Below are 72,089 nucleotides of genomic sequence, written 5' to 3'. Positions count from 1 at the left end.
GGAGGTCCCATTCTCTTAGAACCACCCCAAGGACAGTTATGGGCAAAAATACAACTAAAAGGTCCCGAAAAGCATTATGGGATAAGATTAGCATCATTTTTAGCATCCATGAAAGGGTTTCAATGTTTTTGAATTTTACTCATCAGGGACATCTTGGGACGACGAGGTGAACTGCAGCTTGATGTATAATATTTTAAATGCCTATTGCATTTGCCTCATCAGGGACATCTAGGGACGGCGAGGTGAACTGCAGCTTGATGCATAATATTTTAAATGCTATTGCCTTTGCCTCATCAGGGACATCTAGGGACGACGAGGTGAACTGCAGCTTGATGTGTAATATTTTAAATGCTATTGCATTTGCCTCATCAGGGACATCTAGGGACCACGAGTTATACTGCAGCTTGATGCATAATATTTTATATGCTATTGCATTTGCCTCATCGGGGACACCTGGGGACCACGAGGTGAACTACAGCTCTTTGTAGAATTATTTGGATACTATAATATTCACTTCCCACTGCTACTCTCGTCCCATAATGCTTTACAGGGGCTTGATCTCAAAATCATCACCTCTCTCACTGCTTGCTGGAAGCTAATTTCACTTTTGTGAAATGACTATATGCATTTTAGCATGTAGAAATACTTGTTATTTTACCTTGAATATATGAGGTTTCTGTTATAATAATTGGAAATCTGACGGAACGAAATATTGCGGATTTATTGTACTAAGTTCTCGCCAATTCCGCCCACTCCTACTTTAAATACCCCTGCACCCCATGATCATAACCCACCCATACTCTATAAAATACCCCAACTAAATACTAACCCATCTTAACCCTATAAATATACCCTGTACCCCGAAACCCTAAACCCTAAAAAATACCCCTGTATCCCAAAACCCAAACCTAGCCCTGAACCTTATAAATACCCCTGTACCTCAAAACCCAAACCTACCCCTGAACCCTAAAAATACCCCCGTACCCCAAAACCCAAACCTACCCCACAACCCTAAAATACCCCTGTGCCCCATACCCAAACCTAGCCCATAACCCTTAAAATACCCCTGTACCCCAAAACCCAAACCTACCCCTATTTACAAGTTTTAAAAGCAGGTTATTTTCACTCATTAACCGCCAGTTAGCAAAATAGCACGAATTCTATAAAGAGCAAGAGCGCTGAAGGGCCCCCGGCTTTCCGCCTCAGGGGAGAAGAAGTATAACAAATACCTCGAATAGGCGGGGCTGCACTCCTTTAGTAACCTGGGAGGGCGGGATCGTCGATCATCTAGACCGCGATCCTTCCCCTACCCAAGATGGCGCCCAAAGTTAGTTCAGCGCCCAGCGCCCGGTAATAGCGGCGCTCTATCAGCTGAGGAGGGGAGAGGAGGCCGCCCTGGGCGACGTCAATCTCACACCAAGGTCGGGCCAACTGGATAGTTAAAAACTATCCTATTAAAATATTTACAAGTTTTAAAAGCAGGTTATTTTCACTCATTAACCGCCAGTTAGCAAAATAGCACGAATTCTATAAAGAGCAAGAGCGCTGAAGGGCCCCCGGCTTTCCGCCTCAGGGGAGAAGAAGTATAACAAATAGTATAATGCAATCATCAGGTTTATATTGGCAGAGACATTTGTACCCTAAGCTGATTATATCATTATTTGTTTCCCCGTAAATACCAGTCCATATTTCTGAGTCTGAAATTTCCTTTAATTTCATTTTATTCACGAAGAAATCACGTATCTGTGTGTACTTGAATAGCGCATTTTCCGGTTTTTTATAAAGTATTCTTAAGGTATCAAATGTTAGAAAACCTGATGATCCATATAAATCAGAAAGGTGGTTTATACCATGATTAGCCCATATTCTAACTATTGGATTTCTAAAAATTTCAGGTAAACCCGGGTTATTCCACATGCTTAGCTTAGAGTGAAAAAACGTAGTTTTATTGGTAGCCATGATGGTATTCCATATATGAACCGCATCTTTAGCGGTCTTAAACTTCACGCGTTTGAAATAGTTCGGGTCGTTCCATCTAGCTAGAAATTGTGTAGAATTTACCCCAAGCATAAATTGGTGAAAAAAATAAGGGTAACTAGAGGAAAAAAGACTACGTATCCGACCCAGAAAAGAAGCATAAAAATAAAATTTCAAATCGGGGAATTCAAGGCCGCCCTTGATGGCTGTTAGTTTGAGGAGAGAAAGAGCTCTGCGATTTTTCTTGTAGCCCCAGATATAGCTGCCTAGAATACCATCCAGTTTTTTAAAGAATAAGTTGTTAAGAAAGAGAGGGATAGACCTAAACAAATACAAAAACTTAGGCAGGATATTCATTTTTATAAGGTTGATTCGTCCAAGTAAATTTAAGGGAACCTTATGCCATTTGTTGAGAAGCCCTGTTGTCCCCTTCAATAAGGTATCATAGTTTAGAGCCAGAATTTCTTTTAAGTTAGATGTTATTTTAATACCCAGGTAATTCGCGGTATGACAAACTCCCAAGACTGGGGCCGGCAGCTTATAGTTAACAACAATTTGAGTTTTGTTCAAATTTAGTTTGTATCCCGAAACCGAGCCAAATTTGTCAGCTTACATAATAATACCAGCTATGGCTTTCGGCACGTCAGTTGTATAAATTACCAGATCGTCTGTGTAAGCGGTAATTTTGAGGGAGTTATTACCATGAGTAAATGGTATAATACATTCTTGAGTCATTATCTATACTAATATAATAAAGAGAGAGCCCAAACCTTTGAGGCAGGTAATCTCAGGAACCACAGCACCAATCAAAACACCCAATACAGCGTTGGAAAGGGCAGTTGCAGCAGAAGGACTTAGGCTATGCAGACGCCCACCATATACATTTAAAAGGTAAAAGAACCGTGCCAGCAAAGTAGTCCCTTGTGGGCGTGTCTGCATTGTGCTGTGGGGGGGGGGGCGTGATAATCGCTGGGGGCATTCCGTCACGAGTGTTGTTTTTTCTTCCCAGGTTATATACATTCCTGCTCCTTTTAATTAGTAATTCAGTGGAGGTCCCATTCTCTTAGAACCACCCCAAGGACAGTTATGGGCAAAAATACAACTAAAAGGTCCCGAAAAGCATTATGGGATAAGATTAGCATCATTTTTAGCATCCATGAAAGGGTTTCAATGTTTTTGAATTTTACTCATCAGGGACATCTTGGGACGACGAGGTGAACTGCAGCTTGATGTATAATATTTTAAATGCCTATTGCATTTGCCTCATCAGGGACATCTAGGGACGGCGAGGTGAACTGCAGCTTGATGCATAATATTTTAAATGCTATTGCCTTTGCCTCATCAGGGACATCTAGGGACGACGAGGTGAACTGCAGCTTGATGTGTAATATTTTAAATGCTATTGCATTTGCCTCATCAGGGACATCTAGGGACCACGAGTTATACTGCAGCTTGATGCATAATATTTTATATGCTATTGCATTTGCCTCATCGGGGACACCTGGGGACCACGAGGTGAACTACAGCTCTTTGTAGAATTATTTGGATACTATAATATTCACTTCCCACTGCTACTCTCGTCCCATAATGCTTTACAGGGGCTTGATCTCAAAATCATCACCTCTCTCACTGCTTGCTGGAAGCTAATTTCACTTTTGTGAAATGACTATATGCATTTTAGCATGTAGAAATACTTGTTATTTTACCTTGAATATATGAGGTTTCTGTTATAATAATTGGAAATCTGACGGAACGAAATATTGCGGATTTATTGTACTAAGTTCTCGCCAATTCCGCCCACTCCTACTTTAAATACCCCTGCACCCCATGATCATAACCCACCCATACTCTATAAAATACCCCAACTAAATACTAACCCATCTTAACCCTATAAATATACCCTGTACCCCGAAACCCTAAACCCTAAAAAATACCCCTGTATCCCAAAACCCAAACCTAGCCCTGAACCTTATAAATACCCCTGTACCTCAAAACCCAAACCTACCCCTGAACCCTAAAAATACCCCCGTACCCCAAAACCCAAACCTACCCCACAACCCTAAAATACCCCTGTGCCCCATACCCAAACCTAGCCCATAACCCTTAAAATACCCCTGTACCCCAAAACCCAAACCTACCCCTGAACCCTAAAAATACCCCTGTACCCCAAAACCCAAACCTAGCCCAGAACCCTAAAATACCCCTGTGCCCCAAAACCCAAACCTACCCCAGAACCCTAAAATACCCCTGTGCCCCAAAACCCATACCTAGCCCAGAACCCTTAAAATACCCACCCTGCTTCAATTCAGAAGGAATTTGAAGACTTGGCTTTTTAACCTTTCTGTTTAGGTGGATTTTCTTCTTTGTTCTCCCCTGGGCTTTTGTTTTTTTTCTTGTTATGTTGTTATACACTGTAGCTTCATGTGGAAAGCGCCGGGACACTCTTTTAGAGTAGCCGAGCGCTATATAAACATATTTTAACATAACATAACATAACATACCCCTGTACCCCAAAACCCAAACCTACCCTGAACCCTAAAAATACCCCTTTACCCCAAAACCCAAACCTAGCCCAGAACCCTAAAATACCCCTGTACCCCAAAAATCAAACCTAGCCCTGAACCCTTAAAATACCCCTGTACCCCAAAACCAAACCTAGCCCTGAACCCTTAAAATACCCCTGTACCCCAAAACCCAAACCTACCCCTGAACCCTAAAAATACCCCTATACCCCAAAACCCAAACCTAGCCCTGAACCCTAAAAATACCCCTGTACCCCATCACCCAAAACTATATCTGAACCCTTAAAATACCCAAACACCCCAAAACATATACCTCAGTACCCCAAAACATATACCCCTATACCCATACTTTCCTTATCCAAACATTTTTAAAAAAACATGCTTTTACCATGCATGCATTTACAACGAATTTCGTTGTAAATGTATGCGTGGTAAAAGCATATAAAATGAAATGCTATGCGTTATAATGGCATTGCGGAGTCATGGTACTTTTGTAATGAAAGTATGCGGAGTGATGGTATGCGGAAAGAAAGTTGCGGAATAATGGGTGGTTACCCTCCCCCGTAAGTACATTGGTGGCACGGCAGCCCACATCTCCAGCAACATACTCATATTTTTTCACCACCGATTGGAAAAATGCACAGGTCTCTCTCATTGATGCCCAGCACCGACATACACTTTTAGACACACATCCCACCACAAGTTCTAGAATTGCGAACTTTAGAGATGGGGAGCTACGTTCGAATCTCGGCATAAGCTCAACATCCTGTGTTTCCAGGCAAATCGCTTTGTCTCCCCGTGCCTACCACAAATGAATGTGTTCTTCTGTAATGTAAATTGTGCACATGCCATGTTGTCGAGTTTGTGCTATATAATATTGCAAGGAAAATAAAGTAGGGAAACTCGAGTTCACACACTACTGAACGCGCACTCTTAAGTGCATCAGCAGTGCACTGTGAATTAGAGCGTTTCACAGGCCTGTCACAGATAAGAAATGCTATCAAAACGAAATCCTACGAAACAATATACTACTGGCCGGCAGCAATTCTTAGCCGGACAACGTCGGGATGGGCTGCTAGTCGAATTAATAAAAGGCTCCATTGAAAGAGCAAACAAAAGGGGAGACATGGGGCACCCTTGACGTGTGCCTCTTAGAACCGGGAAACTATTAGAGATTACATTGGCATATCCTATTTTAGCATTAGGTGAGTCATACAGTACTTGAATCCTGGTTAGAAACTGTTTCCCAAAGCCCATCCTCCTTAATACAACCCAGAGGTAATCCCACCCCACTCGGTCGAATGCTTTTTCTGCATCTAATAACACCATACCGAGTGGGGAGGAGTTAGTATTGGCAAAGTCAAATGCAGTAATAGCAGTATTGACATGTGCTGTCGTGTCTCTGCCCATGACAAAACCGTGTTGGTGTTGACTAACTAGTTTAGGCATTATAGGGGCTAATCTCATAGCTAGTAACTTGGAATAAATCTTAGCGTCAGCGTTTATCAAGGAGATGGGCCTGTAAGACCCACACTCTACAGGTGATTTGTCCTTTTTAAAAAAAAAAAATATTTTGGCAGTTTTTCAGGAGTTGGGGGCTTTGCCTGTGTTTCCAATTTGATTAATCACCGAACAGAATGTAGTTAACAGTTCCTCGCTACAGCATTTATAAATTTCCATTGGAAGTGTATCATCACCAGCGGATTTTCCCTGTGGGAGGGAGGAAATAGGCAATTGTATTTCGGATAGTGAAAAATGACTTTCAAGTGGTTCCATTAAGTCAGGTTCCCTATCTAATGTCCAGTTCTTGATTATATATCTTTGCATGTTCTCTTCAGGAGGCGTAGATTCAGGTGTATAAAGATTGCCATAGTAAGTTACAAATTGTTGTAATATCTGTTCTGGTTGGTTATAGCTAATCCCATCCGCCCCTTTAATATTTTTAATCAAAGAATTGGCCCTATCTTCAGCAACCTTATAGGCGAGAGTCTTGCCAACTCTGTCACCGCTTTCATATTGCGACTGTTTGTATTTGTGTAGTTTTGAACTAACTTTCTCTCTTAAAAATGTTTTAGTTTTGGACCGAAGGGTAGTCAGTTTAAGTTCCAGTAGAGATTTATTTTTTGAAGTACGTCCCCCTAAGTTCTCTTGTATAATAGCCTCAATCAAATGCTCTTCCAGTGACCGTATTCTAGAGGTAATTTCCAAGATCTCGTCTTTTCGTTCTTTGTTTTGTCTCATAATGAAATGCTGTGCGAACCCTCTGATGCTCGCTTTGCATGCATCCCATACATAAAAAAGGTGTGCTAAGTCTAAATTAAATTCCAAGAATTCTTCAATATGTTTCTTCAATTGAGAAACAAAAAAGGTATCTATTAACAAATATCTTGGAAAATATTAAACCGTAGTATGATGGGGTTGTGGTCCGAAGTTACTTTTGGACAGATCTCCATTTTACAACCATCTAAAACACGATCAGTCGTCCATGCCATGTCAATGCGGGAGCATATTTGATGGGGGGCAGAGTAGTATGTATATCCTGCAAGTGTCGGATATAAATTCCTCCAAGCGTCTTTTAAATTATGAAGGCACGATAGCTCTAAAATAGCTGCCCTAGTTTTACGCATACGCTGTGATGGGCTCATCTTGGTCGTGTCCCTGGTATAGTTCATAACACAGTTGAAGTCCCCCATCATTATTATGTCCCCCTCCCAGTCCAGAAGTTCAATGTTAAGACGATCAAAAACCCCAGCATCGTCAATATTTGATCCGTACAAGGCACATAGTACATATTTTAAATTCGTTAGGTTTAATTGTGCTAATGCCCATCTACCGGCTTTGTCTGCAGCAGTTCTAAGTACATCCACCTTGAAAGTTTTTTCTTAAGTATGGCAACCCCCCTAATCGGTGCATTCAGAGAGGTGCAAGTAATCAGTTCATATCCCCCTTGTTCCATCATTTTACGATCCTGAAAGCGGATATGGGTCTCATTTAAAAGGGCAAAGTGGGGGTTATACATTTTCAGTTCTTTGAAGACTAATTGTCTTTTGATTCTATTGTTGAGACCGGAGACGTTCCATGCTAAACAATTTATTTGATACATTTATTCGATTTTAACCTCTGTAAGCATTGCCCATTACATTTATTCTTTAAATCATTATTTAGGTCTGTGCATATGCTTGTGCTGTCGCTTTCCCCCTTATTTCCTGTAGTAAATACGCAGGTAGGCGAGTGTAGAGTAGATGAACAAGTCCTTTAATAAGATACGGAGTAAGACAAGAACAGACTGTTCTCAGCAGCAATAACCAGTCAACTGCCATGGAACAGAACAGAGAAGCATAAGACAACAAGCATTCCTAACATTACACTCTAGCAAGCAGTTCTAGGAAGACTAGAGCGTTAACAATATACTAACAATGTACTACACATCTTCTTTCCTTCTTTTTTAAAAGCAAAACAATCCAAGCAAAAAAAAAGCCAAAAAAAAACCTAACAAACAAAATCCTGTAAATAAACAGGAGCTCTGCGAACCCTTTGAGGACGAACATTAGTCAAATCATCTTCATACACATCCTGAACTCGAGAAAACGGAGCATCCCCAGCACCTGAAAGATTGACATCACTCTGCCCCTGAGACTGAGTGGCTAATAAATACCCACTTGTAGGAGGAGAAGAAGCATCAACATTATCCCTTGAAAAATCACAGGTTCCAGGAGAAGAAGAAAACGTATTCTCGATAGAAACAGCTTTAGATCTTTTGTAAAGAGCTACCCTTCTAAAGTTCCAACACTCCCCATTGTTGAGAATCACACAATGATCGAGAACTTTCATCACTTTGAAAGGCCCTTTGAACTTCGAAAGTCCTCTTTGAACCCTGCCACTTTTAACTTTAACGAAGTCACCCACAATGAAAGGAGGTGTACTGCTGGAAGCAGAAAATCTGTCACAACGCTTGTTTTGCAAAGTGACCACTTCCTTCATCCAAGATGGAACTAATTTCAGGCCCGGGCTACGTCCCCTCATCAACTCAGAAGGAGATTTCTGCCCATGGGCCAACGGCGTTGTGCGATAGGCCCACAACATTTCATTAACCATTTTCCTGACGATACCCCCACTAGAAGATGCCATTTGGATAATTCCCTTAACAACCTTATTGGCTCTCTCACACAGAGCATTCCCTTGGGGATTGTACAGGCAGGTGCGGTGATGTGAAATACCACACCCTTTCAAAAACGTTTGCATGTCCTTAGAAACGAGTTGTGTGCCATTGTCAGTGATCATGACAGACGGTAAACCTTCATCTTTAAAAAGATTTCCTAGGAACCTATTTGTGGTTTCCATGGTGATGTCAATAGTAAAATAAACAACCAACCACTTTGAATAAACATCCACCACCACTATTGCAAACCTATCTCTTTCATTTAACTCACCCATAGTGCCAATGAAATCAAGAGAAATCGTATGCCATGGCAAACCAGGGTTTTGTATATGTGCTTCGACTCATTTTGGTCCCACTCTCAACCGTTTCTCACCTTCTCTGCACATGACACAGTTCTCCACCCATTCCACAACCTGAGCATCCACGCCAGGCCACCAAAATTGATCCTTAATGCGACGCTGTGTAAGGATCTGGCACATGTGACCCTCATGAGCCAAAGCCAACAATTTATTCCTAAGACCAAAAGGAGGTATGAACTTCTCACCCTTCATCAAAATATTTTCATTGATAATTGAAAGATCATCTAAGACTTTAATAAAAGGTCTAGCAGAAACAGAAACAGAGCTCTCACGTCTAGAACCCAATTTAATCAGCTTGATGGCTTCCTGAAGAGTAAGATCAGCTTTCATTTCCCTCTCCCAGTCTTTTGCCAAAAACGCACCCTCACCCACAAAAACAGCATCCTCAACAGAAGCAACAGCAATATCATCTAAGCTCAGAGAAGCCTCAAAGTAAAGAGAACGCCAGTCCAAGGACAACCTAGAAAGACAATCGGCCTGTATATTTTTCCATCCCTGTATATATTCCACAGAATACTGGAATTCCTGAAGTTTTGCAGCTAACTTCATAAGTCTAGCGGAACCCTTACCAGTGCCACCCGGGGAAAGAACTTTAATAAGGGGCTTATGATCCGTCCTTATAATGAATTTCATGCCCCAAAGATAGGTTCTAAAGTATTCCACTGCCCAAGAAGCAGCCAACGCTTCACGTTCAATAACCAAATATTTTTTCTCTGCCTCTGTCAAAGTTCTCGACGCAAAAGCAACAGTAGATTAAGACACACCCTTCGACTGTGAAAGAACAGCTCCAAGACCAGTCGCACTCGCATCAACTATAACAATTGACTTAAAGTTCACATCAAAAGGTGATAATACACTCGCACCACAAATTTCTTTTTTTATGTTATCAAAACATTCCTTATGCTCACTGTCCCAAATAAAACTAACACCACACTTCAGTAGAGATCTCAGACGCACAGTCTTGTCAGAAAAATTACGTACAAACTTCGAGTAATTCTCACTAAGTCCCATAAAGGAACGAAGCTGATCCTTGTCTTTGGGTGGGGGAGCGGAATGAATTGCTTGACACAAATCTCTTTTTGGTTTGATGCCTAGAGGTGTGATAGTATACCCAAGGTAATCTACATGATCAACAGAAAACAAACACTTATCTCTGCGAATAGTAAGGCCAGCAGAAGATAATTTGTCTAGTACAGTCTTGAGAGTGGAATTGTGCTATTCCTTGGACTGGCCATCGATCAAAATATCGTCCTGGAAGTAAACGACATTCCCAACACCCTCAAACAAACCTGAAACCATCCTTTGAAACACACTAGCTGCAGAGTTGAGCCCAAACGGTAGACGAGTAAATTGAAAGGTACCCCAGGGAGTGATAAAAGCAGTCAGGCTTTTAGAATCTTTATGTAAATCGATCTGGTGATAAGCACTCCTGAGGTCCAATTTAGAGAAAACTCTAGCTCCCTTAAGCGTGGTAACCAACTCTGTGATGTTAGGCAAGGGAAAAGTATCTGCCACTACACATTGATTAAGAGACCTGAGGTCCACACAGAAACTAAGCTTGCCGTCGGATTTCTTCGTGACGACAATCGGAGAAATCCAAGGCGATGTTTCTACAGGCTTAATCACACCCATTTTCAACATGACATCAATCAACTGCTTGACCTCATCCCTGACTACAATGGGAATACGCCTAACTTTATGCTGAACAGGAATAGAGTCCCTTTTCAAGATAATTTTGTGAGAATAACCCTTGAGGCGACCAAGACTTTCTCCAAACACCTTAGAAGCACCAGACAAAATACCTTGCAAATCAGAATCTTCAACAACCATGACCTGCGGGTCAGCTCGGGGATTGACTATGATGCTAAGATCGTACTGGTGGATCCATCCTAAAATAGCCGGACCAGAAACAGAGACATAGACTTTCCCCTCAATCTCCCTGTTACAAAATTTGATATGAGCTTTAAAATATCCTAGAATGTCTAAAGGCTCCCCCTGATAACCCCCAGGTGAAATATCTTTTGGAAGAAGTGGACCCGTGCCCCAGACCTGCTTTTTTCCGCTTAGATGAGAAATCTTATTTATTTATTTATTTAAGGTTTTGTAGAGCGCGTAGTAACCCGTAAGTATCCCAGCGCTAAGATCAAGACACTCAAGGGGACGACGTCAGGGAGAAGATCAGGGGAATAGGTGAGTGTTCAGAAATGTTCTGAATCGGAGGTAATCTGGTTCCCTGCTGAGATTAGGGGGGAGGGCATTCCACAGGTGGGCCGCGTTCACAGAAAAGCGCCGTCCGCCAGTGCGTGCCCTCTTCACTCTGAAAGTAGTGATAAGGTGTTCGTGGTCAGAGCGAAGGGATCTTGCGGCTTTGTAGGGCCTGATGAATTTCCTGAGGATAGGAGGACCTTTGTCCTGCAGGAGTTTATGGGACAAGCAGGGAGCCTTGAATTTAACTCGCTCCCTCACTGGGAGCCAGTGGAGATGCTTCAGAGCTGGTTTGGCCGATGATCTGGCCGAAGTGTTGGTAAGGATCCGCGCCGCGGCGTTCTGGATTCTTTGTAGTTTGTTAAAGGTTGCTTCGGGGGCACCCAGATAGATGGCATTGCTATAGTCCAGCCTAGAAAGGATAAGGCCTTGGATGAGCAATTTCTGGGAGACGGAGGGAGCAGGGGCAGAATTTTCCTGATAGATTTAAGGAGCCCGAAGCAAATGCCAGCGATTATTTTGGCCTGAGTCTTAAAGGACAGGTCTTTTTCTATCCAGAGTCCCAGGCTTTTGATCTCGGTCTTGGGAACTGGAGGATCACCCAGACAGGGGGGCCAGATGTTGGGGGGAAGGGAGGTCCCCTTTTGGCCGAGGAGGAGGATATCTGTCTTCGATCCGTTGAGTTTCAACGACGAATAGTTCATCCATCCCTGAATTTCTGCTAGACAGCTGTGGAGGTTGGATGGTTCCTGGTTGGGATGTGACAGAGACACCACTAATTGCGTGTCATCCGCGTAGCTGATGATTTTTACTCCAAACGGGATGACCACCTCCTCCAGTGGGGACATGTAGACATTAAATAATGTCGGGCTTAAAGAAGAGCCCTGGGGCACTCCGCACTGGAGGGGGGTTGCGGGGGAACGGGTGTCGTTCTCCCATACCTGGAAGGAGCGATGGTCTAAGAATGATGCGAACCATGCAAGGGCCGTGCCATCCACACCGATGTTTTTGAGTCGCTGGATTAGGACCTGGTGGTTAACAGTGTCGAAGGCCGCACTGAGGTCCAGGAGGATCACTGCCACTGATCCTCCTGCGTCCAGGATGATTCTGGCCTCCTCCACTGCCGCAAGTAGGGCGATGTCTGTGCCTTGACCTGGGCGGAATCCGGTTTGCGAGTTTCTGAGCAAGTTGTTGGACTCTAGAAACTGCGAAAGCTTTTTGTTGACAATTTTTCCGTGATTTTGCTGATTCCAGGGAAGAGGGAGATTGGCCTATAATTGGCCATGTCCAGGGGATCCAGTGAAGGTTTTTTAAGAAGTGCCTTAACAACGGCCGCTTTCCAGCTGGGGGGGACTAATCCCTGGAGCAAAGATGAATTGATAAGGTCCGTAAGGGGAGGGGCGATTGTAGGGGCCACCTTTTTTAGAATGCGTAGGGGGACCGGGTCACTAGGGTAACCGCTTTTAATTGTAGCTAATGTCGTTAGGACCTCTTCGATAGTTACCGGGCCCAAAGAGTTTAGATGGGTGGTGGTTGGGTCTGAATTGGTACAGCCCTCATTGATGAGATTGAGGTCAACAGGAGGTAGGGAGGCGAGAATTTTTTGGATTTTCTCCTCAAAGAATTTAGCCAAGTTAAGGCATTTCTCTTCCGAGGTTTGCGGGTCTGGAAGTTTCTCTGATCGCGGCTCAGGGACTTGGAGTAATTCTTTTAGAATGATAAAGGTTTCCCTGGCGGAGCAGGAGGAGTTTTTTATCCTTTCATCAAAGAAGGTGCTTTTGGTATTGCGAAGGGCGAGTTTATAGTTTTTTAAGGAGGTGCGAAAGGCAGCTTTTTTACCTGTGGATTTATCCCTTCTCCATAAGCGTTCTGTTCTTTTGCACTCCTTACGTAAAAGGTTAAGATCAGGAGTTTACCAGGGAGCCGGGTTAACTCTTTTGACTCGCTTTAAGCTAGTGGTTTTAGGGAGGAGATCGTCCAGTGAGTGGGTGAGCCAGGTATTGAACAAACTGTCCGCGGTGCATCCAATGCATCTAGGTAATTCTCGAACATAGGAAACCAATCTTCCCAAGATATACTGGGTTGTCCTGGGTTGACAAGAAAGCTGGGCGGAGGCACCACTGAACAGTTTTGTGAATTGCTTTGGACTGACATCTCAACTACAATCTGTGAGTGAACACACAATAATCAGTTACCACTTACTAAATGAGAAAGAGCACAAGTAGAATACCCAGGATACACAATGAGTGACTGAATGTAAAGGCTTTAAGTCGCTATATGGCAGTCAAACAGCGTGTGCATCGCTGAAGAAATAAAGCAATCGTTATAAGACACACAAACAGCGTGTGTATCGCTGATGCACAATCTGTAATGAGACACACGAACAGCGTGTGTTTCGCTGATGCAGAAACAGGGTGTGTACGGCTGATAGAAACTTCAAGCGCCAGTTACCAAAACAGCAAAAACATATGCGCTGTTCATAGTGCATAAACCTTACCAAGAGTAGTGTTAGTCCGACACACATGTAGCGTGTGTGTCGCTGAGGCAGTCTTCAAGGTTGCTTTACTTGAGACGACAAAAGGCAACTGTGACCAAAATAAACAAAATTAATATAAATGCGCCGTGAGTATCGGTTAAATATTGCTTAGAGAACCGATCGGCGAGGTTAAATTGCTGGAGGCTGATTTTCCGTGAGTAAAACTTATCCAAAATGGACTCCCTTGTGACGTGACTACCAATCAGTATGTGGATTGGATAAAGCCAGAGCACTCTTATGACGTAGGTAGGTAGATGAAGCAGAATGAGTCAAACTGCGTTAACAAACGTTGTACGTCAGCAACTAACGAAGGCCATCCTTTGCCGAATCTGATTGGAGGTTTGCAAAACGTCACCAATGCTTCCACCAACTCCCATGAATGTTCTCATACGTCACCAAATGCAGAGCAGAGAGCAATGAGAGAGGAACGCCTGAGACAAAACGACTGTTGATCACAAAGCAGGTCAGACGAAGCTTCCAAGCAAAGTATGTGAAAGTGCTAAAACAGTCAATCTTTCCTTAATCGCAGTGGATAAGATTATACGGGTAACATTTCCGTTTAGAAATAAGAAAGTCATGCACTATATTCCTTCGCTGAACACAAGAGTGCAGTCATCCACAGTAAACTTCCACAGTAAATTTATATGGGCAGACTAGAAAATGAAAGTCATTGATGCATCTCTCCTCCGGAAATTTACTGAAACCTGGAAACGGAGATAGGGATGTCAACCTCAGTCTTGTCTGTTCTTGTCAACATTCGCCAAAGAAAAGGCACACATGGGTTTCAGGACACCGTCAACGTCGCCAAAAAGTTGTAGTTAATACGCAGGTAGGCGAGTGTCGAGTAGATGAACAAGTCCTTTAATAAGATACGGAGTAAGACAAGAACAGACTGTTCTCAGCAGCAATAACCAGTCAACTGCCATGGAACAGAACAGAGAAGCATAAGACAACAAGCATTCCTAACATTACATTCTAGCAAGCAGTTCTAGGAAGACTAGAGCGTTAACAATATACTAACGATGTACTACATTTCCCCTAACCCTTCCCCCCTCAGCCCTCTCCCCTTGAGCTTCTCCCCCTGCTCTAGGGGTCCCACCCCGAGTACCTACCCAGAAGCCTCCCTCTATCTTCTGCTGCCGCTGAAGGGGCAGCTAAACAGAGAGGTCTCCCCTAGATCTCCCCCTCCATATTAAACTCATATACGAGATCACAACCCAACCCATCCCCCAAAAAAATTTGCTTTTATAGTTGGTAAAAATAAAAATAAAAAACGAAAGGGGAGTTCATAACTTTTAAATTCTAGGTTTCTGTCGGGCTAAATACTTGAGTTTAAGTATCCATTTTCGCCAAAAGTTGCTCTGCTTCAAAAGCATCATTAAAAAAATAAGTATGCCCTGCATTTATAACTTTCAGAAACGCAGGTTCTTGGAGGTATACTGTAGCCCCCCTAGACTTGAAAGAGTCTATCAGTTTCCGTAGCCCCCATCTTTTGCCCATGGTAGCCTTGCTGAGTCTGATTTAGCAAAGAAAGTTAAATTATCACAAGTCACCGGTGTATTCGGTCGAGCTTTGATTGAAATTGCCTGTCTTAGCAAATAATTGCCAAAGCAGGACAAAATTGGTCGAGGGTATTTGCTCTCTTTGTTTTTAGAGATGATCGGTAGTCTATGTGCGCGTTGGAGCTGGCAATCCCAGTCCCAATCCCCAAGATCCGGGAATGCCTTTTGAAATAATCGGACCAGGTAGGCCCTTGCGCCAGAGCCTTCAGACCCTTCGGGGTTTCCATAAATTCTCAAATTCTGGCGCCTCTGTCGGTTTTCAAGATCCTCAACTTTGTTCTTCAAGGTCTCAATATCTTCCTTATGTTCTCCTGTAGAGGCCTTAGTAGTGGCTAGAGTTACCTCGATGTCAACTACCCTCTGCTGTAATTCTTCAATGTCTTTAGTGACTCCACTTAGCTTGTTGGTGACTTCCTGTAAGCAGTTATGTATCTTACAGTTATCCTCCTTTAGTTGTCGGGAGTGTTGTTGAGACTCTTCATGATGGACCATAGTGTTTTCAAGATTAGATCCAGAGATGAAGAAGAAGTCTCAGTTGGAGTAGGAGTAGGAGAGAAGATGAGAGATGTAACGGGAGATGCGGTGGGTGTAGTCATTGTAGCTGAAATGATAGGTAATGTTATTGGCTCGTTACATGGGCTAGTAGGTATGAAATAGTTATCTCTCTGACAAGGTGTAGCACATCCAGTTGGTGTGTGAAGCCTTGCAGGTGTGACGTCCATAGAGACCCCAGTATTGGGAGCCAAATTGAATGTTGAGTTTGGAGCTAGGTCTAAACTTGATAAGTCCCTTTTGCTAAAAGAGGTCTTAAAAGTAAAGTCTTGTAAGTTGTCAGCTTCTATATCAGCTTCTATGGAGTAGTTTCCTGGTAGTGCAGTAGACAGCTTTTGAGGGACCCCTTAACCTGCATCCACTTAAGTAAGGGGCTTTGATCTCTGATTATGTTCCCTCCTGTAACTCCAGTAGCTGTTGATAGTAAAGTTGTAAGCAGTGTTGCCGCATCTTTGGTCTTCCCTTTCTTAGCTCTTACTTTTCCTTTCCCCTTTCTTTTAATAGCAGAGGATTTCCCCCTTCTTGTTTGAACTCAGGCATTCTCAGATCTCTGTCTTCCCCTTCCTCCGCTCCTTCCGTTCCTTCTGTTCCTTCCACAATTTCCTCGTACTCGTACTCGTCATTAGAGTTGACTTCCTGTACTAAGTTAACCTCAATATTCCCCATGTCGTTATCGATACTGGAATTTTTCTCTTCCAAAGTTGTATTCAGTAGTGGCACCAGTAGATGTAGTTGTACTTGTGTGGGTTGAGGAATTAGTGGAGTGGCTATGGGAGCCGTATCAGTATGTAAAAGCACATTAATATCGGATATATTATTATCAGTATTCGTCTCTGATTTAGCCCCCCCATTGGAAGCCTCAGAAGCCTCCGGAGGTCCGGTTATAGTATTATTCAGCGTGGATCGCGCATATGCCCCTTTATTTAGTTTGTTCTCCTCCGGTGTTTTAAAGTCTGGCTCTCCCCCTGATGGTACATCATCATTTAGTTCCCCTTGTTTGCTACTAATGTTTTTGTTATTGGTCTTCTTGGTATTATTAGTAGCCTTATCAACTGAAAGATCATCCTCTTTTGTATTAGTTTTTAATTTAAACAAAGTCGCTTTCTCCTTTACATTCAAATTAGTGCGGGGGAGATTAGACTGTGGCTTACCAGCTTGGGACTCCGGCTGATTGAAGCGAGGCGTGCGTGCAACCACTGCAGGTGAGATAGGTCTGAGAGGCTGTGTTCTCCCTTCGTCCGTTCCTCTCCTCTGCTCCTCTAATCCTTCCTTCAAGGGAGTACCTTTCAGCAAAGCCTTGTTCTGCCTTGTATTTTTAGGAGCCATGAGAGCCATAAAGGCAATCCTCCGTACCGTATCCATTCTTCTTGATTAGTCAAGTCCCGGTTATATCAATAGTGGTCAGTAATAGTAATAGTAATCAGCCACCAGTCCAAACCACACTAATAGACTTGTCAGCGCGGGGTGGTAGCCCCGGAACCAATAGCCCCCTGGTAACACACTGGAAGGCAGCCCTCAATCGGGAAAAGCAACGCTGTATGAAGAGTTGTGTGGTAAACTTGATAAACTTGATGAGGAGGCATGTAAAAACCGTAGAAACAGCACAGGAACCGCGGCAAAATTATCCCTGGAATGCCTCTCCGTTTTCCTCGCTTAACCCCCCGCCAGGCCTCAGTGCCTCGGGACCTCAGTTCTGCCCTCGCTGCAACCTGTGATCTGCAGCCGCAGTCCGCTGTCCGCAGTCCGCCCAGCCGAGCCCAGCTGAGACGAGCGGTGGGTAACACACGCCAAAACGCCGAGCAATCCCGATCGGCAAACAACCACCATCCGCGAGTCTCCGTCGGTCCGTCACCCGCTAGCCATTAGCCGTTAACTGTTCTCTATTCTTCGGCTCTTCGATCCTTCGCAACGGTCAGTCGGGTTGGCGTTTCATAGGGAGATCTCTGTGGGGGGGACCTCGCTGCAGCGGCTTAAATCCGCCACTTGCTTCTGGCCATTAATATTCCATGAGCATAACTTCAAGTTAAACACTACCCCGTAATTTTCTTGTGATTGAGTTTGGGGTAAGTTTTGTCAGTGATCCTTGGAGCCATGAAGGGATACCTTAATCCATGAGTCGTTTACTTCATTTCGATCTGCTTTCTTTGCTATTATTGAAGAAGATTCAACTTCACGGTTTATTGTCCCCTGGGGATGTTTTAATACGAAAACACCGCTTTAGGTTCATCGGGCAGAGATTTTTTTGAATTACTTTCAGTATATAAGAGAGGTGTTGGATAAACCTTTGGAGCGACTTGACTTATTATTATGCCCCAATCACGGAAACAACCATGCTCCTTCATTGTGGAATCTGCAACTGGGCCTATGGGTACTGTTATCAGAGTTATTGGCAAAGAGCCTTCAGAATTTGATTGAAAGCCTACTGTTTCGATATCTTTTGTTGATATATTACTTAGACTTGGTAAGTTTCCCATAAGTCGGAGGATATTTCCTCGATTTAGAATGGTTCAGGTGTCAGTTTGACAGCACAGGTACAGGTCAGGGCAGGTGAAAGCCAAATTAGGATGGATGCAAACTGAACCAGGTTCTTTTATCTAAGTGTAACGCCAGTGTTACGCCCCTCTCTGCAGCTAACAGTTGGACCCTGGTTGGGTTATCGAATCTTCTCCCAAAACCCCGATTGGGTTATCGATTTTCCCAGTAACCCCGATTGGGTTATCGAATTTTCTGACAGAGTGCTCCGCCAGCCCCTCTGCTCTCGATCCCCTATTGAGTGCGTTGGGTCAGTGACAGATCTGCTACTCGGACAAGTCGGAAAATCTGGCTAGCTAAGCCTACCTTAGATATACCATTTTCCAGGGCAGTGTACCACCTCCCAATGTTGCGAATTCGTGTATTCCCGCAATTTGATTGGACAAAAGGCGAGGAGAGGTCATCACACCATACCAGTTATGAGATCATCTTTTCAATATTCAGATTTATGTTCCCTCCCATTAACTTTATTTTCCCTTGCACTTTTATTCCACCCGGCAGTGAATGTATCAATATCAATAACATTGTATTATTTGTACAGTCCAGCTTCCTCTTGCAGGGTTGAGAGTTCACGCTCCCAGGGGCATCTCAGTCAAGACTTCTCTTTGGCACCCATTCAATGTCATTGCTTGAGGATTCTTGGACTCTTGCACATGCGCGGTGTGTCTTTCAAAATGGAGTTACAACACATCCAGGCCCAAACACGAGCTATTGCGAAATAGAAAAGAAACAGTTTTAGAACATAGAATAAATGAATGCACTGTATACCACTTATCTCTTCACTACTCCCATTACTTTATTTTAACTACAGCATTAGGAGCTTAAGCAAAATGAACAATTTAGTAAAAGCGGCTATGCAAGCTGCAGCATGTTAAGACACAGAGTAGCCACCTTAGTTTTAGTGCGCAGAAGCAAAGATTTCCCACCAAGCAGAGTAAATACGTCATGTCACATGAGTATGACTGACGCATGCGCAGTACAGTTCCCGCATTGCGGTGGCCATTTTTAGTGCGATAGAGTTACGGTTAGTAAAAGCACATAGAAAAGCTTCCCCTAGATACTATAAATGTTGTGTGGTGCAATTATTAGTACACAAAACATGTTAATTAATATGTTACAAGTTATTTTGAGAGGGTTGAATCCGAGCAAGTCGCTTTACGTCCGCAACCTTGCTCCATCGCAGCCACTGAGGAGGGAGGGGCTGGACTGGCCTGGTTTATTTCCCGAGTTATTAAAGCTACAGGACTCATTTAGCCACAGGCAGTGTCCAAAGTGTGCCTCTTGATGCTCGATACTCTATTCAGTACAAACTCGTAGGGCCAGTGTAGCCCAGAGGCGTATTGTGTATGCAAACTGTGTGCGCTCATGGCAAAGACCGATGCGCTTTACAAGGCAGAGACGCTTTACTGAAGTGGGAGAGGTAATTTAAGGGAAAGACAGAAGGTTTAAGGAAGGAAGGTAATTTATGTAAAAGATACATTTCACGGAAGAAATGAAAAGGGGTGCTCTTTAAATAAGAGAGGCGCTATAGGAAAGAGGTATTTAATAGAAATTTGATTTCAAGATGAGTGGCACTTAAAAAAGAGGTGATGTAAGATAGGTCTCTGCTTGGAAGAGAGGATGTGATATAACGGAAAGATGCTGGGCGAATGGAATAATGAGGTGCTTCAAATAAGGCATGTGCCTTAAAGTAGAAAGAGGCTTTTCATGGGAGGCAACTTGAGGATGAGTGAGGTCATGAACACCAGATTCAGAACACCATACCCTCTGGTCGGAGCCCTCCCACATAGTAAGGCCTGGTGGTGATCCAGGCCTGGGTGGGAGTAGAGTACAACAAACACAAGCAAGGAACGCATCCAACAAGCTAAGAAAATGAATTAAAATAGAGTCAAGAATCATGGCTAGGAACAAAAAAAACATCTGGTTTTGCTAAAACGTCAATTTTAATTTTAAAGCATTTGTATGAAATTAGATCCCTCGTAATCACTATTCTAGATGCTTTATTGTCTGTACCCAGGCCCGAAAGTCTGTTGAACAAGCATCAACAATCTGCTGCAGGACAAAGCCCACCCTTGGAGAAGGAGGAGCCTTCTCCTTGATGAAACTGCCCTTTTTTAAGGCTCAATGCTCTTTGATTGCATTGAGACTTGTTGAACACTATGCGAACGGGGTGGTCCATTGATAGGTGAATTTCCACCCTCCTATTCGAACACAGGTAAGTGCCGTAGGCATATGGATTGCATAGGGTAATCTGTCCCAGCTCGAATAGTTTTCCCTTTATTGATCCTTCAGACATGCACTTTCTCAGGATGTCAGCAATTGAGCATGAAGAAAGGAACTAGCTGTCAGGAGAACCTCACTGATTCCATGCCTTAAGCTCAGAATTTTGATTTTAAATACAGTCACCGGAGAGATATTATTTTCCTGCCTCTGGATTAACACAAGTCGTCCAGTGAGATTTTGTTTGCCATTTGGGGTCTCTTAATTTTCCAAATGGTAAGGCTTTAACATTTAGAATATGAGTTGACCTTATCGTGCCCCAGTGCTGCCTTAGTTTCTGAAATTGGCATACCCTTGGAATATTCCTCTCCATATATTTGTAGTGAAATTGAGGATTCTTATCTAGAAAATCCATGTACAACAATTCAAATGGACCACGTTTTGCTGCCTGCAAGAGACCCACTTCAACAGGGCTGGACTGGCCGTACCGGACATCTGGCATTTCCCCAGGAGGCTGTAAGGGTGGGGGTCGATTATTCAGACAAGGGGGCTGGTTATGTTACCGGGGGGCGGTGTTGCAGCGGTGCTGCAATATCAGCCCCCACTTACAAAAGCGGTAAGCAAGCGTTTCTAGTCTCCTACAGCCAGGCAGTGCTTCCCCAAGGACTAGTCTAAGAAAATTGCAAGGGCTGCTTGGTTCCCAGTCTGAACCTGCATTTCAATTTATCTGGGATGTCACGCCCTATAAAAGTATTTCAGCTTTTACCAAGAGCTGCAATTCACAATAGCACAATTTTTTTTGCAGAGTTTTATATAGCGCAAACTAGACCCGAACTAAATCAGGTATCAGAGTGCTTTACATAGCACCAGTTATGTTACATGAGGACACGCATTCATTTTTTGGCACGGGGAGATTAAGTGATTTGCCCAGAATCACAGGAGGTTTTTTGGCGTCGTTACCGAGACTCGAACCCAGATCCCCAGGTCCGAGGTCGAGCGCCCTAGCCATTAGGCCAACTCCCACATTCCTTATGTAAAACCAAAGCACAGATTCTTAGGATCATTCATTTCCCAAACTTCACCTGCACGCTGGCCATCAGCAAAGGTATGTGCTTGTTGATTTCAGAAATTACATCATTTTGGTCTTTGGCTAGTTGGAATATGCGATTTTATCGATCAACTGTAGAGCTGTGATATAAATTTAAGTTGAAACTTCATGGCTGTTGTCCATCTCACAAAGGTGAGTATGTAGTTAGCATATGTGGTGTTTGCTAGAGTTCCTGAAGTACCTACTGTGTGTCACTTTTACTTTATCTCACCATACTGAGTATACAGATGGACTTTCTACCTCAAGTCACCCAGCTGACCCCTCTGCAGACCCCTTACATCTGTAGCACTACATCGGTCACCTGCCACCTGTATAATGCTTCTTCTACAACACAATCAATAACAGAACAGGTCAGCGCTGGGATGCTCCCCGAGTTACTACGCGCTTTATAAAACCATTAAATAAATAATAAATTAATAACCCATTTGTCATCTCTAATGCAGACAATGAAGCCCAACAGAAAAATACTCTTATTATATGTAAGTGGTGGTCCCATTCAAATGGCGATCCTATTTTCCCCCTTTAAATGGAACAAGCAACCTCATTCTCCCATAATGTGACCGGAAAGGGCCCTTCTGTTTTCTCAACTGTGGCCATGACTCCTGTCCAGCACTGCCCCCCTACCGTCCCTTGTCTCCACCCAGACCCTCTATGAAAATCCTATACCTCAATGTCCGCTCTCTGGCTAAGCATTACATAGAGATCTATGACTTAATAGAAGATGAATCACCTAATGTGTTCTTTCTAACCGAATCCTGGTTGACTGATGTTATGGTGGCTGAACCAGGTCTAGCTCTCCTCCCCAGGGTTTCAGTATCTTGACTGTAAACAGGGAGTCTAGAGGTGGGGGCATAGCTGTCATCTTTAAATCCTGTCACCGCTGCTCATTTGTTAAGGAGGATGTGGCATGGTGCGAATGCGCTCGTTTTGTAATTTCCTTTAGCGCCCACTCTACTATGACAGATTTGTTAGTCTACTGTCCACCGGGGCTGGTCTAGGAATTCATATTGGCTATTATTGAGGCCGCAGGTTCCCTGGTGCTGACAGCCACAAATTTTTGTCTCATTGGTAATTTAAATCTACTCTTTGACCGGAGGACCTGCCATCCTGGCATCCTGCCCCCCCATCCCAGCCATTAATCCAGATCTAGCGTATAAATCATTTTGCGACTGGATCCTACATGCTAAATGGTCCAAGGGTCGCTGTTCGAGTTCCAATCCTTGGGTCAACAATTCTCTGGCCGCCCTGCGCAGTACCTGGAAAAAGCTAGAACGGGTCTGGAGAGGGGACTATGACCTTGGGGCTAGGAAGTCGTACCAGGACGCGATCAAGCGCTACCACAAGACCATACATCTGGCACGAGCGGCTTACTTCAATAATAAGATCAAGTCCAGTAAAACCCCTGCTAAAAGCATTTTCAAAATACTTAATGACCTCAAAAACAGGAAAGACCCCTCTATCCCGGTGATCACATCTGGGCAGCAATGTGAGGACTTGGCCACCTTCTTTGTTAAGAAGGTGGAAGCCATTTCCAAATCCTTCCCTATAGCCCCTATCGATCCCGCGGCTTTGCTCTCTCCTCTGCCCACTCTCACCTTGGCAGCTACACCCCTATTTCCCAGGACAACTTTCTCACGCTGAGCAAGATGGTCAAATCGGGCTCTCCTATGGATCCTATGAGGCCTGCCCAATTTAGGGACTCCCTACCTATACTTCTTATGCCTTTATGTCAGGTAATCAATTCTTCTTTCACCACTGGTGTGCTGCCTTTGCTATGGAAGCAAGCATGGGTGGTCCCCTTGCTGAAAAAACCCTCACTGGACCTGACTAAGCCGGAAAGCTTCCGTCCCATATCTCTACTGCCTTGGGCTGCTAAAGTTGCTGAGGCCCACACCAATAACATTCTCTCTGGCTTTTTGAACAACACAGGTGTCTTGGATCGGTCCCAGAATGGTTTCCACCCTGGTCACATCACCGAGACTGCGCTCTTAGCGGTGAGCGAACACCTGCGGACCATTCTGGATGAGGGACATACCGCGGCCTATGTCCTCCTATGTCGCTTAGAGGAGGCTGGGGTGGTAGGTCTTGCCTTGGATTGGTTTCGATCTTTTCTGTCTGACAGAACATTCCAGGTCACTGCCCCCCTTTCTCTCCCATGCCCATTCCATCAAGCAGGGGGTCCCCCAGGGCTCGGCATTGAGCCCCGTTCTGTTCAATCTGTTTGTTCAACCCCTGGCTTGGGTGGCGAGGGACCATGGCTTGACCATGGTCTCGTACGCTGATGAAACGCAGCTGGTGGTTGCCCTCTCCGATGATCCTACGCAGGGCGCCTCTCAATTTCGGAGCAGACTTGTGGCGGTAGCGCATTGGATGACTACCAAGTGCCTTCAATTCAAAGCTAATAAGTCAGAAGTGCTGTTGGTGGGGTGGGGGGAATTAAGAGGTTCTGGAGTACGCAATGGTGGCCGACGACCTTGGGCAGTGCTCCCACCTCTAAGTCGGCGGTGAAACATCTTGGGGTCTGGCTCGACTCCACTCTTGGGTTTCAGGAGCACACCAAGAAGGTTGGAGGCACCTGCTTTGGCCTACTGCGGTGACTGAGGCCCATGTTGGGTTTCTTCGATCCACGCTCCCGCCAGTTGATAGTCCGGGCGACTATTTTGTCCAGACTGGACCACTCCAACTCACTCATGTTAGGCGCTAACAAGGCAGAAGTGACTCGTCTTCAGTGAGTCCAGAATGCAGCAACCTGAGTCTTATTGAGGCTCCCTAGAACTTGTTCCGCGATGGGTGAAATGCGCCGTCTACCTTGGTTACCCATGTCCAAAAGGATCGAATTCAAAGCACTATGCCTGACCTTCAAAATACTAAAGCTTTCATCCCCCGAAATTCTGTCTGATCTGCTGGTCCCCTATGTACCTACCCGCCAGTTACGCTCAGTTGAGCAATTTTTGGCTACGGCCCCTCCGGTGAAGCGCCTCAGAGCTGGGGGCCGGTCCTTTCGATATCTAGCCTCTAAACTGTGGAACTCCCTCCCTCTTCAGATTCACCACCTGGATTGCTTGTTATCCTTTCGTAAGGCCATCAATACCTACCTGTTCCCCCTTTGGTCTAACCCTAGCTTTCTACTGTCACTGCTCCCAGCGCCGGGACGCCTCTTCGCTGAGGCAGCTGCGCGCTATACAAGATCACCTAACATAACATAACTAAGGTACTGCAAAGGAGATCAAAATTAAGGGATAATCAATGATGTGAAGTGTTTTAGGTCTTAGTAAATGAAAGACATCTGAGGAATCTGTCAAAATTGCCATTTTGTACTTTCAGGAGACCTTAGATAGTGGTTTGGTCAGAACGGTGGGTGCTTGACATCAATCAGGCAGAAGCACCACCCACAAATAGTTGGAACCACTCCACTCTGAGTCAAGGAATTGGTATATAGCTGCTGTTGGAGTAATCCTAAAGTGTAGTCTTTGTCCACAAAAGTTAATTGCAGAGATTGACCGTGATTGGATACAAGTATTTCCCAATCATCAGATAATTCACTATATCGAATCCATCTTCTGTCCAGTGACTGGTCTGTATCTCTGGTGATATCGAATATGACATATTCAGCTTTCATATCACATTGAAGGAAGGAAATCTGAGAAAGTTCAGAATCCGTAGGAAAATCCACAATTAGCCAAAAACACCAGAGACAACCCCAATGTGGGCAAGACCAGTCCTGGATTGCTAATATTCGTGTTCAGGGAGGACCGAGCCTGGCAGTTCGGGCTGGACTGTTACCACTGGAGTAGGGGCAAGACTGATTCGCATATGGCTGGTTCCAAACTTAGGTGGCATGGTGTCCAAAAAATGATGGACGATGGACTGAGATACAACCCCAAGCAACTAGCAGTGGAAGAGAGTAATGCAACCATTCTATTCATCAGTGTTTTTGTATGCTTCCATGTGATGCCATATGTAGGACAGATATGCTCAGACAATGGTCCCGTGAAAAATGTGCTTATAGAACTAGCTAAAATGAGTCCTAATAAGGATGAAAATGGTCCTGGGATTCAGACTCAAGTAATTACCATTGGCTGAGATTAATTCAAGCATTCCACTCATCATTATTTGTATACATCAGACACAACTGTACCATCAAGAGGCTTCGTAAATGGAAAACGCACTGTGCTGTAAAGTAATGCAGTTTCATGTATCATGAAATAATCAATCAACAATTAGCTTCACTAAACCGTAAGCTCTTATTAGTTTAAATATACACCACACGTTTGGCTGGGTATTGCTTCTTCCCCCCACCCCCTCTTCAGCCAACCACCCATAGTCCTTTCTTTTACTAGGGGCCAAGAAGGAAAGATGCTAGCATTTTAATATATTCACTGCATAGGGCTGTGAGTATTCATAATAGGACTTCCCAGTAAGGAGTATGAGTGCAGGAATGCACTGAATAGGCCAGTATCAGGCCAGTCCATCTACCCATCAATTAGAAACCTCTGCTATGTTTAACAGACAAGTGGTTGATGGCAGCACCATTCAGAGCAGTCCCTCACTTATACTGCAAACCTGGAAACCATAGAAAATTCACTGGATTCAATATTTCTATATTGCTGCATCCCTCTGAAATAATGACAGGCTCTACTGTTGGCACAGGTACTGAAAGATTTTCAGCTTCTGAATATAACTATCCATCAACACAATCAAATACATTTTATATTGCAAATTCTTCCACAGAATGGAACTGCGTAACTTAATATTTCCTCTCAAAGCTGAATAATTTTTAGTTTTAAGATTTCAGTAGCATAGAGCTAGCAGAATGGAAGTTTCAGTGTGAATAGTACTGGGGAACAGTTTTTCCATAAGCATCCAGATGAAAGGCCCCTGGGAAAATGTAGGATCTGGATAATTCCAATTTGTTTACATTTTTTAATTGATGAAAAATCCAACTCAAAATACCAAGTACAGCATTTTGATACACCCCGGAGAAAAAGGCCATCTCTAGAAATGTAGACAGCTGAAATTAATGTACCTGCCACCCTACGTGCGATGACAGGGGCCATGTCATATAAAATGGCTAATGGACCCAGTGAGCACCAGGCGTTATTCCGGTGTGTCTGGTGTGGACCAAGAAAATTCACCACATAACAAAAACAAACGTTGGCAAAGCCAATAGGTTTCGCCTATGCAAGAGCTATTGGCTTTGCCAGTGTTTTTAGCCATCTTTTACAGCAGTATGAAGTGGAGTAGAGTGGAGTGGCGTAGAGAGGTACGGAGTGGCGTAGAGTGGATTGGCATAAAGTGGAGTGGAATAGATTGGCTTGGAGTGGCATAGAGTGGCTTGGAGTGACGTAGAATGAGAGGGAGTAGAGTGTTGTGGAGTGGCATAGAGTGCAGTGGCATAGAGTGGAGTGGCATAGAGTGCAGTGGCATAGAGTGGAGTGGCATAGAGTGCAGTGCCATAGAGTAAAGTGGAATGGAGTGGACAGTAGTAGAGTGGCATACAGTAGAGTAGAGTGGAATAGAATGACATACAATGGAGTGGGTAGACTAGAGTGTCGTAGGGTGGAGTAGTGCAGAGCAGAGTGCAGTGGCATGGAGAGGTGCAGATTACGGTAGAGTGACATAGAGGTCAGCGGCATAGAATAGAGTGGTGAACAGATCAGTGGGGTAGAGTGCAGTGGCACAGAGTAGACGGCAGTGGCATAGAGTGCAGTTGTTTGGAGTGTAGCGGCGTAGATTTCAGTGGCATAGTGTAGAGTGGTGTAGAGAAGAGTGGCGTAGAGTGCACCAGTATATAGTGAAGTGCATGGAGTTGAGTAGTGCTGAGTAGATTGGCAGGCATAGAGTGGAGTAGTGTAAAGTAGAGTGGTGTTGAGTACAGTGGTGTAGAGTGCAGTGGTAAAGAGTAAAGTGCAGTGGTGTAGAGTGCAGTAGGTGTAGAGTGGTGCATAGTGGAATACAGTGTTGTAGAGTGCCGTGGCATATAGTGGTGCAGAGTATAGTGCAGTGACATTGAGGGTAGTGGCCTAGAGTGCTCTGGTGCAGAGTAGAGTAGAGTGGTATAAAGTGCTTGGTGTATTGCAGTGGCATAGAGTGCAGTGATGTATAGTAAAGTGGTGTAGAGTGGCATAGAGTACTTAGAGAAGATTGGTGCAGAGTAGAGTGCCGTGGAGTGTGGTAGCCTAACGTGCAGTGGAGTAAAATGAAGTGGCGTGGAGTGGCATAGAGCGCAGTAGAATAAAGTACAGTGGTGCAGAGTAGAGTAGCAGAATGCAGTGGCATAAAGTGCAGTGATTTAGAGTGCAGTGGCATAGAGCATTGAAGAGTAGAGTGCTGTGGCATAGATTGCATAGCGTAGAGTATAGTGATGTAGAGTACAGCGGCATAAAGTGAAGTGGCATAGAGTGGTGCAGAGTAGAGTGGCTGGCCTAACGGCTAAGGCGCTCGACGCTATATAAAACTCTAAAAAAAAAATAAAAAAAAAGTGCAGTGGCGTAGAGTAGAATGGTGCAGAGAAGAGCAAAGTGCATAGAGTGCAGTTGAGTAAAGTACTTGGTAGGGGGTAGGAGGGAAAAGAAGCAACATGGAACGGGAACTGATGGCAGGGAATAAAAGCTAAATGGATGGTGATATGGGAGACGGACTGAAATCACAAGCACTCATACGGAGTGCCTGAGCACAAATAAAAAAGTAGCCCCTGTCGGAGAGTAGGGTCTGCTATCCTATGGTCACCCCAAATTTTTGCTTTTTGCTTCACTGGTTTATGACTTAATGTGGCTGTGGGCCTGCTAATCAGACCCACAGCCTGCTGTTCTCTCTCTAAATTGTAACCCATGTACTTTAGGTGCATAACGAAATTGGAACTGGTTCACCTTATTGGCCCCTGTAACAGTGTACCCAGGTACCCAGGGCATAGGTGCTTCCAAGGCCTACCAGGGGCTGCAGCACGTATTGTGCCACCCCTGGCCTGGCCTCCATATTTGACACAACTGGCTGATCACTCAGCTGGGGTAAGTCGGTGTAATCACCCCTTACTTAGGTGTAGTATGCCTATACCTAACCTAAAATGGACACATATGTTCCTATCAGTCACTCCTATGGAAGGCCTCATCAATCCTGGAGGCAGAGTGCTTGGAAATATGTGAGATGGTGCTCTGGCATGAGCTGAGCCTGTCTGCAGCTTTCGGAACCATGTCCTTTAGCTGTTTCATGATATTGCCATACCATATACTCTTAAGTGCATTATGAACCTCGCGGTTAAATGCTATCTTGGGTTTGGCTTTATCAAAACATGTCGAGTAAGGTGTCATACGAATTGGAATACTACCCCCTCGCCAGTTCTGGCGACGGGGGTAGCATTCCACCCTTCTAGAGGGACACGACATGTACCTAGCCTGAACCCCGGTTAAAGTTAAACAGAGCCTTGGCATCACAAAATGGATGCTGCCACCACAGACACAAGTCTGACCTCCTGCTGCTGGGAGTCCTTCCAGCGAGGGCAGCTTGGACAAAGGGTTTCCTGCCTTGGGAGGTGCTAGCACCACCCCAGACAGGATTTTGTGTATTGGGTAGGACAGGGCTGAATAGAATCAGACATGCCTGGGGCACACAAGGCGTGCCCGTGCATAGGCCAGTTCAAACCGGTGCTGGGGCTTTCCTGCCCCAGTCCTGGCGCGAAACTGGACAAAGGAAAGGGGGTGCAACCACCCCCCTTCCTGGTTCCACCCAGAGGAGGGACCTAGTAGGTGATCCGGCCCCCCAGATTCGAATAAGAGTGAGAGCTGTGTCCTGAGACTTCAGATCATCCTGAATCAACTTGAAATACAGAAGAAGACTGGACTTCGACATTCTGCTGCACAGAAGACGGAAGAGAATCTCCCTTGTGGCCAAGGAGTGACCACCCTGTGAACACAGGCACCATCCAGCAACTCGACATCTGCTTTGCCGCCGCCTCCCGCCGGAGCCCGAGCCCAGAGCCTGACAAGACCCAGACTCCCAGACTTCTCACCGCCCGATCCACAGTCCCTCCAAAGAAGGGACCCATGGAGGCACCGAGAGACGTGGGACCGGATATCTTGGAAGACCCCCGAGACGCTGACTGCGCAGCATCAGAGGCACCCTCGACACTGTGCTTTGGGGTTTGAGAAGCCCCAACCTCGAGCAGCCCTTGCACCGAAGATCAGCCCCCCAGCATCTCCACGATCTGCGTGGGGCCCTTTTGCATCGTGCCACTCGACGCGCCTAACCGTCCATTTGCCACGCGGCTAGTGGCCATCTTGGCGATGAAATCTACAACTTTCACTGCAGGTCTAGTTGCTCCAGACTTGCCCTTGCTCCTGTGAAAAGGAGCACCCGCTCTGACTTTGCTGGTCTGAGTGACAAGCCTTTCTTGATTCCTGCGTGGCTTGCATTAGCCAAGGCCTGTTTGCTTCTATCAAGTTGCCAGTACCGCCAACAGCGAGAAGCCTACGTGGGACAGCTTGTGACCGACTCCTGGATGTCTTCGACCCCTCGTGTCCACGTGGCTGCAGAGAGAAGCTACACCTCGACGCCTGTTTGCACCCGACATCGCCTGGTTCCACTCTGGTTCCACGGTAGTCACTGGCTAGTGACTTTGAACATTGTCCCCTCTGCTTTCAGGTCTTCACCTCTTCAGATCCACCCATGGATCCACCGGAACTCTTCACATCGAGCCGCCTGCAGCATCTTCAGCTCCAAGCACCATCGACCTGCGTGACGAAACCCAACGCTACTTCGACCCTATGCACCTGCTTCCTGTGGGTGAGGTAACTCAGCTCCGCCGGTGTTCCCACACTGGTACACACCTCTAGTGTCTGTGTCTCAAGTTTCAGCTTTCTAGGTCACTCGGAAGGTTCCTTTCTAACTAACTTTGTACTTTTACGCACCATTGACATTGCATTGGTAACGCGTGCACTTTCCGCACTGCTCCCGAGTCCCGCGGGCCTTTCCCGACATCTTCACTGCTAGTCCTGAACAGCTCCAGCGATTCCCCAGGCCCTAGGCCTCTTCACTTTCCCCATAGTGGTCCTTATACCACTATTTTAGTATATGGTTTAGGTGGCCCCTAGGGCTCATCCATATTGTGCAACTTTTATGTATTTAAACTGTGTTTTGTTTTAACGCATTTGCTTCTGTGCTCATAAAGAGTATCAGGGATATTTGTAGAAATAAATCTATATATATTTTCAATATATATCTGTGTGGTGTCCTTTCATTTGGTATTCAAGGGGATTGTGTATGGTAAAAGAGCTTGCTTCACATGCCTTTACAGAGTTTAGCCTAAGACTGCTTAGTCCATGCTACCCCTAGGATAGCTTGTCTATAAGGTTGACTTTACAACCTGCACCATAAGGGTTGCTTGGCATGGTACAAGGTGATCACTAGAATTAGTGAGCATCATATACCAGGCCAACTTCTCACATTGGTGAGCAGCGGATTGGGATTTGAGCTTGCTGTTGTTTTACCATTACAATCTTTGAAAATATCATTTGAAAGATCATACAGGTACCTGATAGGTACACTAAAACAAGACTAGATATACTTAAGTTCTACTGAACTTAGTTGTTGTAGAGGATAGGGAGTAGCACACCCTGACTACAACTGCTAGATAGGTTTTGTAGGAAAACACAAGTGTAGGTAGATTGCAACACATCCACCACACTAGAGCAATGTCTGGAGCAGAGGGATCCACTGGACCCATCTCTGTTGAGAGTGACCCTCCAAGGGCACCATCCAAATTTGCTAGCTTTCCATTTAAGGAACTGAGGCAACTGTGTTCCATGAGAGGAATCAAAACAGGTCCTACTCCTACAGCAGGACACCTCAGAGAGCTGTTAGACCAGTCTGAAGCTCTAAAGAACTCCAAACCAGGCCCCTCAGGGACTTGGTGAGGAAGTTTCACCTTCTGAAGATGATAACCCTAATGCCCCTGCCCCTGTCATCCAGATAGATGAGGAAGACCAGACCCCTGGGAATACTCAGCCTGAGGAAGAAGAAGAGGAGGAGGAGGAGGAAGAAAGTGATTCTGATGATGGTAGAAATAGCCAGGTGTTAGTCAGCAGGCTTAACCAGGCTAACTTAAGCTTATTTGGGACTGAAGGTGGGTCCAACCCATTCAGACCCCCAAATGGACTTAACCAGGAGCATAGGAGGAGGAGGAATCACTCAGATGAATCCAATACTTCCCATGTTTCTAGAGGCTCTCATGGCAACTCCAGAAGGGAGTTGACTAGCCCTCAGAGAAGGGAACATGAGGCCAAAATGAGAGAGGCTGAACTTAGGATCCAGAGACAAGAATTAGAAGTTGCCCTGGCCAAAGAGAAACTTGCTAGAGCAAGGCAGCCTAGAGAGAGTGGGTTAGAACCCACTGGTGGCAGCAATATCCTTAAGGATAAAGAAAGGTCCTATGACAATAGAAACCTGAGTAAGATTGTGCCCCCCTACAAAGTTGGGGATGATATCCACAAGTGGATGACTGCACTTGAGAGAGCTTGCAAAGTACAGCAGGTTCCCCAGGAGCAGTGGGCAGCAATCTTGTGGCTCTCCTTTGAAGGTAGAGGCCGAGACAGACTCCTCACAGTTAGTGATGGGGATTCTAGAAACTACCTAGTCCTGAAGAGTGCTCTGATTGATGGGTTAGGCTTAACCACTGAACAGTACAGGTTAATGTTCAGAGATACCCAGAAGACACAGACTCAGGACTGGTCTGAATTTGTTGAATGTGCCACTAAGGCTCTGGAGGGCTGGTTGCTGGGAAGTAAGGTTACAGACTATGAAGGATTGTACAATTTGCTTATGAGAGAACAGATTTTAAATAACTGTCAGAACCAGCAGTTGCATCAACATTTGGTTGACTCAGATCTAACCTCTCCCCAAGAATTGGGAAAGAGGGCAGATAAATGGGTTAGAACCAGAGTTAAGCAAAAGAACCAGAACCAGGGTGGTGACCAAAAGAAAACAGACCAGAAGGGTGGGGAGCAGAAAGCAAAAGACCAGAAGTCTTCAACAGGGCCCCAAACTAATACTGAGGGTGGGTCCCAAACTTCCAAGAAGAAGAAGAAAGAAGGTCAAAGAAAACCCTGGTGTAGCTTTTGCAAAAACACCACTCACTGGACAAGTGATTGTAAAAAGGGTGGAGCCCCCAACACTGCAGCCCCTAAGGCACCTGCACCCACTAGTACAGCTGGCAGTGTTGGACCACAGACTAAGGGGGTAGTGGGTATCACCTTGGGAACTGATGGAGATTCTGACCTAGTCAGAGTCCCCACACAGGCTGTTCTGATCTGTGATGGGGAGATTGATTTCTCCCCTACTGTCAGTCTCAATAATTTGGGCAAGTACAGGCAGACGCCTTTAATTAATGAAAAAGTGGCTCAAGCATACAGGGACACATGTGCCAGTGTCACTATGGTGACGCCTAGCTTTGTGGACCCTGGACAGTACATATCAGGTGACAATTACCTGGTGACCAATGTCAGCAATGTCACTACTACCCATAGTGTGGCAATTGTTAACTTTTCCTGGGGAGGGGTAACTGGCCTAAAAAGAGTTGTGGTTAGTGCTGATCTCCCAGTAGAATGTTTGTTGGGCAATGACCTGGAGAGCTCTTTATGGTCAGAAGTTGAGTACAGGACTCATGCAGAGATGTTAGGGATATCATCACATGTCCTTGCTGTGACCAGGTCACAGGCCAAAAAGTGCCTCTCTGAACCTCAGGTCTTGGATCCTGGAACAATGGACCAAGTACCTTCCAAGACAAGGAACAGGAGGGCAAAGGCTGTGCCTTCCCAAATGCCTACAAGTGACGATCAACCTTCACAGGAAGATGATTCTGAGACCCCTGAAGGAACTGTCCCTATAGAACTTGAACCTGATCAGGTTGAGTTTCTGGGGACAGGGGGACCTTCTAGGGCAGACTTGGGGCAGGCTCAGTTATCCTGTCCTTCTCTTGAACCCCTCAGACAACAGGCTGCTGCTGAGGCTGCTGGGAATGCTCAAGGTACCCATAAGGTTTATTGGGATGATGGGCTCCTTTATTCAGAGGGTAGAGACCCCAAGCCTGGTACAACCAGGAGGTTGGTCATACCTCAGCAATTTAGGGGCTTCCTTCTTACCTTGGCACACGATATTCCCTTAGCAGGACACCTAGGCCAGAACAAAACATGGGACAGACTTGTCTGTCACTTTCACTGGCCTCACATGTCAGAAGATACAAAGGAGTTTTGTCGCTCCTGTGTAACCTGCCAAGCAAGTGGCAAAGCAGGTGGTACCACAAAAGGCCCCCTTAATACCACTACCTGTGGTGGGGGTGCCCTTTGAAAGAGTGGGGATTGACATTGTTGGTCCAATGGATCCCCCTACAGCATCTGGGCACAGATTCATACTGGTGGTGGTGGACCATGCCACCAGGTACCCAGAGGCAATTCCACTTAGGGCCACAACAGCTCCTGTTGTGGCCATGGCCTTACTTGGAGTTTTCTCCAGAGTGGGGTTTCCTAAGGAGGTAGTATCTGATAGAGGTGCAAACTTCATGTCAGGTTACTTGACAGCTATGTGGAAGGAGTGTGGTGTTAACTATAAGTTCACCACTCCCTATCATCCACAATGCAATGGGCTTGTTGAGAGATTCAACAAGACCCTAAAGGGCATGATCAAAGGATTACCTGAGAAGCTCAGGCGAAGATGGGATATCCTTCTGCCCTGCCTTCTGTTTGCTTACAGAGAGGTCCCACAAAAAGTAGTTGGCTTCAGCCCCTTTGAATTGTTGTTTGGACATCCTGTAAGAGGACCCCTATGTCTGGTGAGGGAAGGATGGGAGTTACCTCTCAAAAAGCCCAAGCAAGACATAGTGGACTATGTACTTGGTCTCCGCTCCAGGATGGCTGAGTACATGGAGAAGGCCTCCAAAAACCTTGAGGCTAGCCAGGCCTTACAGAAAGCCTGGCATGACCAAAAGGCTGTCCTGACTGAGTACCAGCCTGGACAGAAGGTATGGGTGTTGGAGCCAGTGGCACCAGCAGCACTCCAAGACAGATGGTCTGGACCCCATACAATCATGGAGAAAAAGGGAGAGGTTACCTACTTGGTGGACCTTGGAACTCCCAGAAGCCCTTACAGGGTGCTCCATGTTAACAGGCTGAAAGCATATGTTGACAGGGCAGACATGGGCTTGCTCATGGCTACAGATGAGGGGCAGGAGGAAGAGAGTGACCCTCTCCCAGACCTGCTGACTCAGAACCCTGAGGATGGCTCAGTTGATGGTGTGGCCTTAGATGGCAGCCTCACTGAACGTCAGCAACATGACTGTAGACAGGTTTTGCAGTCATTCCGACATATGTTCTCCCTGACACCCAGCCAGACTAACTGGTGTACCCATGTGGTGGACACTGGTGATAGTCTCCCTGTGAAGAACAAAATTTACAGGCAGCCTGACCATGTCAGAGACTGTATCAAGGCTGAGGTACAAAAGATGCTGGAATTAGGTGTCATTGAGCCTTCAGAGAGCCCCTGGGCTAGCCCAGTGGTTCTGGTCCCCAAACCTCACACCAAAGATGGGAAGAGAGAGATGAGGTTCTGTGTGGATTACAGGGGACTCAATGCTGTCACCAGGACAGATGCACACCCTATTCCAAGGGCGGATGAGCTCATAGACAAATTGGCTTCTGCCAAGTATTTGAGCACATTTGACTTGACAGCTGGCTACTGGCAAATCAGGTTAGCTGAGGAGTCTAAGGCCAAGACAGCATTTTCTACCCCCAGTGGGCATTATCAGTTTGTGGTGATGCCCTTTGGTTTGAAAAATGCACCTGCCACCTTCCAAAGGTTGGTGAATCAAGTCCTTACTGGGTTGGATAACTTTTGTGCAGCATATCTGGACGATATTGCTGTCTTTAGTTCCACCTAGGAGGATCACCTGGTCCACCTGAAGGAAGTGTTAGAGGCTCTGCAGAAGGCAGGCCTCACTATCAAGGCAACCAAGTGCCAGATAGGGCAGAGTAAGGTTGTGTACTTGGGCCACCTTGTGGGTGGAGGCCAAGTTCAACCTCTGGAGAGTAAGATTCAGACCATAAAGGACTGGACTCCTCCAACTACCCAGACTCAGGTCAGAGCTTTTTTGGGCCTGACTGGGTACTACAGGAAGTTTGTTAAGAACTATGGGTCCATTGTGACTCCTCTTAATGATCTGACATCCAAGAAGATGCCCAAAAAGGTTCAGTGGACAGAATACTGTCAAAAGGCATTTGATGACCTGAAGAAGGCCATGTGCTCTGCACCTATCCTGAAGAGTCCTGACTACTCAAGAGAGTTTATTGTCCAAACAGATGCTTCTGAGTTGGGAGTGAGAGCTGTGCTTTCACAACTTAATATAGATGGTCAAGACCAGCCCATTGCTTTCATTAGCAGAAGGCTGACCCCCAGAGAGAAACGTTGGTCAGCCATTGAGAGGGAGGCCTTTGCTGTGGTGTGGGCCCTGAAGAAGTTGAGACCATACTTGTTTGGCACTCACTTCAAGATTCAGACCGACCATAAGCCCCTCTTATGGCTTAATCAGATGAAGGGTGAAAACCCCAAACTACTCAGGTAGTCCATTTCCCTACAGGGGATGGACTTTACAGTGGAGCACCGCCCAGGGACTGACCATGGCAACGCAGATGGTCTCTCCAGGTACTTCCACTTAGAACATGAAGACACAACTGGTCAAGGTTAGTCTAATGTCCCTGCATTTGGGGGGGGGGTGTGTAGGAGAGTAGGGTCTGCTATCCTATGGTCACCCCAAATGTTTGCTTTTGCTTCACTGGTTTATGACTTAATGTGGCTGTGGGCCTGCTAATCAGACCCACAGCCTGCTGTTCTCTCTCTAAATTGTAACCCATGTACTTTAGGTGCATAACGAAATTGGAACTGGTTCACCTTATTGGCCCCTGTAACAGTGTACCCAGGTACCCAGGGCATAGGTGCTTCCAAGGCCTACCAGGGGCTGCAGCACGTATTGTGCCACCCCTGGCCTGGCCTCCATATTTGACACAACTGGCTGATCACTCTGCTGGGGTAAGTCAGTGTAATCACCCCTTACTTAGGTGTAGTATGCCTATACCTAACCTAAAATGGACACATATGTTCCTATCAGTCACTCCTATGGAAGGCCTCATCAATCCTGGAGGCAGAGTGCTTGGAAATATGTGAAATGGTGCTCTGGCATGAGCTGAGCCTGTCTGCAGCTTTCGGAACCATGTCCTTTAGCTGTTTCATGATATTGCCATACCATATACTCTTAAGTGCATTATGAACCTCGCGGTTAAATGCTATCTTGGGTTTGGCTTTATCAAAACATGTCGAGTAAGGTGTCATACGAATTGGAATACTACCCCCTCGCCAGTTCTGGCAACGGGGGTAGCATTCCACCCTTCTAGAGGGACACGACATGTACCTAGCCTGAACCCCGGTTAAAGTTAAACAGAGCCTTAGCATCACAAAATGGATGCTGCCACCACAGACACAAGTCTGACCTCCTGCTGCTGGGAGTCCTTCCAGCGAGGGCAGCTTGGACAAAGGGTTTCCTGCCTTGGGAGGTGCTAGCACCACCCCAGACAGGATTTTGTGTATTGGGTAGGACAGGGCTGAATAGAATCAGACATGCCTGGGGCACACAAGGTGTCCCCGTGCATAGGCCAGTTCAAACCGGTGCTGGGGCTTTCCTGCCCCAGTCCTGGCGCCAAACTGGACAAAGGAAAGGGGGTGTAACCACCCCCCTTCCTGGTTCCACCCAGAGGAGGGACCAAGTAGGTGATCCGGCCCCCCAGATTAGAATAAGAGTGAGAGCTGTGTCCTGAGACTTCAGATCATCCTGAATCAACTTGAAATACAGAAGAAGACTGGACTTCGACATTCTGCTGCACAGAAGACGGAAGAGAATCTCCCTTGTGGCCAAGGAGTGACCACCCTGTGAACACAGGCACCATCCAGCAACTCGACGTCTGCTTTGCCGCCGCCTCCCGCCGGAGCCCGAGCCCAGAGCCTGACAAGACCCAGACTCCCAGACTTCTCACCGCCCGATCCACAGTCCCTGCAAAGAAGGGACCCATGGAGGCACCGAGAGACGTGGGACCGGACATCTTGGAAGACCCCCGAGACGCTGACTGCGCAGCATCAGAGGCACCCTCGACGCTGTGCTTTAGGGTTTGAGAAGCCCCAACCTCGAGCAGCCCTTGCACCGAAGATCAGCCCCCCAGCATCTCCACGATCTGCGTGGGGCCCTTTTGCATTGTGCCACTCGACGCGCCTAACCGTCCACTTGCCACGCGGCTAGTGGCCATCTTGGCGACGAAATCTACAACTTTCACTGCAGGTCTGGTTGCTCCAGACTTGCCCTTGCTCCTGTGAAAAGGAGCACCCGCTCTGACCTTGCTGGTGTGAGTGACAAGCCTTTCTTGATTCCTGCGTGGCTTGCATTAGCCAAGGCCTGTTTGCTTCTATCAAGTCGCCGACACCGCCAACAACGAGAAGCCTACGTGGGACAGCTCGTGACCGACTCCTGGACGTTTTCGACCCCTCGTGTCCACGTGGCTGCAGAGAGAAGCTACACCTCGACGCCTGTTTGCACCCGACATCGCCTGGTTCCACTCTGGTTCCACGGTAGTCACTGGCTAGTGACTTTGAACATTGTCCCCTCTGCTTTCAGGTCTTCACCTCTTCAGATCCACCCGTGGATCCACCGGAACTCTTCACATCGAGGCGCCTGCAGCATCTTCAGCTCCAAGCACCATCGACCTGCGTGACGAAACCCGACGCTACTTCGACCCTATGCACCCGCTTCCTTCGGGTGAGGTAACTCAGCTCCGCCGGTGTTCCCACACTGGTACACACCTCTAGTGTCTGTGTCTCAAGTTTCAGCTTTCTAGGTCACTCGGAAGGTTCCTTTCTAACTAACTTTGTACTTTTACGCACCATTGACATTGCATTGGTAAAGCGTGCACTTTCCGCACTGCTCCTGAGTCCCGCAGGCCTTTCCCGACTTCTTCACTGCTAGTCCCGAACAGCTCCAGTGATTCCCCAGGCCCTAGGCCTCTTCACTTTCCCCATAGTGGTCCTTATACCACTATTTTAGTATATGGTTTAGGTGGCCCCTAGGGCTCATCCATATTGTGCAACTTTTATGTATTTAAACTGTGTTTTGTTTTAACGCATTTGCTTCTGTGCTCATAAAGAGTATCAGGGATATTTGTAGAAATAAATCTATATATATTTTCAATATATATCTGTGTGGTGTCCTTTCATTTGGTATTCAAGGGGATTGTGTATGGTAAAACAGCTTGCTTCACATGCCTTTACAGAGTTTAGCCTAAGACTGCTTAGTCCATGCTACCCCTAGGATAGCTTGTCTATAAGGTTGACTTTACAACCTGCACCATAAGGGTTGCTTGCCATGGTACAAGGTGATCACTAGAATTAGTGAGCATCATATACCAGGCCAACTTCTCACAGCCCCATGAACGTAAGCAGTGGATGGACACACATACTTGGACTGTGCTCCGGGGAGGGCCAAACACAAGAAGAAAGCATAATGCCTGCATGATGGGACACACATGTACAAAGGAAATGCGAGCGACGCTGAGGCTAACAAATGGTAAGCTTTTGGAGCTGGGCGGGGGCGCTGTAAGCCTACTGTGTGAAACAATATGTCGCGCAGAGACAGTGCATGTCCTTTCTAGGTAAAGCCTAAAAAGTGGTCTCTCAGTGCAGGTACAAACTCTTCTCTTGGAGACCAGACCGCCTGATTCCATCTCTGACTCTGAGAGTGTGCGATTCAACTTATCTCTAGTAAAATGCCTGAGGAGTTCCTGGGACCACCGTTTACCTATCATAGGATGTCAGGGCGTGTAAATTTGGAGTGTGCGTCTTCATTTGTGGCACATATTCAATGTGGCTACCAGTTTCCTTTTTCTGCTGCACCCACATCTATAATATGACAATGGTGAAAAGCAGTGGCACAACAAAGGCCCCTGCAGCCCCCATGGTGTGGGAGGACCCAAGCTCCACGGGGGCCCCTCCAGCACTGGCAGGACCTTGGCCTGAGAGTTTCCGACTTGATCAGGAGTGTGAGGGACCCCTGCATGTATTTTGCAGGCAGGGGGGCCCCTTCAAGATTTGTTACGTCACTGCTTCTACCATATCCCGTCCATTTTGCTACTTTTCCCTCCCGCCCCTGGCTGTGTTAATCTCCCTCCACCCGCCCATATTTCTGTTTCTTCTTCCCCTCAATCCCCCCATCCTGTTTCTTCTCCCCCATCCAGCCCATGCCCTTTATGTTTGTTCACTTCATGAAGTCATGGGTTTCAGCAGTGAACAATGATTTCTTCCTTGTAGTCCCGTTACTGTTTAGAAAGCGCAAAGAAGTGGGTGTGTGATCCTGGCCTGGGATGGTGGCGTTGGCGCCCCACCCACTTGCAGCAGCCCCTTGACTGAGCCCCCAACTCTGGCTTCTGTGCTCGGCCTGTGGTTTCCTGCTCATCTGACCCAAACAGACCGAGTATGGGACCGATACTACTCCCCCTACCTGCAAGAGCTCCTCAGCTGAGCCTGGCTGGGATTTGTATTGCATTGTAATTCTTTTTGTATAGCGCTTGCTACACCCAACGAGGTGTTGATGCGCTTATTTTGTAAATGAAGTAAACACCACTGCCCCATTACAATCGGTATTTCCTGATTCGGCCAAAGATATTGTAATCATTCCTGAGCCCCCTCCCCTGACGGGCATTTCACCCCCACTTTCTAAACACATTGAATCATTGATTGCACACTAAAAACGTCACACCATCAACCAAGCCACTGATGACATCATATATTGTATTGTATTGTATTGTAATTACATCTATATAGTGCTTACTACCCCTGACGAGGCGTTGAAGCGCTTTTCCGGCGAGTAGCACGCTACTCCGAGACCCATAGATGATTAGTGTTGAATTAGTATAGTGAAACATGCAAGTACATTTTAAGTGGTGGATAGGTTAGTCAGTTATTTGAATTCGGAATGATAGCAGAAGGATAGAGGAAGACAAAGGTTTGTATTTATATAGCGCTTGTTGACTCACGCTATTCAGGAAGCCTACAAAGGATTAGTGGTGAATTAATATGGTGGAATATGAAGTAATTTCAGTGGTGGATATTAGTCAGTTACTTGGAGTGAGAAGGATAGCGGAGGGATAAAAGGGGAAGAAAGATTTGCATTCATATAGCACTTGTTACCACTGATGGGTGTTGAATCGCTTTTCTGGCGAGTAGAACGCCACTCCGGAACCCATAAAGGATTACTGTTGAAAATTAGTATAGTAAAAAATCTATACTAATATAATAAAGAGAGAGCCCAAACCTTTGAGGCAGGTAATCTCAGGGACCACAGCACCAATCACAACACCCAATACAGCGTTGGAAAGGGCAGTTGCAGCAGAAGGACTTAGGCTATGCAGACGCCCACCATATACATTTAAAAGGTAAAAGAATCATGCCAGCAAAGTAGTCCCTTGTGGGCGTGTCTGCATTGTGCTGTGGGTGTGTGCTGGGGGCGTGACAATCGCTGGGGGCATTCCGAGACGAGTGTTGTATTTCTCCCAGGTTCTATACATTCCTGCTCCCTTTAAATAGTAATTAATTGGAGGTCCCATTCTCTTAGAACCACCCCAAGCACAGTTATGGGCAAAAATACAACTAAAAGGCCCTGCAAAGCATTATGGGATAAGATTAGCATCATTATTAGCATTCATGAAAGGGTTTCAATGTTTTTGAATTTTACTCATCAGGGACATCTTGGGACGACGAGGTGAACTGCAGCTTGATGTATAATATTTTAAATGCTATTGCATTTGCCTCATCAGGGACATCTAGGGACGGCGAGGTGAACTGCAGCTTGATGTGTAATATTTTAAATGCTTTTGCATTTGCCTCATCAGGGACATCTAGGGACCACGAGGTGAACTGCAGCTTGATGTGTAATATTTTAAATGCTATTGCATTTTCCTCATCAGGGACATCTAGGGACCACGCGGTGAACTGCAGCTTGATGTATAATATTATAAATGCTATTGCATTTTCCTCATCGGGGACAACTGGGGACGATGAGGTGAACTGCAGCTCTTTGTAGAATTATTTGGATACTATAATATTCATTTCCCACTGCTAATCTCGTCCCATAATGCTTTGCAGGGGCTTGATCTCAAAATCATCACCTCTCTCACTGCTTGCTGGAAGCTAATTTCACTTTTGTGAAATGACAATATGCATTTTAGCATGTAGAAATACTTGTTATTTTACCTTGAATATATGAGGTTTCTGTTTTAATAATTGGAAATCTGACGGCACGAAATATTGCGGATTTATTGTACTACGTTCGCGCCAATTGCGCCCACTCCTACTGTAAATACCCCTGCACCCCATAATCATAACCCACCCATACTCTATAAAATACCCCAACACCCTTAAACACCAGCCCATCTTAACCCTATAAATATACCCTGTACCCCAAAACTCAAACATATCCCTAAACCCTAAAAATACCCCTGTACCCCAAATCCCAAACCTAGCCCTGAACCCTATAAATACCCCTGTACCCCAAAACCCAAACCTACCCCTGAACCCTAAAAATACCCCTGTACCCCAAAACCCAAACCTAGCCCAGAACCCTAAAACACCCCTGTATCCCAAAACCAAAACCTAGCCCTGAACCCTAAAAATACCCCTGTACCCCAAAACCCAAACCTAGCCCTGAACCCTTAAAATACCCCTGTACCCCAAAACCCAAACCTACCCCTGAACCCTAAAAATACCACTATACCCCAAAAACCAAACCCAGCCCTGAACCCTAAAAATACCCCTATACTCCATAACCCAAAACTATATCTGAACCCTTAAAATACCCAAACACCCCAAAACATATACCTCAGTACCCCAAAACATATACCCCTATACCCATACTTGCCTTATCCAAACATTAAAAAAAAACATGCTTTTACCATTCATACAATTACAACGAATTTCGTTGTAAATGTATGCGTGGTAAAAGCATATTAAATGTAATGCCATGTGTTATAATGGCATTGCGGAGTCATGGTACTTTCGTAATGAAAGTATGCGGAGTGATGGTATGCGGAAAGAAAGTTGCGGAATAATGGGTGTTTACCCTCCCCCGTAAGTACATTTTTGGCATGGCGGCCCACATCTCCAGCAACATACTCATATGTTTTCACCACCAATTGGAAAAATGCACTGGTCTCTCTCATTGATGCCCAGCATCGACATACACTTTTAGACACACCTCCCACCACAAGTTCTAGAACTGCAAACTTTAGAGATGGGGAGCTACGTTCGAATCTCGGCATCAGCTCAACATCCTGTGATTCCAGGCAAATCGCTTTGTCTCCCCATGCCTACCACAAATGAATGTGTTCGTCTGTAATGTAAATTGTGCTCATGCCATGTTGTCGAGTTCGCGCTATATAATATTGCAAGGAAAATAAAGTAGGGAAACTCGATTTCACACACTACTGAACGCGCACTCTTAAGTGCATCAGCAGTGTACTGTGAATCGCAGCGTTTCACAGGCCTGTCACAGATAAGAAATGCTATCAAAACGAAATCCTACGAAACAATATACTACTGGCCGGCAGCAATTCATACCCGGACAACGTCGGGACGGGCTGCTAGTATGAAGTAATTTGAGTAGTGGATATGTTATTCAGTTATTTGGGTAGTATATTAGTATAGTTTAAGATGGAATTTGAGAAGTGAACAAGTTAGTCTGTTAATTTCGATTGAAAATGATAGTGGATGGATAAAGAGTGAAATATTTTTTTTTTTTAGGTCTTAGCAATAGGAGGAGGCTTTTGGATGAGTAAAAATGCGTTTTGGAGGCGAGGACTCAGAGGAAAGAGTTTAGAAAGGTTTGTTTTAGGGGATCGGTATAGTAAAAAAGGTTTTAGGGGATCGGTATAGTTAAAAAGGTGTCAGATGATGCAAGGAGGGGTAGAGTAGGAGAGAGTTTAGAAAGGGTTATTTTGGCAATCGTAATGGTATGGGGTTTGGGATAAATGAGAGAGTGGATGTAGAGGATATATTGATAGATGTATAGGATGAGAGATAGGGTAGTGCATTGGAAGGAGTAGTAGAAGAAATTTGAGATGAGTCAGAAGGTTGGGCTAGAAGATATATTGAGCGAAGTATAGGCTGAGAAATAGGGTAGTGCATTGGAAATGCTAAATTAGAAGAAAGTGATAAATATATAGATCTATAATTATATTGAAAGTGTATAGATACATAAAGGAGGTAAGTATATGTAGATTAAAGATATTGATAGAGGCACAGGATGAGAAATAGGGTAGTGCATTGGATATGCTTTTTCAGGAGAAAAGTAACAGGCACACAGATCCAAGTACATGGAAGGTACACAATGGAAATATGTACATGTAGACCAAAGATTTAGTTTTGTTCTACGTAAGATTATACGCTTGTTAGTGATAAAAGTTGGTCTGTTAGGTGTAATTACAGCAGGGAGAGTGTGTCTGAATGGGATGTAGTTATGTACGGTGTTGATTGGCGTTGTGTTAGTGATGAGTGTATTGGTTAGTGGTATAGGATAGAGTTGTGTACTGTTTGAAGGTGATGGTGGATATGTGTGGTAGTAGGGATAGTAGGGTGTGTAGATGTGGTTTGGTTGGATTTGTAGTGCAGGCTGGTACGTTCATCTGTGCATAGTGTTGTGCGGGGTGTACATTTGGTGTGAGTGTGTTGCTCTGTTTGTGTATGTGGATGGTGTGGGCTCGGTATTTCTAAATGAGAAAAAGGGCAGCATTCTGGCCCTAGTCCCGACCAGTCTCGAACAGGCTCGGACAGGAAACTGCCCTTGTCCTCTCTGCCCTTAACAGGCTCAAACAGGAAATTTCCCTTGTCCTCTCTGCCCTTAACAGGCTCAAACAGGCAACTGCCCTTGTCCTCTATGCCCTTAGCCTCGGCGCCCGGGCTGAGAAGCTCTAAGCCTTGCCTTTTTATAGCCCTAGTAATCAGGTGACCCCTTCAGCCAATGGGAACCCTAACCCTAACACTATCCAATCACAACACTAGCCCTAAAATCTAGAACCAATAGGAGACCAGGACCTTACAGCCAATCTTAGCCCTAGTCCAAGCACACAATCAGTTCAAAAACCCTGATCTCTACGTCCAATAAAGTCCCTAGCCATACCAGTAGTCCCAAAACAAGTCCATGCAACCAATGGCACAGGTAACCCTAGTCCCTACTTCCAATAGAAAGGCTAACCCTACTGTAAGTCCCACACCTAGTCCAGCTACATGACGCCAGCAAAGATATTGTAGGCTCTTGGCATGTGTGAATCTGTTAGGTTTGCTGATCTCCTTGATTTACACCTACTGCCACCTGTGAAACTGGCTACTCCAATGCATTCTGGTAATTGCAGTTTTGGTGAAGGAGACAGGGTAAAAAGGGCCCGTTTGTCCCAAGTGACAAACATAGGGTTGATGTGCCGAGTCATACCCTTCCATGCCCGTTTGATCGTGATTAATCCTTAGTCAGCTGCTCTGACTCATAATGACCAGGGGGTGGGGCTACCTCGGTCCAGATACCCTCACTGCCTGATGCCCTTTCTTTGTATCTGGTTTATTAAGCAAATACCATTAGCAAAGAGGCCCTAAAAGCCATCCACATCAAGTGTCTCCCATCCTAACAAACTTACCTGCAGAGACCAAGTTTAGGCGCTAGGCTGAAGACCCCCTAGCCCCTCGTGACCTGCATCCTCCACCCCTTCTCCATTCCCAGCTACCCATTGCTGATCCTAATCGACTGCCCTTTTGTGTCCACAGGTCAGGTCCTGTTACTGTGCAGTGACCGGCCTGTGAACACACATTTCCCCACTGTCCCCTCATTAAATCACCTATTCAATTGCTAAACGGAAGGTGAAAATTCATGGGGTGGGGGGCGAGTTGGGACTAAGGGAGGGAAGCTAAGGGAAGCAAAAGATAGCACGATTTCATAGGCAGTCTGAAGAAGGCAATAACACTTCTGATTTCATTGCTGGGACGTGTAGGGCCCTTGCATGCAGGGCATTTGTTGGCCCTACGCATCTTGTTAAATGTTCTATGAGTGTGCACTGGTTTAAATTATTATCTAAAAATGTTTTATTCAATCCAACCACTCCATCTCTTTTTCCCCTCCTTACATGAAGGAAGGACGTCACTTTCTCTAGTCGCTCCCTCCACTGTAAAACCAAGAGTAAGAATGAGAAGCATGGCTAGGAAAGACTCGGATTCCCTGGGATGCAGACAGGCTTGTCACAGATGGATATAGTACAGTGGGTTGAACACCTGCTGCAAAGATCTCCGTGTAAAATGAAAGAGCACATTTCAATCCTCGTAAGACAGCTTGGAGGGTGAATATGCGTGCTGTGGAGTTCATCATGCAAACTGCTGGTAACATGTTGCAATCATGTAAATTAGGTATATTCTGTCATAGATATGGAAAGAATGCTACGCTCCTACTGCCGGGTACAAGTGCCAAGAAGTGCCAACGTTGACAGGGCCTCTTCAGGCCATCATCCATTTACATTCTATGTAATGGATACCATGGAGTCAACTAACCGCACCAATTAACCACTTGAATGCTATGGGAATTCCCCTGCTGTGCTGGGATTCCGGGATCCTCATGCATTCATGACGAGCTGGGCTCGTCATCAGTGTAGCAGCAGGCTACTTCATGACGAGCTCAGCTCGTCATGAGCGTGGAAGGGGTTAAACAACCCATTGTGTGTTTCCTAAAGTAATGCATGTCGCTTTGTTCATTACACTCCACAGCCGTATAATTGCAGGGTAGCCTTTCTGATAACACCCAATTTGAAAAATTAATTCACAAATCAGGGGAGGGAGTTTTGGGAAAATAAAGCACAACTATATCATAACTATATTATTTCTTAAATGTTCTAATAAACAAAGTACGTTACTGGCAGCTGTAATTTGATCAGCAAACTGAATGTGCCTTTTTAGGTCAAGCCTAGCGTTGCAGCGCATGTGCTGCTCGCTTTGGGAGGCATGCAGTATTGAGTATGGGGTGGAAGCTCCGCTTAAGCTCCACCCACTCTCCGCACATCTTTTTTATTGGCTTAGGTCCTAAATGCTGCCTTCCCATTGGTTTTAGCCTTGTTAGTCCCTCCTCCTGATGGCCATGTCATCATTTGTATCCTTCCATGGCTACTGGCCCCTTTACTTTCAAAACTATTTTGTTCCAGTGCCACCCCCTACCTTCCCCTCCCCCAACCGCAGTCTGTGATTTCTCGACCATCAACACCACCCCGCAGTCCCGTTCGTGCCTTTTTGCCCTCCCGCACTCCTTTTTCAAATGAAATAGGTCTCGCGTAAAAGCATGTCCTATTGCATTGCAAATGCTTGTTTTAAGTCCTCATGCGACCTGACAATTTTTTGTTTGTTTCTTGTCTAATAGTAATTGAGTTATTTCCTGATTGTGAGAATGATGGGGCATATAATCAAGCCCTAACCGCCACTTTTGCGTATGTTTTCAGCCGAAAAGCGGCGATAATGGCATCTCAGTATTAGCAAAGACACGCTAGTGTGTGTTTCCTTGTCCTAGCACTGCTTTTGCTAACGCCCTGCATCACATATCTAATGGGATGTAAAGTAGGCGTTCCTGTGGAATAGAACATGGAAAAAGTCGCTAACCGCATATCGAGATATTTAGAAGCCTGTGCCCTGACACCTATGACGATGTTAAAACCCACGCTAACTGCAGTTATCGCCGTAATCTTACGTCTGCTTAAATTGAGACTTTGCTATATTTGGAATAAGGGGTGGACTGAAAGTGTAAGACCACCAGGGGCTATCATCAAGCTTTCCCCTATCGCTGCGGGAATAGCGCTTGATTTCCAGCGATATTCCTGCATATCGCTGCTTTTGCTGGATTTGTTATCGCCCTGGAGAAACACGTTGTTGATAAAGCGTTATCCGGGCGATAACATCCAGCAACAGCCGGCGATAACTGAAGTAGCGCTAAACTCGCTTAGTGATATTTATCGCCGTTGCTTGTTGATATGCCCCTTAGCCGATTATCTTTTTGTGTCTGAAAAATATATTCATATGTGTTTGCATAACTTTAACACTTGCAGGCAGATTTGCAAGCCCCTTGCGCCACAGTACGTCACTTTTCCCACATTAAAAATGACGCAAAAGTGGTGCAAGGGGCTTGTAAATAAGCCTCTTGGTCTTTAAGTATGAACATTGTTAAAAAGCCTCAAAAACAGCCAAAGCCTCAGACGCTCTCAGCGCAGCCTACAGACACCGCACCCCACCCTCCACACACACCGGACGTAGCTGAGTCACAAGCTATCTCCTCACTCACAATGTAGACTGCCCCCCAGCTCGTGCTCACTTCACAGAGCCCCTACGGGCCATGCTGCTCCTTCAAAGGCAATCCCATGGCAATCTGCAAGCCACAGGCATAGAGAGGTGCGACTCCACGTTTCTTTTATTTGCGCAAGACTGTCCATGTGAGAGCCTCAGGGGCATATTCTCAATGACACATCGACAAGTTAGCGGCACTTTATCACAGCCAAAGTAGTGATAAATTCATCGCACCATTCACAAGCTGGTGCTAACAGCCGTTATCACCAGTTTTCCTGCGATAGTGACAAGCCAGAATCTTATCTTATCTTACCATCCTTAGGAATCCTCTCAGGTCGCCAGGAACTTTTTATCTGCTGAATAGTGTGAAGGGGAGAAAATCCAATTCAATCACATAATCAATTTGGAACTCTAAAGGACCACTGACTCCAAGATAACATTTTCAGGGTTTATTACAAAGCCAAAAATAACTGAACATACAGACACCTCGTCACGAGGTTGAGAAAATAGATGGGCATTAATACATACATGATCCTACGTAGGAGTCTCATCCAAATCAGAATGAAAAGAATAGCTAGTTCAAGAAGCATCAAACACACAAGGACTGCTCCAATCTCTAATTTGGTATTCATTAACCTAGAAAGGAAAACAATTATTCTATCCCTACACTACCACTAAGGTGACATCCCTACTTAGCATAATCCCCAGGCAAGAGAAAAAAAGGTGTCCTTAGTGAAGACTTCCTTAGAAGTGCTCTCACTTTGCATAGGTAAGTAGCCAACGCTACAGAGCTCGTTCTAAGATGCTCCTTCTAGCTTCCCCTCTAGTCCTCAACTGCTCCACCCCAATTCAAAATCATAAAATAGTAGAACACGCCTTTTCCACGCCTCTTTGGACATGTCTTATTTCTCCGTAAGTTTCCACTGAAACTCTGACTTCATCCAATCACATTTGTTCGACCTTGGGTCCCAGGCACCTTCTCCACTGAAAGTATCCAAGGCTGTGGAACTCTCTGCCCGTTGACATTAAAACCCTCCCTTCAAAACAGGCCTTTAGAAAGGCACTCAAGACATGGCTTTTTGCCAGTGCATATCCTTAGCTTGGTTCTGCCTTTTTTGATTTTATTTTGTTAGGCGCCTTGATGCCTAAGGGCTTAGTTGCGCGTTATAAATTTAATTTAATTTCATTTCATTTCATTATCATATCTGTATTCCTGTACACTCGCATGGCTACTTCGCCTACGATCCCAACTCCTAAAACAAAGGGTTATTCTGCCTTACAAGACGTGTGTCCTTGCACCTGCAACTGAAGCATGTTAATGAGAAAACTTTCCATTTGTGAAAACTGCTGACTATTCTACAAGAGCGTTCCCAAGGGAAAATACTTTTCAGCCTACAATATCCCGCTAACATAATTGAGAACAAATAGGCCTTTCTCTAAAATGTAATGCAATTAGGCCTTACACATTATGTATTCTCAGGTTAATACGTTGCATCACTAGGCATTTTTCGGTTACATTTCATACATGATTAGAAAATCTATGCATGCAAACTTTTAATAAGGCGCACGTTTAACTCTTTCTTGGTCGAAGTACTAGGTGTAGGAGTTCCCCCCACAACTGCATCTTCTACCATGTGTGGTACAACTATTGACACTATAATCACTACTACGATTGAAATTATCACTCCCCTTAAGAGTGTAGCTATCATATATTTAGGACAAAGGTTTGGATTTCCAGCCTCCACTGTCTTTATCGAGTTGTTCAGAACTAATTTGTTAGAGTCTGTTTCTTTCTTTTCAAGCGAAGTTCAGATCAGTCCAAACAACACTCAGAAAGACTGTAAAATCCCTTTACAATACTTGAGTTCCTTATTTACACAGTTCGAAAGACTTCCCTAGCCCCCCTCCTTTCTCTAGGGAAAGCCCCTACATTTCTTCTTCTTCCACTCGGGTCTAGGTTATCTTCTTTTTAAACTTATTTACAACAAAAGTTGCCTTCAGTGCAAAATAAGATCAGCTCCAATTATCTCTAGAACATGTTGCAAGAGTTCAAGACGAAGAATGATCACTTAATGAGACGGAGCTTCATAACCAAATGCAGGAAAGGTTAATCTGTGCCAAATCAAATGACAAACTCTGCTTAAAACTGGAGGATTTGGAATTGTGATGGTCAGCACTCCTTCGATTTCAAGTCCTGGAACCAACAGTACCACATCGATTCTCACATTCGGACTGTTGCTGATCACTGTCACGGAGCTCAACCTCCCGGAACTCACCACTCCTGGCATCAGTCACAACGTACATCCACTCCGGGGTAGCGTATCTCCGAAAAAGGCACTCTCGTTCATCTTGATCTTCTCAGACCTCCTCAAGCTTGCCCTTCTTCACTCTCTTCCGATTCAGAGTTCTCGGACACAGGGGCAAGGTCTCTCTCAGGAGCCAACCTCAGATTCAGTCTCCTCTGTCTCTTGGGCCAAACCTCTTCTGTTCTGACGACTCTCCTGCTTTCTCCCTGTATACCCTGTACACCACTTCCTTCTTCTACTGAATTTGATTCTGCGCCACCCACAGTTTACTCCTTCATCCCAGTCAATGTTAGGGTTCTGATTGACGTAACCCTCATCAGCTCGTCTGGTGCACAACCAGCTCGGTCAGCAACCCTCACAGCTTGACTTGTCCTCTCTTCTGGCCCTGCCACATCAGCTAGATTTTCAGTCGAGAGAGTAGCTGTTTCTTTCAAGGGTTCTGGAACTCTGCGGGTATGGAAGGCATGTACCCAGTTTGGCAACCCTCCGCACTTCACTGCTGAGTTCGTGATCAGTATCACTTGGTATGGGCCTTTCCAGCGGACATTCAGACAATTCTTCCTCGCGTGCTTGCGGACCAATACCCAGTCCCCTGGGCACAAGTCGTGGCACAGATCACTCGAGGCTGGAAAAGCTGCAGCCTGCACCCGCTGGGACACAGAACAGACCACATTAGCTAGTCCCATGCAATAGTCAAGAATTAAGTCATCAGGGATGTTTATCAAAGCTGAAGCTGGCATTGCTGACAATCACATCACCCTCCCCACCCATCAAGATCTCATGAGGAGATAACCCAGTCCTCCTGTCTGGGACACTGCGGATACTGATTAACACAAGAGGCAAAGCATCAGGCCATTTCAAAGATGTCAATGAACACACTTTTTTCATTCGGGCTTTCATAGTCCCATTAATATGTTCCACAATCCTAGAAGCCTCTGGTCGATAGCTGCAATGCAGTGGTCAGCATTCATAGCGGCACCAAGCAATTTCGTGACCTCGCTGTGGAAGTGTGTTCCTTTGTCCGACTCAAAAGAGGTTGGAAAACCGAACCTCGGGATCAGCTCCCTCAATAATAGCTTAGCTACTGTGAGAATGTCACATCTTTGTGTCGGATATGCTTCCACCCACCGTGAGAAAATACACACCACCACCAAAATGTACCTCAACCCATTACACTTAGGCATCTCAATGAAATCCACCTGCATTCTATTGAAGGGTCCTCCCGACCTTCCAATATGACTCAAAGTAACCACAGTTTTCTTTCCAGCATTCATCTGTTGACAAGTAACACACCTTTGACACGTTGCTTCAGTAACTGTGCGAAATCGTGGATTGTACCACGTCTGTCTAAACACTTGCACCATCGCATCTCTTCCGAAATGCACTGAACCACGAATCTGTCTCGCCATCGGGTTCAATACGTTTTCTGGTAACACTGCTTGACCATCACTTGAAGCCCAAACATCAACATCACCTTTCTCACAACCTGATCTGATCCATCCATTTCACTCTTGTTCTGTAACCCCATCTTGCAGTCGTTTAAGTGCCTCCCACGTATCTGCCATGGCTAACATCATGTTGAGCTTGGTTCTCTCTTGGCTCTCTCCTGTGTAATCTCCTGTGAATATACACCCTTTTTCTGCACAAAAAACGAGGGACTTCGTCGGCATAGTTGTTTCCCAATGAGACAAACCCCTTCCCCCTCCCATGTGCTGCGCACTTCACAACGGCAATTTATTTTGGACACTGTAATGCCTCTAGTAGCTGCCTTACATATTTCCCATTTCTGATAGGAGAACCAGATGATGTCATGAATACCTTCTGTGACCATAACTGTCCAAAGTCGTGAACCACACCAACCCATACTGACTATAAATGTAGATAGTAATTTGGATCTGATCAGCGGACAAACAGGCACGAGTCAAGGCAATGATTTCAGCTACCTGTGCAGAATATACTCCTTCCAGACAAGCAGCCTCAACCACTCCTGTAATGCTACATACAGCAAACACTGCTCTCAACTGACCAATATTGTCTCTCAAGCATGAACCATCAACAAATAAAATTTCATCAGGGTCAGGCAGAGGTTCATCAACAATGTCAGGTCTCGGCTTGGTGCATAGTTCAGTTACAGTGAGACAGTCATGATCCTCACAATCTTCATCATAGGTATTTGGTACTGGCATCAATGTAGCAGGATTCAAGACGGAACACCTTTTTATTGTCACATTCTCTGTAGCAAGTATGACTTGATCATATCGCGTTAACCTATTGTTGGTCAGGTGCTGCGTCTTGGTCCTGCCAATTCAAGAGAGTGCGGCACATACACTATCAAAGGATGACCCATCACAATACTTTCACATCTTTCAATGCTGGCACCGGTTGCAGCAACAGATTTGAGACATCTAGGCAACGCAGAAGCTACTGGATCTAAAGTAGCTGAGAAATAGGCATCTGGTCTACGGACACCTTCATGACTCTGAGTCAACACTGACAATGCGCAACCTTCTCTCTCGCAACAGAACAGTGAGAACGCCTTGTTGTAATCAGGCATCCCCAATGCAGGAGCACAACACGTACTCTCTCTCAATTTCAAAAATGCCACTAGGCAGTCATGGTCCCATGGTACCGGATCACTCACATCTTTGTGCGTCAACCTTTGCAAAGGCTTTGCTTGCAAATAAAAGTTGGGAATCCATTGGCGAGAGTACCCAAGCATTCCCAGAAACATTCTGACTCCTCTCTGAGTGGTCGGTGCCGGCATATTCATAATTGCCTCAATTTGGTCTGGGGACATCTTTCTCTTACCTTTCTCAATCCGATGACCCAAATACTGAACCTCACTCATAAAATACTGTAGCTTATTTGGAGACACCTTGTGTCCATTCTCTGGCAGATTCTTCAGTAAGGCAATTGTATCAATCCTGCAAGCATCCTCGGTTTCTGATGCTATTAGGAGATCGTCTATATACTGCACATGAACTGAGTTCCGTGGCAATACGAGACTCTCAAGATTCTTCTTTAAGGTCAGATTAAAGATCGATGGACTCTCTGTATACCCGTAAGGGATATGACAACATGTTAACACCCGATTTTCCAGCCTGAAAGCAATTAAAAATTGGCTTTCTTGGTGGAGAGGTATCGAAAAGAATTCTCGGCACAAGTCAATCACAGTAAACCACTCAGCTTCACATGGGATCTGAAACAATATCACTGATAGAATCGGTACCACTGGACAACAGGGGACAACTATCGTGTTGACCTTTCATAGGTCTGGCACGATCCTGAACTTCCCACTCGGCTTCTGTAGTCTCATGATGGTGAATTACAGTGGCTAACCATTATCTCCGTCAGAATTCCCTGCTTGATCATGGACTCGATTACAGGTTTGATCCATGCAATAGTCTCAGGTGACAAATTGTACTGTGGTGTCCTAGGGCACTCAACATCTTGCTTAACCTGGATCTTTACTGGCTCAACTCCTTTGATTAGTCCAATTTCCTCTCATGTAACGTCCCACACTTCAAGTGAGACATAGTCTCTCATATCAAGTGAAAGTTCTTCCACTGTCAGCACAGGGTACATTTCTATACACAAGTGCTGATGTTCAACCTTAAAGGTAGCATCATCATCCCTCATCTGTACTTCGACTCCTTTTGGCGTACAATAGATGGTGCAGTTCAGTTTGCACAATAGATCACATCCTCACAAGCAAACTGGACTCGAGTCGCACACCACAAACTGGTGTTGGTCTGGGAAGGTTCCTATTCTCACAGGAATCGACTCAGTCAATGGGTTAGTCATTCTCTTGTTTGCCACTCCTACAACTTGGATTGATTGTCCCGAGAGGAGTAGGTTGGGAACTACTGCAGATCTCACAGTGGACCGGAAGACACCAGTGTCAGCCAAAAAAGGTGGTAGGATGCAGATTCCATGGGCTGTGAGTCGTGTCCCCTGACACGGGGCAATAAGCATACACTAAACATCACATGAGTATTCCAGCAAGGCAAGGTGGGCTGATACCGTTGCGTGTGTGAGTGGGTATGCGAAGAGATGTTCTGTTGTCACATGCGATGGGGACACTACTTTGGCCCTACTACCGAATTTGACATTTTTACACACAGCCCTATATGATACATGGAGATAGGGATACGCTGGGGGGTTGCGAGATTGTTGTTCATGAGCAATGAGGCCACAGCTAGTTCGCACCTTCACAGTCATCTAATTGGCCATGTGGTTCAGGCTCAAACATGCATATTGATGTCATTTCCCAGGGTGTACCCTTTTGTGAAATCAATATCCCAAGATTCATCCCTATTTTTATACTTGATTAAACATAGAAATGACACATCTATGTGATTTGGAATGTTTTATTCACATTCTGTGGAGTGACAGAGCTGGATCAGTACATTGCCATGCAAACCCCATATTACATGGTTGCCCAGTGGAGGGGCAACCAGATTCATTTGTGGAATGATAAGTTAATCGGGACCTTATAAGTGTTTAGCCATGCAACAGTTTATGTTGTTGCACTAAGGATATTGTCCTGCATAACTAAATACTTATAGGATCCCAAATACGAGACATATTGGCTATGCCAATGCTTGTTTACATTGCGGCGGATGATGCAGCCCTCAGCGCCTGCTGCAATGTAAAAGATAGGCACTGCGAACGCCGTAGTGGCGGTCAACTGTAATGCCTATCGTCCGGTCTCCACCTTGAAGGCCAGCTGCCCCATTCCCCGATTCGATGGTGGACTGAAGTCTGTCTGCCATCGTAATCAGCCCCTAAGTTTGCAAACTTCTTGGTCTCTGCTTCATGCACAAACACTTTTGACATGTGCAGCCTGCTTTCTGGCCACTGGAGCTATGCAGCAATGGAGGCCAAAATGATGTCGCAGTGTTGACTAAATTATGCAACAATAAAAAGGCTGCAGCGTAATGCACATTTTATGATACTTTATTATTTTGACATATTTATACATACTAACAGCCTCCGCAAAGCTTTTGCCTCATTAGTACCTGTGCAACATACAAATGCAGCAGTGGGAAAAGTGACCAATCAACCTTTGCAAAGGGCCCTATTCGTCACAGCAACATAAGTCACATTTCTTTTAGTAATTTTAGATCCATTTGAGATACAAAATTGTTTTGGGTGAAATCGTTAGATTATGCAGCAGATGATGTATTATGTGGCAAATATGATACAGCCATAGTTAAGTGGAAAACATTTTTACCCTTATCTTAGTTTTGCCCCAACATTGTAGTTGCTCAATTTGTAAGTTCCCCAAACCCAAAAGTCGACACCTAAAATTACAAACCAATAGCTTTGCCGCTGATTTTTAGAGTGAGAGTGTGTGTAAGTGAGTGTATGAAAGAGAGAGTGTGTGTGAGAGAGAATGTGTGTGTGTGAGAGAGAGTGAGTGAGGAGGGAAACATAGAAGGGGCCTTATTTATGAAGGCCTTGCGCCGCCGGTGCGTCACTTTTTCCCATTTTAAAAGTGACGCACCGGCGGCGCAAGGCCTTCATAAATAAGGCCCAAGGTGTCCACTAAGCAGCAGCTGCAGTGTCATCAGCAGTTTGCATACCCAGTAGTCACAGCAAATCCACAAACACTAGGGGCAGATTAACAAGCCACTTGAGTCACTTTTAACATGGGAAAAGTGACGCAAAAGTGGCACAAGGGGCTTGTAAATCTGCCCCTACCATTTCATTGTCATTAGCAAAATAGCTTTTTGTAACATTGAGCATCAAGATCTACTCTACATGCGCATGTGTTGGCGTTATATTTTTGTTGCTTTTAGTTAAGTTTGTAAAGTTACCGTAATTTTCCTAAGTATTTTTTTGGAAAAGGTTGACGGACAAATTCCTAAACTTATGGCCATTTTAGTCGCTTGTCGAGGTTTATCTGCACTTTGGCCCACATGCATCAAGCATTTTTGGAGTCGCAAACGGTGCGATTCCTTAAAATCGTCTGTTTGCGAATGCAAAAGTGCTGTTTGGGATGCATCATGCTATTTTAGAAATTGCAATTTTTTTGCAAATTCAAAAATTGCGATAGCACATAAGAAATCGCAATTGTGCAATTTCTAAAATGCTATGCATCATTTCATAAAAATGTGCGATTTTTCAAATTGGAAGTGCAAATTACCACGAAGTTCAACCTCGTGGTAATTTGCGAAATTGTTCAAAAATGCACAAAAATGCATTTTTTAAACTGTTAAGTTACAGACACACATGTCCTTAGGACATGTGTGTATGTAACTTTTACTGAAAAGTACATTTCATGGGTGCAGGGGGGGGTCATTTGCACCCCCCTCTCCACCCTTGAAATGCATTGATGAATTTCGATTTCAAATTGCGAATTCGCAATTCCCATTCATTCCTATGGGCATTTTGGCCCATAGGAATGAATGGGAATTGTGAATTCGCAATTGAAAATTTGCATTTTTTATGCTATTCGGTAAACATAACGATTTTTACCGAATTGCAAAAAAAAAGCTAAAATATTCATGCATAGGCTTTTGCGATTTCTAAATTGCGAATCGTTATTTTTCGCAATTTAGAAATCGCAAAAGCCGATATTGATGCATGTGGGCCTTTAAGTGTGGTGATTGCTTCGCAGCCATTTGGCTCAGATCAAGTGCAGTTCACTTCATTGTCCCTAGAGGGAGGACTATCAGCTGGGATGTAATCATTGCACTTTGTGTGGCGATGAAACTCTCGAGCAGTGACGCAAGAGATGACGGTAACGTCACACGTTTATAGTCGCTGGACTGCTGGACGGCTCACTGTGCGGTGTGGCAGACTGGCTGGATGGTGATTTTTTTTTACATGGGTCAGTGGGCCTGGCTGGTCTTGCGTGCAGGTCAAGCATGACTCACGGCCGGGCTGACGTCCTCGGTGGAACGGCGGGCCCAAAAGGCACGGCTGGCATGGCTTGTAACACACTGTTTGCTACCTCTCACATTTTGTTTGCTTTTGATACTTGCACAAGTGCCACCATTGCCTACGTAACGTTTGTTCTTTTGCCTCAGTTTCTAGCATATATTGCAGTATATTACCTCTATTTGTACTTTATTTTCTCTTGTAACCTGCACACGTGTCACTCTGTCATCCTGTATTGCACTGTTTGCTACCTCATGTATTTTGTTTGCTCACAATTGTCACTTTTACCTCATGTAACTTACCGTCTGCTTTGTAATTTGTTGATTTGTAATTTTATGTTCCTATTGTGAAGCGCTCTGACACCTTCGGGTAAAGTCCACGCTATATAAAAACGCATAAATAAAATAAAATAAAATAAAATTAGTTGACCCCCCTGTGGTGAAACCCTCCTGGGTCCGACCAGCGCAAGGCTGACCGGCTAATGGCTAACTGCGAATTGGTTCCCCGTAGGCTGACGGGCTAATGGGCAACTGCGGATTGGTTCCCCGCAGGCTGACCGGCTAATGGTTAACTGCGGATTGATTCCCCGCAGGCTGACCGGCTAATGGTTGACTGCGGATTGATTCCCCGCAGGCTGACCGGCTAATGGCTGACTGCGAATTGGTTCCCCGTAGGCTGACGGGCTAATGGGCAACTGCGGATTGGTTCCCCGCAGGCTGACCGGCTAATGGTTGACTGTGGATTGGTTCCCCGCAGGCTGACCGGCTAATGGCTGACTGCGGATTGGTTCCACGCTTTGGGCTGGGCTGGTTGGCTGCTGGAGGGAGGGCAGAGCTGACAGACCAGGGCGGCTGAAAAGATAAGCCATGCCTAGTACCCCCTGGGCTAGTACGCCGAGTGAGTCGGTCGGGACGGAGGTCGAGGCTGGCAGGTGTGGCGGGCTGGCAGGTGTGGCAACGCTGGCTTGACCGGTTGACTGAGGGCTAGACAGGTAGATCCAAATAAAAATTCAAAACATGATAGCTCAAGGACATTTTTTGAGGATCTTGTGAAAGTCTAGGTCCAAATCATTGTCTATAAATATTAAAAATTAACCATTTTGCTGCTCAATTCAGGGGGACACAATTTCTGCCCTAGATTGATTGTGGAAAGCATCTTGTGGAAGAAGCTAATATTGGAAAGTTTTCTCGTATTGATGAAGCAAAGCTTCGCATATTTTGCGGCTTGCCGAAGTCAAGAACCTCGTTTATGTATAACAAGGTAATCAATGTACGTCTTACTAACATTTATATTAAGTTTGAGTAAAGTTTATGACGCTTGCCTATGTGTATTTCTAATACACTTACTCCGTGTATTTTAACATGGCCGCCGCTTGTATTTTAGTTACTGCGCATGCGTCAGCCACACTCACGTGTCCTGACGCGTCTGCAGGAGTGGAGGGAAAGTTATGCGCATGCGTAATTCATAGCTGTGCTTATCATGTGGTACTGCTCGTGCCACTGCTCTTGTGACTGTATCAATGTAGCTAACATTTAGATGCAATAAGTTTATTTCTTGATGATGAGTTAAAAGTACAAACCCTGTGGTGTGTTTTCATAATGACATTTTTATGTATTAATTTGTTTTTCGCTTACTTTTCATGTACCGCGGGAAATGGGGGTCTGAGTGAGAGGAGAGCCATTTTGGAGGTCCTTCTGCGCCTGCGCGACTTGCAGAGGCACAGCAGACCTTGAATGATGGAACATAGCCAGTTGGCAGCGATGGGCGAGATGCTCCTGAGAAAGTCACCTCTGCCCTGCGTGAACAGCGAATGTGGCTCCTTATATGATACAATGTAATTGTATTGCTGCTTGCCGTATAGTCTCTCATGGGAACCACTATCCCACTAGGCGGTACCAAGATATGTTAATGTGGCATACAAATAGACTGTTATGATTGGTGTGTTACCCAAATCCTACCTTAGGACCAATCCAAATTGAGGGATTCTGACACTTTGCAACATTGGGGGGTGGTACACTGTCCCCAAACTGTATATCTACCCTGGGTTCCCCTGGGGAGCCGTCCGACTTGTCTGGTTTAGCTGACCTGTCACTGACCCAACGCACTCAATAGGTGACTGAAGATACAGAGCGCTGCGAAGCACTCTGTCCGAATTTGACCATAGACTGAGGTTCTACTGAACCTTAAAGTGCTGGCGAAGCACTTAGCTGGGAGTTCGCTGACCCAATCGGGGTCTTGATCGATAGCTGCAGAGCGGGTGGAGCGCAGGCGTTGCTTCCGAACTGTGGGTTCCGGTCCTGTCCTGAAGAGGTCCTGTCCTGAAGAGGTCCTGTCCTGAAGAGGTCCTGTCCTGAGGGTTTGCTGTCCTGTCCTGAGGGTCCTGTCCTGATTCCTATTCCGAGGGTATCCTGTTCTGTCCTGGGTGTCCATTCTGCACCTGCTGTCCTTTGAGGGGTATCCTTCCTTGAGGGTTTCCTGTCCTTAACTGACCCGTGGCCAGGGTTTGGTTTCCACACCTTTCTAGGTAAATATTGCTCTGAAAACTCTTAAAATCTTGCACCTTCTGAATTTCTAACTTTTGCTTTAATAAAGTTCATCATTGCATATGTTATAATTTCCATGTCTTTCCGCAATTATTGAAAGTCATTTGCATTTTTCCATAAGTTTGTTCCTATGTCTTCTCACTTGTTAGAAATTATATTTTGCATCGCAGTTTGTCATTTCCTGATATGGTCTAGAACTTCATTGCCTAGATTGTTCAAAGGTCCCTTTACCTTAAGTGAAGCGTGTTACTCATTATAGGCCCTCCTATAGTTACCCACACTTAGTCTGCCCATGTTTAGATAATACTGAATTGCATAGTATTTTTCTCGTTACATTTTATTAGTACTTCAATGATTACTCTGTCATTGTTTCTTTATGCCTATATAATTTACGTTATCTTGGTTATTGATTGCCTTATTTTACTGTATCTCATGCAAGAAAATAATGAACTTTAGATAAACATTTTAAAACTTCCAGTTGTCCGTGGTCATTTAAACAGTATTTGAATGTTATTGGTTGGGTTTGTATTTTGCTGCCTTTCTTTACAGCTAGCTCCCTGATTCATTGTGGTCATTAGGTACCCGCATCGGTGGATGGTAAGTCGGGTGCACTGAGAAATATTAATAGGGAACACACACACACAACTTGGTAGAGCTCGTGAAGTCACCTGATCGATGTATATGGTGATTTGAAAAGTATATGGGCCCTGAAGCCGGAAACGGCGAAAACTATTGGTCGGGTGGCCTCGCGCGCTCTATCAGTTTTCTGGTAGCTAGAGGATGGTTAGGGACTAGTTGAGAGTAAGGCAGGGATTAGTTAGACTAGTTAAGTCGGAAGCTGCTAGTATATTGATGCTGCTAGAAGAGCGGCTGTTCTGAGAGACCTGATCAATCTCTTGTGAATACGCACGAATAATATCTTGTAAAAACAATTCATGAATTGCTGTATTGTTATTATTCTTGTTCTTATATTGTTATATGTATTAATCCATGCATTTGTCAACCGTTTAGTTCTGTGTTGTCCGAACTCCCCGGGGAATTGAAAGGGCAAGTGGTGAATAGAATCCATTGTCCTGAGGTCACAGGCTCGAGGAAAGTTAGGTGCAGGTTGGGATAACCGGGAAGCACTAACTAGGGTTTTCTGAATACATGTGTGAATAAATGACAGTAACGGGGTTCATTGGCAAAATTCCCATAGTGGCGTAACCTAGTAAGGGTCACATCGGAAGAGTAGCAGGTACCTCGGAGCTAGCGTGAAAGCAGAGGGGTCCGCTGAGAAACCTTAAACTCGGAATATATCCCGGAAAGAAGTGGATGAGTTTAGGGGAATAACAGGTTCACCGATGCTAGAGTGAAGGGTAGGCGGAAGAGATCTGCCCGCAGCGAGTGAAAAGTAAATGGAAGTAGTTTACTTGCAGTAAAACAATTCTTTCTCTGTCTAGACACTTGAGCACTGTGGCGAATGTGTATTTGTTGTAAAATAACCAAGCACTGAGCACTTTAAAAGAAAGAAAGTTTCCGTTACCTTGTGAAGGGAGGGAGTCAGTCGCGAAGCGTCTCTGATGTCACTCTGTGCCGCGCTGGGATTGGTAGAAGCAGCGGGCGGGTAGCGGAGCTGAGAATTGTAAAGGAGGGGTGAGCGCCGGAGTGTGGGAACTGTCTCACGAAGGGGCCGCGCACCCATTGGCGGAGAATATTTAGTGTCGCGCACCCATTGGTTGCACGAATTTCTGAAGCGCGTTCTGATTGGAGGTAGTTTGTAAACAAAGTTCAGCGTAGAAGTCGTATGTGGCACTCGCAGACTACAGGAACTCGACCTGATCCAAGGCACCTAGGGTTTGAAAGAGATCAGTGGAAGACTAATAGATACGATATTATGTACGGAACCAAGAGAAAAATGTCCCTTGTAAGTAAGGTGAAAAATTATTTCAAAATGGACAAACCGATTAAATCTAGAGAAGGTGTTCTTGTCCCACCACCCAATCTCCCGCCTCATTCATGATGTTTGACCGAGGGTACAATACCTGTGTATGGTTGGAGAATTGGGTGAAGTACACAAAAGATGACGGAGTATTGGCTTTTCCGTTAGATGGTACTTTCAATGGTAGGATCTTATTTAATTTAAGAACCCGAATGAATGAACTGCATCCCAGGCCAAGACTAACGCAGTATGAGGCATTGGAGGAATGGGAGATTGAGGCTTTTGAAAGAGAAAGACCCCGAATGGACAAGGGTTTGACCAAGTGGTACCCCAGGCAGAAACAGGAGTCCAGGGATAAAAGGATGAAACAGTGGAGGCAGAGCATGATTGTTGAGGGTCTGTTTCCCATGATGCCGGCATGTCATAACGTTGGAGCAGGTGAGAAAAGCACCGAAAAATGTAAGCATTGGGGGGCTCCGGGGGAATCAGATGATGAATTGATAGATGAAATTTGTACCAGAAGTCCGCCACCTTATAATGAGGGAACCCGACCTTCCAGTGTAGGAGATGCTCCCCGACGCCACTTCCTCAAGGAAGAAGACAGGTCCCTAGGACTGGGAGGGGGTGGTCAAGGGTTACCCTATTTTGAGAAACCAGAACCAACGGAAACAAGGGATATATATCCCAAAGTGCCCGTAAGTCAGGAAGAAAAATACTCACGTACAAAAATGTTCCTTCCCAGACCCCTGTATGAAAAAAAAGAAAAACCATTGAATTCAGGATTGCCTTTTGTTCAGCCTCCATATGAGGAAGGACGCAGGTCCTTTAATACTGGAACTTTGTTTCCGAAACCAAATTATGGTGGAGGACCAAGTGAAACGCATCCTACTGCCCCGAGTTTTACTCCTCCACTGACCCCACAGATATTACATGACACAACTTTAAGAAGGGTACTAGTGGAAAAGGAGCAAGAGGCTCTAGCTAGACAAAGGACAGAAATAATTCAGAAAATCTCCCAGTTAAATACCAGTCCTGAGGCATTGACTATTCCAGTAACTATTGGACCGGTGGTCCCGTTATACGGAAATGGTCAGGGAAATCCGATTACTCCAGTTATGACCCCAGTCATGGCACCCCCGAGACAGGAACCGATAATCATAGATGATCAGTCCAGTGAGTGTGAGTCTGAAGTTGCGTTCTTGGACTTGCCAAACAAACAGACCGGAAAGGGAATGCAGCAGAGGCATAACCCTTTTAATACAAAATAAATTAAATTAGAGTCAGCAACAGGTACTAGGAATGTCTCTCTGGTAACTCCGGATGAAATTGAGAGTTGGAGTCGTGAATTAGAGAAACAGACTCCGCAAACGAAACCTTTAGACCTCTACAAGCTGAGGGTAGAAATCGAAGAATTAATGGCAGGAAATGTGGGGTTGGATCGATTGAATACCTACTCTGAAGAAGAATTGTCATTTATATGTAAAAGCTTTACAAGGAACACCAGAGTGCTCCACGAAAAACTGACCGAAACAGCAGTTAGTATGGGGGTAGATATCTCAAAATCCAAGCCCTTACAGAAACCGTACAGAGCAGACTTCTCAGACAAAGATATAGAGCACCTGAATGTGGCAGGGAAGAAGTTGCAGATTTAAGAATTAATGGGGGTACTGCAGAAATGGGGAGATGTGGAAAGATGGAGAAGCAGGTGGGCGAAAAAGAGGGAAGAGGTTCGCTCCCGACAAGCGACTCCTGAGTTTGCTTTAAGGGAGGTAGAAAAACCTGAGCAGCTATGCCCCATGCGCGAAGTTCCAGGAGGGAAATATGTGCATGTCCCCTGGTCTAGACAGGATATTGTGTCCTTTACGAACGATTTTCCAAAATTACGAGAAAAACCAGTCGACTGGTACAGGCAGGTGGAGAGGTTCGTAAAGGTACAGAAATGTTTGTGGAAAGACCTGGATGGGTTTTTTGACATTGTGGTTCCAGTAGACTTATGGACCCAGTGTAAAATAGCCATAGACTGGCCGAGTGAGGAGTACCCAAGAAATAAAGAAACAGGGGAGCCATCAAAGGATGTCATGCGAAAATATGAGCAGGTAATTCAGCATTTGAAAGAAAAGGTGCCCGCAAAGGAAACTGATTGGACAAAAATAGATAGAACAACACAGGAAAGGGACGAGACAGTGCACTCCTTCTATGAGAGGTTATTGCAGGTATTTAAAACATACAGCGGTATTGATAACATCGATTTGAAGGACATGACGCACTTTATTTACAGGTTTGTAAATGGTTTAAGACCTGAAATTTGTCAGTGGATAAAAGATAATAAAATCTGTTGGCATACTAAGAAAATGGATGAGGTCCTGCGGTACGCTAAGTACTGCGAGGATGAGATGGCAGAAAAGAAAAAGGCCCTCAAGGAAAAGGTGATGTGGGCTCAGGTGAAGCTCGCAGAACAGCAGGAAAAACAATTGAGTAACATGGTTAAAAATGCTGAGAACAAAGGTCCTGGGGGAGGGGGTGGAGGAAAGCCCCGGCCCAAATTTAGCAGGGAAGAGGCTATGAAGAAATTTCCCTGCCATCAGTGCGGCGAAATTGGACACTGGCGAAACGAGTGTCCCCAATTAGTAGATGTTAATGAAAAAACTCCTGATTTAACTCCACAGACGCAGAAAGAAAGACCAAGAAAGACTCAACCCCAGGTAAAAACAGTCCAGGTGCCTCGAGCACCCAAGCAGGTATACAGGGGAAGACAGGCAGAAGATGAAGAGATAGAGGTTTGGGAAAGCGGGGAGAACAGAAATACAGCAACTTCGCAGTATCTGCTAAATGATACCTTCATTTGTAATGATCAGGACTGACGGGGCCTGAGAGGGGAGGACGAGGAGTGCGTACTTGGCGCTTCCTTGCCGGTAGACCAGACTGGACCATACATTGAAGGAAAGGTTGACGGAAATGATGTCACCTTTCTGTTGGACACTGGCGCTACCCGTTCTACTGTAAGAACAGTGGACGTTCCAAACCTACCCCTCTCGGGAGAAAATATCCAAGTAGTGGGTGTATCTAATCAATTGATTAGTACTCCTGTTACCGAACCAATGGAGATTTCAATTGGAAATTTTAAACAGATGCATAGATTTGTCGTCTGTGACACCAGTCCAGTGAATCTACTGGGTCGTGATTTGCTGTGCAAAATGAACTGTACCATCTTTTGCACCCCAAAGGGTGTTGAAATACAGACCCCAGATGAAGATGGCATTTATAAACTATTGTTACTTAGGCCTGACTCAGAAATTAAAAGATTGACCCTGCAGGACTTGCCCCAAGAACTCCAAGAAGCAGTAAAGCCAGAGGTGTGGGATTTCACTGGAAAAGATGTGGGGTTAATGAAAGATGTGGACCCCATACAGATAGCCATCAAGGACAATGCAGTATATCCTAACACTAGGCCCTACCGAATGAATGCTGAAGTGAAAGCAGGTGTCACTCTGGAAATTCAAAAATTATTAGAAGGGGACATCATACAGGAAGTAATGAGCAGCCCATGCAACTCGCCGATTATGGGCATCAAGAAGCCTAGCGGCAAGTATAGGGTAGTGCAGGACCTGAGAAAGGTAAACAAAATTGTAGTTCCTTGCTGCCCTATTGTCCCGAACCCTGCAGTGATTCTGTACCAGATTCCTTGGGATGCTGAGTGGTTCACTGTGATTGATTTATGTCATGCATTCTTTTCAATACCGCTGCACCCCGACAGCAAATTTCTTTTCTCATTTGCCTTCGAAGGTCACGTGTATTGTTGGAACCGGGTCCCTCAAGGGTATACAGAGAGCCCCTCTATCTTTAATCAGATCTTGAAAAAATGTCTAGAGACTTTGATCTTACCTGGGAATTCGGTCTTAGTGCAGTACATAGACGACCTTCTACTGGCGTCTAAAAGTCATAGGGACTGTGTAGTTGACACCATTGCCCTCCCAAATCATCTGTGTGAGAAAGGGCATAAAGTGGCCCCTGACAAACTACAGTTCTGTGCGAAATCAGTGAAATATCTAGGACACCAGATAGAAAAGGGTGTCAGAAAAGTCACATCAGAAAGAGTGAGAATAATTCAAAAGATGCAGTTGCCCCGTACTCAAAAAGATGTCAGAATGTTCCTGGGTGTACTAGGGTACTGCAGGCAGTGGATTCTGGGATTTGCAGCCTTAGCCAGGCCTTTGATAAAAATGACCACGAGAGGAATGCCAGATATTGTAGAGTGGGACGATGAAAGCCTAATGGCTTTCACAAGACTGAAAAACTGTCTGTGTACAGCCCCTGCGCTGGGAATGCCAGATTATTCCAAAGAGTTTGCCCTATTCTGTGACACTCGCGATAATTGCGCATTGTCAGTCTTGACTCAAGAACATGGCACGACCAGAAGGCCTGTGGCTTATTTCTCTGCCACTTTGGACCCAGTAGCTGCTGGGTTACCAGGCTGTCTGAAAGCAGTAGCTGCTACCTGTGCAAGTTTGGAACAGAGTGAGTCCATTGTCATGGGACATCCTGTGACCGTGTATGTTTCACATGGAGTGGTAATTCTATTGACCAGAACTAAAACACAGTATCTCACCCCTAGTCGGCTGACTAAATACGAGAGGATTCTTGTGGGTGCAGCAAATGTAAGCATTGTTAGGTGCGGTATTCTGAACCCTGCCACTTTACTCCCCGACCCCTTGGAAATAGAAGGTGGGGATGATGATGAACATGATTGTATTGACCTGACAGAGTTCAGTACTAAACCACGCCCAGACATAAAAGAAGTGCCATTGCCTGAACATGATATAGAACTATTTGTGGATGGTTCCTGTCTAAGACATGAACTAGGAGGCCTGAGTGCTGCTTATGCAGTAGTCTCTTTCACAAAAATTGAAGAAGCAGGTTACCTATATAACATCAAGTCTGCACAAGTAGCCGAATTGATAGCTATGATAAAAGCTTGCAAAATTGGGAAGGACTTACGCATAACAGTGTATACTGACAGTCAGTACTGTTATGGAGTTGTGCATGACTTTGGCCAACTGTGGCTACAGAGGGAATTCATGACTTCCTCAGGTACTCCCATTCGGAATGCAAAGGTTGTTCATGACCTTTTAGAGGCCATCCAGTTACCCAAGGAACTGGCAGTGGTAAAATGTGCTGCTCATAAAAAGAGCATGGACAAAGTATCACTGGGAAACGATTATGCTGATCGAGTGGCCCAATGGTGCGCCAAGGATCGGTATATTGTAAATCCAAAACGAGGGGGGCCAGGAACCAGCTGCCAACTTCAAGTGTTTGAAGAAGTGCCTACATGGGATGAAGTGAGAGAGTGGCAGGAATCGGCTCCTTGGCAAGAAAGAGAGAAATGGAAGGAGGATGGGTGTAGACCGAGACGTGTGGATGGTGTGATTTTGGGCCCAACTGGTATGCCTGTGTTACCCCGACACTTGCTTGGCGCAATGGCAAGATTAATACACGAAGGATCACACATTGGTAGGGATGCCATGATTCTGGTATTTCAACAGACTTGGTACAGTAAAAAGTTCAGGAAGGTAGCAGAGTCCCTCTGCCAGAGGTGCCTGTCATGTCAACAGATGAACCCAGGCAAGAGGACAATGGTTGAACTGAGCAAGATTGGGAGATCAGGGGGTCCCTCTATAAAGATACAGGTTGATTTCATCACCATGCCCCGTTGTGAAGGAAAGCGATATGTCCTTGTCATTGTTTGCGTATTTTCAAAATGGGTAGAAGCTTACCCTACTCCCAAAAGTGACGCACTGACAGTAGCGAAGTGTTTACTAAAAGAACTGATACCTAGATTCGGCATACCATACATTATTGAATCAGATAAGGGTGGACATTTCCAGAATGAAATACTGGCCGAACTCTGTAAGGCCTTTGGAATAAGGCAGAAACTGCACTGTGCATACCACCCAGAGGCTTCTGGAATAGTGGAACAAGTAAATGGAACTATCAAAAACAGACTAGCAAAGCTGACAAATGCTACTGGCATGACCTGGGTGAAGGCCCTGCCCCTGGTCCTGATGGGACTGAGAAGTGTTCCTGACCGCAAGACAGGCCTAAGTCCCCATGAAATCATTATGGGAAGAGTGATGAGACAAGCATGGGTGCCAGGAAGCAAACTGTTGAATATTACTGATGATTTGGTGCTTGAATACTGCAGAAGATTGGGTGACCAAGTGCGTTCTATCTCTCGCCAGATTGGAGACGACGGCATCCTCAATCCAACGACTCCTCTCCACAGCTTGGTTCCAGGAGATTGGGTCAAAATAAAGAAGCACACTCGATCAAGCTGTCTGGCACCAAGGTGGGGAAAGAAACGCCAAGTAATCCTGGTAACAACCACTGCAGTGAAGGTCGCAGGTGTTCCCCAGTGGATCCACGCTGGGCACACCCAGAAGGTATTACCAGACAGAGGATTTGAAGAAGAAGGGCAACCAGCAGAGGACCCTGAAGGAGCCAGACCAGAAGCAACTGACAACGAGCAGCCCAGCACCAGTCAGGTTGCAGGAAAAGCAGACGTTGGCCCAGGAGTAGTTGACTACGAACTGCCAAGAATCCAGCCTGCTGAAGAGGTCCAGGAAACTGAGCCAGGAGTAGCTGAAGACGAGCTGCCAAGCATATGGCCAGAAGAATGGATACCGATGATTGATCTGACCGAAGATCCCATCAGAACAAGAGAACGACTTTGTGAAGGTAGAGAGTGGATTAGTCAGGAAAAGCAAGGCACAGGCGAAGAACCTCAGCCGCTTGAGATTCACATCAAAACTGAGGAAGGAGAAGGTCAGACAGGGACAGAACAGGTGTTCGATACACCACCGCTAACACCTGATGCAGATAAGGGAGAGACTAGAAATAGAGTGATAGTTCGAGCAGAAGAAAATCAAGAGATCGAAGTGCTTGAACAGGAACAGATAGGGTTAGAAGAACGAGTTCAGGAAACAGAAACAGAAACAGAGACAATCGAAAGCCAAAAACAAAATATTCCTGAACAAGGCCAGATTAGCAACCAGGCAGAAGAATTTGATGCTAGCCCTGGAACTAGCCAGATAGGGGAAGTAGAAGAAGAAAGTGGAGAAGAATTGCCACAAGCTAAAGAGAACAAGAGAATAAGAGAAGAAAGTGAAGTCCAAGTACCGACTAAGAGACTAAAGAAAAGAAACAACCTTGAGCCTAGGTTTGTAAAAAGATTGAGGCTAAGGATAAAGACAGTGGAAGAGAAACGTGCAGAAGCAAGGAGAAGTGCACGGATAGCAGAGCAAGAAGAAAACTCTTCCAAAAGAAGGAGTGAACGGATAAAAAGACAAAACAAAAAGTACAAGTCTCCTGAATGGACACTGGTTTTGGAAGAACTTGAAGATCTTGATATAACTGACGTGAGCGACGGAGAGCCCGTCCCTGAGTACTCAGCAGGAGAAGAAGACGAACCACCGTGAATTTGCACAAAGTAAGCTAGTTGTGTAAAGCCAAAAAGAGGGGTCGAAAACTCCTTCTCAGCCAAAATGTCTGATTCAACAGTGAATGGTAGACCTAGTTGCAGCCGTTTCAAGACGTGTTGCAAGGTGTGTATATGTAGTGTAGTAGTACTGATAGTCATCTGGATAGGACTAACAATTTTCATTCCCTTTGCTGTAAGTAAAGATACTAACATTGTCCCTACTGAAATTGTAAATACTGACAGTGAGGAGTTGACAACACAGAGTGTAGAAAGACATGAGAGAGCACTGAGACAAACAAAACGAGACTTAGAAGCATCAGATGAGGGAGGACTACATTATCATGGAATGAAGAACAGGACACACTTAAATGTTTTCGCAAACTTGTTAATACACTATGTAGAGACTATGGAAATTGAAGATTGCTATGTCTGCATGAAGCTACCTACTTCTGTGGCTGAAGGCGTGACATACCATCACCTGCCATTGACATATGGAATCTCCTGTAGCATTTTAGCTCGTTTATTTTATAAAAGAGGACCGTTACAGTACTATTACTCTAACAATGACGTGATCTTTTCTGAACTTCCTATACGTGGGAACCTGAATCCTGTACATACCAAAAGTGACACCATAAGATATATGGGAGACTACTTTCTGACTATAGGTAACATTGACATAGCAGACGCACACAGAGATAACTTGACTTGTTCTTTGCGTGAGCAGGAAAAGATGTTCCTGAACATGGCAGAGAAAAGAAGAATTAAAATTCAAAAGAAGGCTAATGACGAAAGTCAGAAAAGGCCAAAGTGGGCAGAAAACATGGAAGGCACCTCATCTGGTGGAGCGGGTCCTGCTCTGTTGCTGGATTTTGAAAAGAAAGGCAAGCTATGTCTTCACCGCGAGAAGACTAGCTATTATAATAATGTTTTCATTGGTTCCAGTGAATGCGAACATAATTACAAGGTAATTGGAGGTTGGGGTTTCAAAAAATGGGTCAGAGCCTGTGTTTCCTGGAATTTATTATATTTGTGGGGACAAGGCTTATTTCAAATTGCCGGATCACTGGTATGGAAGCTGCTACTTTGGCATTGTCTTCCCGAAAATATACCATGTGAATGGGAAAACTGGAAGCAATGAAGATACTTTTGGCTTAGTGCGTAGTAAAAGAGAAAGTATAGGTGAAATTATGGGTAGTATTTTCAGTGCACTGATACCTGGAGTGGGAGTGGTTCTGAACACTCACAGAATTTGCAAATTGTCTACTATAGTGGATGTGCTGTCTACTGAAACAGCTCATGGATTTCTGCTGGTTAATACCGAAATGGTTGCGATCAGATCAATGGTTTTACAGAATCGACTTGCTCTTGACACCTTATTAGCGAAAGAGGGCGGAGTCTGCCGGATGTTGAAGGCGCAACATTGTTGCACTTATATTCCGGATAAAAGTGTACAGATCAAAAGGTATGTGAAAAACATTACTAATTTGGCAAAGGAACTCAAACCACTCGAGGTTGATAGTGCCTGGAAGAGACTGGTAGATGGTCTCTCAAATGTAGGTCATTGGCTTGCTAGCATAGGTAAAAGCTTATTGTTCAAAATACTGATGCCAATTGGTATTATAGGTCTTATTGTACTTTTCATTTTCTTGTGCTGTAAATACCGCAAGCGCACCAAAAAGCACGAGGTAAATGCAAGAGGAGTGAAACGAAGTGTGGATGAGATTGAATTAGAGGAAGTGAATGACCAGATATACAAAAAGGTGAAGACTTCTCACCCTACTAGAACTGAAAGAGAAAAGTTAGAACGATTGCTGGAAGAGATAGAACTTTATAAAGTGTGAAAGAAAGTTGGCATCTGGTTCCATTATATTTTGTGATGATAGTAAATATCATCAAAGAGGGGATTGATGAAGCAAAGCTTCGCATATTTTGCGGCTTGCCGAAGTCAAGAACCTCGTTTATGTATAACAAGGTAATCAATGTACGTCTTACTAACATTTATATTAAGTTTGAGTAAAGTTTATGACGCTTGCCTATGTGTATTTCTAATACACTTACTCCGTGTATTTTAACATGGCCGCCGCTTGTATTTTAGTTACTGCGCATGCGTCAGCCACACTCACGTGTCCTGACGCGTCTGCAGAAGTGGAGGGAAAGTTATGCGCATGCGTAATTCATAGCTGTGCTTATCATGTGGTACTGCTCGTGCCACTGCTCTTGTGACTGTATCAATGTAGCTAACATTTAGATGCAATAAGTTTATTTCTTGATGATGAGTTAAAAGTACAAACCCTGTGGTGTGTTTTCATAATGACATTTTTATGTATTAATTTGTTTTTCGCTTACTTTTCATGTACCGCGGGAAATGGGGGTCTGAGTGAGAGGAGAGCCATTTTGGAGGTCCTTCTGCGCCTGCGCGACTTGCAGAGGCACAGCAGACCTTGAATGATGGAACATAGCCAGTTGGCAGCGATGGGCGAGATGCTCCTGAGAAAGTCACCTCTGCCCTGCGTGAACAGCGAATGTGGCTCCTTATATGATACAATGTAATTGTATTGCTGCTTGCCGTATAGTCTCTCATGGGAACCACTATCCCACTAGGCGGTACCAAGATATGTTAATGTGGCATACAAATAGACTGTTATGATTGGTGTGTTACCCAAATCCTACCTTAGGACCAATCCAAATTGAGGGATTCTGACACTTTGCAACATTGGGGGGTGGTACACTGTCCCCAAACTGTATATCTACCCTGGGTTCCCCTGGGGAGCCGTCCGACTTGTCTGGTTTAGCTGACCTGTCAC

This window comes from Lissotriton helveticus, chromosome 1_1 (assembly GCF_964261635.1).
Source record: "Lissotriton helveticus chromosome 1_1, aLisHel1.1, whole genome shotgun sequence".
Lineage (NCBI taxonomy): Eukaryota > Metazoa > Chordata > Amphibia > Caudata > Salamandridae > Lissotriton > Lissotriton helveticus.
Note: the sequence above shows the minus strand (reverse complement) of the source record.